The following is a 72,089-nucleotide window of genomic DNA, read 5'->3' as shown; positions in this document are numbered from 1 at the left end:
CAGGGCTGCGAACACCATGATGGGGTTTGTGTACCTATGCGCCTGCATTATCCTTTGAGGTGCTGCCGTCTACCCCAGGCACTGTCAAGAAGCAGGGCCAACCCCTTTCCTATTTCTAGGACTCTGCTATCCGACTCTCACTCCTCCCCTGGGCTTCAGTTCACGCAGTGTGATTACTCCAGTGAGCTGAGGCTTTTACAACAGGCTCTTCAGAGTCTCAAAGTTTCAGAGGTTCAACCCTGTGAGTCCAACTACCTCCTTGAAATGAGACAGGGAAGGAAGAAAAATATAGGAAAATTTTATTTTGAATTTAATGTTTCAATAAATTTTCTTGCCATGTGTTTTGAAAGCGTCCTGCCTAAAAATTCCCCCTGTTCTCTTGCAATTTGCAAGACAGTGAAAAGGGAATGTTTGATTGTGTCATAATCTGCAGAGGATGTAAAGCACACATGGGGTCCATTCCTCCCGATGCTCACACTAGAGCACCCCACCCACTTGGAAATTTCTGCAAGTATTTCGGAGTCCCTCACACGTCCACAATGAACAGCTTTCAAATTCTCCTAAGCAGGAATTATTACTGTCACAGCCTGTGACCCAATAAGCAAGGTTATGCATGGGTCCAGTTGTGCCTTCCCACTAATCTACAGTGCACCATTTCACCTGTCAACCACCACATCAAAGACGTAGTGAAACCCATGTGAAATTGCTCGCCGTACATTGTTGCTGTTGTGTTGTTGTTGTTAGGTGGGTCTAATCAGTTCCAGCTCATACTGACCTTATGGACCACAGATGGAAACACTGCCCAGTCCTGCACCATCCTCACAGTTGTCACCATGTTGGAGACCACTGTTGCAGTCACTGTGTTAATCCATCTCATTGAGGAACTTCCTCTTTTTTGCTGAGCTTCTACTTTAACAAGCACGATGTCTTTGTCCAGGGACTGGTTCCTCCTGATAACATGTCCAAAGTACGTGAGACAGAGCCTCATCATCCTCGCTTCTAAGGAGCACTGTGGTCATACTTCTTCCAAAACAGATTTGTTTCTACTTCTGGTAACCCATGGTATATTCAATATTTTTTTGCCAACACCATAATTCGAAGGTGTCAGTACTTCTTCGGCCTTCCTTATTTATTGTCCCAGCTTTTGCATGCATGTAAAAAAAAAAAAATGCATATAAGGCGATGGAAAATACCATGGCTTGGGTCAGGCCCACCTTAGACCTCAGAGTGTCATCTTTGCTTTTGAACACTTTAAAGAACTCTTTTGCAGCTCAATCTGCCCAATACAATAAGACATTTGATTTTTTTGACAGCTGCTTTCCTGGGTGTTGATTGTGGATCCAAGCAAAATGAAATCCTCTACAACTTCAGTCTTTTCTCTGTTTATCATGATGCTGCTTATTGGTTCAGTTTTGATGATTTTTGTTTTCTCTGTTTTCACCATACTTATTCAATCTGTACGCTGACCAAGTAACCTGAGAAGCCAGACTGTATAGAAGAATTTGGCATCAGGATTAGAGGAAGACTCATTAACAACCTGTGATATGCAGATGACAAGACGATGCTTACTGAAAGTGAAGAGGACTTGAAGCACTTAGTGATAAAGATCAAAAACCACAGCCTTCATTATAGATTACACCTCAACATAAAGAGAACAGAAATCCTCACAACCAGACCACTAAGAAACGTCATGATAAAAGGAGAAAATATTGAACTTGTCAAGGATTTCATTTTACTTGGAGAGACAATCAAAGCAGCACTCAAGAAATCAAATGACGTGTTACTTTAGGCAAATCTGCTGCAAAAGACTTCCTTAAAGTGTTAAAAAGCAAAGATGTCACTTTAAGGACTACGGAGTGCCTGATCCAAGCCATGGTGTTCTCAACTGCCTTATATGTGTGTGAAAGCTGGACAAGGAGTAAGGAAGACCAAAGAAGAGTTGGTGCTTTTGAATAATGGTTTTAGTGAAGAATATTTAATGTACTGTGGACTGCCAAAAGGAGAAAAAAATCTGTCTTGGAAGAAGTACAGCAAGAATGTCCTACTGAGCAGTTACATCACTCTTATAGGGTTGCTGTAAGTTGGAATCAACTCAATAACAATGGGTTTCATTTGGTTTAAGTGGCGTTCAAGGCAAAAATGTTTTATATAAATATCGCCAAATACATTTCCTAAATATAAATTGATAATTTATATTTAGGAAATGTATAAATTTTGTTGCATTTTTGATTTTATAAGAAAATAAAATTTATAACTCTTCAGGGTTATACTTTATCTATATTAATGGGGTGCCAATTATACTTTCTGAGCATTCTTTTTAGTTTATATGATTTTTCAGTTGAGTCTAATAGTGTTTCAGGATGATTATATCATACATAAATACCATTCGTTTTTGCTAGCTTTTCAAAGGTAAGATATTTTTGGTTCCAGTGTTGATATCCAGATCTACGATTTCCAAGAAAAGTGTTGAGTATTTGATCCTTAATGTTTGATTCTAACATTGATGGAAAACATTAACAGTGTTTTATTTTCCATTTAAAATATGTATGCATTTTATCATATTACAGATTTTTTTCTGCCTCTTCTAGACTATTAAAAAAAATTAGTATGTTTGTATTTAGTGTTCTATGGGAATTTGTATTATTTTTTACCAAAAATGTTTCTCCTCCACTGATGTGATGTTGGGGTTTTTCTCTAATTTGGAGTATTCATTGACTTCTCTCTTTCTCTAACATCTTATATACAACACTTTCTGTTGGTTGTATCTTCAGAATAGATTCCATATCTGCCCACTTCTAAATTACTCCCTTGCCAACACCCTGGGCCTGGCTGCCATTACAGCTTGCTCAGACACTGTAAGGGCCTCCTAACTGCTCTCCCAACTTTCAATTTTTCCCTCTAGAGTCTAATCAGACAACAACCAGGGAGAAGTTCTTAAAACATTACTCAGGTGACATGTCTCTCTGATCAAATCTTTTCAAAGATTTTAGATAAATCCAAGTCCTTTAGGCTGCCATGATAATCTTTTGGACATATCTCTCACCTCACTACAGAGCACCCCTCTCTCCCTTGATTTCTGCTGTGCATCCTCCTTGTTTTGTTTCATTGCCTCCAGGCCTTTGTACTGGGGTTGGTTCTCTCTCCTAGTATTTTTTTTTTTGTTTTTTTTTTGCATATTTTCCTGTTGGTTGTCTCTCCCCTTTCATTCAGATCTCTGCTCAGATACCACTCTTAAGAAAGGACTTTGCTGACCAACTAATTTAACCTATAAATTAACATTCTACTTCAATGCCTTGCTCATTTTGTAAGCATTAGCATTACTTTGAGTTTTACTGTATCTCTATTTGTATATGCATTTTTGTGTATTTCTACATTGGAATGTAAGTTTCTGATGGGTAGAGAATTTGTCTGATGGTTTACTTCCATTTCTATGGGACCTGAAACAGCAGTTGACAAACAATATGCACTTACTTAATATTTTTTAATGAATGGATGACTGTACTGGTCCTATTGTAGGACCATCTTAGGAATTTTGTAATTACAAATATATGTTTAAAATACAGTATCTTTTTATCTACTGATAGCACACATTTTCTGGGATTTTATTTATGGTGTTAAATAATATGCATAAGTGAGACTTGTCCAACTTTATATTTTTGTTCTCTTTGTTATCAAATGTTTCAGTGATAATGCCATAAATATTCATGATATATTGATAACAATTAAGTAGCAACTACAATATACCAAGCAGTGTTCTACACATTTTGTTTACAATAAGTCACTTAACTTTCACAGGGAGTCCCTAGTTGCACGAATTATTAAGCTCTCTTTGCTGTTAACCAAAATATTTGTGGTTTCAATCTGCCCAGAGGCACCTCAGAAGAAAGACCTAGTGATCTACCTCCAAAAGGTCACAGCAATTGAAAGCCCTACAGAGTACAGTTCTGCTCTGACACACATGGGTTTGCCATGAGATGAAATCAGTTGGATGGCAACTAGTTAATCCTCACAACGTCAAGACCTATTACTTCTATTGAATCTGTTACTGTTATTACTGCCATTGTACAGATGACAAAGTTGAGGCTCAGAGAGGTTAAGTAACTTGTTCTTGGTCATGCAACTAGAATTTGTATGATTATTATTAATCTCACGGTTTTGTTCTATTTTGTATTCTCCATTGTCTAAACAGAAGCATCGCAAAAGGGGGGCAGAGGAGGGCACGTGCGCCAGGGTCCAAGTCCAAGGGTGCAGCAGACAAGGTACAGAATGCTTTCAGGCGCCGCAAATATGAAAGCCAGACAAGAGGGGGAGACATTTCTGCTGACTCATCAACATCTATTCGTCTTGAAATTTGGGATAGGGAAAGGCTGAACTTAGAGATTGCCCCTGGAAATGCCTTACCCTCACTAGGCCCTGTGTCTGAAATATATTACAAAGTATAAGAATTGCAAGTTTCTTGATATTTTGATAAAAGTAACATAAAAATTATATGACAGTGATTTGCTTTGGATTTTACTAGTTCAGTAGCTTTCTAGTTTAGGTATTTTCTATTCAGTATTTTTTTGGTATTTTATTGATTATATTTTGTTAATGTATATCTGTGAACAGACTTACACGCGTGTATATGAACGCACACATGCATGCACACACTCCTACACTCGTGAACACACATATCCACTCAAGGATTTCATGGATAAAATTATAATATTGACATGAAGGTAGATCTCAATAATTCTTGAGATATAGAAAGTTAATGGTTAAGAAGACTAAATTCCACCAATACTGTTTATATATTCTATGCAAATCTAATAAAAATCACAACAAAATTTGTAAAGAAAATGACAAACTAATTCTAAAACTTACGTAGGTATGTAAAGGCCCAATAGTAGCTAGAGTAGTACTAAAAAATAAGTAACAGCCCCTACCAGATACCTGACATTTTGTAAGAAATGAACAGTGCTGTGTCCTTACTTAAATAAACAGACTTCTCATTTGACTAAATCTAGTTTATGTCATTGTTTAATTTCTATCTCTATGCTTACAACTACCAAATTTATATCTCCAAATAGAATCTCTTCCCTGAAATCTATGGTTGAATATCAACTTCCAAGTTAATATCTCCATGAGGATATATATTAAGTATTCAAAATTGACTTATTTGAAGTTTAAAGGTTGATTAGGCTCTCCAAGATATTTTCCTGCTCAATCTTCATCCTATCAATAAATGATGCCTTTATTCAACCAAAGCTTTAGTAGCATCCCTGACTCCACTGTTCTCTCAAAGAATGCATTATTCAGCATTTGCTCATTGTCTTCAGGATTTTGCTACTTTTGCTATTTTCCATACTTGATGGTTCAAGTCATCATACTTACTCACCTGTACTTTTGTAATATCTATCTAAATGGTCTTACTGTGCCCATCTTTGTACCATAAAGCACATGGAATAATCCATTTAAAGTATGTTAGATTTTATTAAGGTTCTATTCAATTTTACAAAAACCTGAGTTGAATGGAAAGCTTTTAAAACTAAACTCAAGGCCCAACTCCACCTGGCCTCCATTATTGTATGCTCCTCAATTCCTATTACATCACTGGGCTCTTTCATTGTATTACAGCTATATTTTGCTGAGGTTTCTTCTATTTTAGGGCTTTAGCCAGTTCATTTGCTTTGAGCAGTCTGCTTCTAGAAATGATAGAGAGACTTCATCCCTGAACCAGTTACTATCTTGTCCTTTTACCCTACTTTTTAAATTTTTCTTCAGATAGCAAGGCACCATCTAACTATATATATGTAATTATGTGTATCTATTTCTGTCTATCTACTACTAGAAAAAGAATTGATGCATGCAAACTCCAGCGTTGATGAAGAATGTTGAATATACCATAGACTCCCAATAGAATGAATGTTAACTCATTCAGTCGTAGAAGAAATACAACCAAAATGTACCTTAGAAATTAGGATGGTGTCTTAGTCATCTAATGCTGCTATATCAGAAATACCACAGGAGGATGGCTTTAACAAAGAAAAATTTATTCTGTCACTGTCTAGTAGGCTACAAGTCCAAATTCAGTCGTCAGCTCCAGGGGAAGGCTTTCTCTCTCTGTCTGCTCTGGAGGAATGCCCTTGTCATCAATCTTCCCTTGGTCTGGGAGCATCTCAGTGCAGGAATCTCAGACCCAAAGGACATGCTCTGCTCCAGCACTCCTTTCTTGGTGGTATGAGGCCCCCATGTCTCTCTTCTCACTTCTCTCTTTTGTATCTCAAAAGAGATTCACTTAAGACACTACCTGATCTTATACATTTCATCAACATAACTTCTGCTAATCCATCTTATTACATCATAGTGATAGGGTGTACAACACTTAGCGAAACCACATCAGATCGTAAAATGATAGGCAATCATAGAATCACACAAGGTAATCATGACCTAGGCAAGTTGACAGATATTTTGGGGGAGGGACACAATTCAATCCATGACAGATGGTGAGACTTCAAATTGCTTACTTTGAACATGTCATCAGGAAAAACCAATTGCTAGAAAAAGGTACCATGTTTGGTAAAGTAGAGAGCCAACCAAAATGGGGGAAACCCTCAGTGAGACGGATTAACCCAATAGCTGCAACAATGGACTCAAAATACCAAAGATCATGAAGATGTTACAGGACATGGCAATCTTTCATTTTATGATGCATAAAGTCACCGTAACTCGGAACCAACTTGATGGCAGCTAACAACAACTAGAATGCATATACTTTGACATCCTGCTTTGGTATCTGAAAAAAATATTTGTGTCCAGAAAGTATTTCTTGGATGAGTGAATGCAACTTGTGTAGATTAGATTATTAGTCACCAAATATTGACATTATTCCCCTGCTTGCCCCCCCCCACAGACCTACACTGTCTCCATGGGAGGAGTATATTTCCTGACCCATTGACACTAGTCTTGGCCATGTTACTTGGTTAATGGAATGTGGATATGAGTGTGAGTGTGGTGTTTCCCAGCCTAGTCTGTAAGAGACTTCTCCTCTGAAAGCTTGAAGTTCTACCATGAGATGAACTTGCCTCAAGTGTCTGCCGCCCCTTCAACTTGTCCAAGGAAATTAAGAGATGCATGGAAACAACCTGAACTCAAAACCTAGCTGATCTGTAGAGTTGCATGAAATACTTTTTATTACTTGTCACTAAGATTTTGTGGTTGTCTTTTATGCATCATTATTGTAGTAAAATTCTGACTAATATCCCAACCCAGTGCCTTCGAGTCGATTCCATGACTAATATAGGAACATGATATGGAAGCCAAATACAGACCTAATGGTATATGAAGTATATGATTAATTCACTATACCTAGAAACAAGGGAAAGGGTTATCCTTGGTGCATCCTGAGTAGCGGGGTATTTCTCATCTCTTTCACGTCAGGATTTGCCATATGACTTGCTGGGCAAATGGAATATGAATGAAGTGAAAGATTCCACATTCAAACAGAAGAATTAAGTGCCATTTACCTGGTTCCATCCATATTCCTATGCATTTGCCATGATAGTGGCTAACATAAGAGCTGCTAACCAGAAATGAAATTAGAAAAGATGATAATACAGAGCAGATTTGCACTTGACTCACACCCAAGAGGTATTATAAATGAGAAATATCCCCACATTTTAAGTCAATGAAACTTGTGGATTGTCAATCAACTAGGATAGAGTTCAAGCCCAGTTCTAAGGATATAACCTAACCATTTCACCAATAACAGTAATCCCATTTGTCGTGGTTATTTCTGGAGCATGAATTAAACCAGATGTTGTCTAATTAGGTCAATTGTTTATTTATTCTAGAAGGGGTTCATGCACCTGTAATTATTATACAAGTTTGAACTCAGGTTTTTTTTTTTTTTTTTAACCCAGTTAACACAAATTTTAACTGATTTAGTGATAATGCAAAAAAAGTGCTTTTGCTGATGATAATGGTGATGATATACACCCGTCCCAACCCATATGTATTTTATATAATTAATACTGACAGAAGCTTGGGTGAAACTTTGACTTGCTCTACAAACATGACTAGAAACCAGTGAGATATCACAGGTGTCTCCTATGAACAATAGGCATATTGGTTTTGACAGACCCTAAACCAAAGATGTCTCTATAATAGCTGACTTGAATATCATATTTTTAATACCATTAGGTGACCATTAATATATATATATTTTTATTAACTTTTATTGAGCTTCAAGTGAACGTTTACAAATCAAGTCAGTCTGTCACATATAAGTTTACATACATCTTACTCCGTACTCCCACTTGCTCTCCCCCTAATGAGTCAGTCCTTCCAGTCTCTCCTTTCGTGACAATTTTGCCAGCTTCCCTCTCTCTCTATCCTCCCATCTCCCCTCCAGACATGAGATGCCAACACAATCTCAAGTGTCCACCTGATATAATTAGCTCACTCTTCATCAGCATCTCTCTCCCCCTCACTGTCCAGTTCCTTTCATGTCTGATGAGTTGTCTTCGGGGATGGTTCCTGTCCTGTGCCAACAGAAGGTTTGGGGACCATGGCCGCCAGGATTCCTCTAGTCTCAATCAGACCATTAAGTATGGTCTTTTTATGAGAATTTGGGGTCTGCATCCCACTGATCTCCTGCTCCCTCAGGGGTTCTCTGTTGTGCTCCCTGTCAGGGCAGTCATCTATTGTGGCCGGGCACCAACTAATTCTTCTGGTCTCAGGATGATGTAGGTCTCTAGTTCATGTGGCCCTTTCTGTCTCTTGGGCTCTTAGTTGTCGTGTGACCTTGGTGTTCTTCATTTTCCTTTGCTCCAGGTGGGTTGAGACCAATTGATGCATCTTAGATGGCCGCTTGTTAGCATTTAAGTCCCCAGACGCCACATTTCAAAGTGGGATGCAGAATGTTTTCATAATAGAATTATTTTGCCTATTGACTTAGAAGTCCCCTTAAACCATGGTCCCCAAGCCCCCGCCCTTGCTCCGCTGACCTTTGAAGCATTCATTTTATCCCAGAAACTTCTTTGCTTTTGGTCCAGTCCAATTGAGCTGACCTTGCATGTATTGAGTGTTGTCATTCCCTTCACCTAAAGCAGTTCTTACCTACTAATTAATCAGTAAAAAAACACTCTCCCTCCCTCCCCCCCCCCGTGAAATATTTCATAGTTTGGAGGAATCTGGAGGGCATTATGTTGAGTGAAATTAGTCAGTTGCAAAAGGACAAATATTGTATGAGACCACTATTATAAGAACTCAAGAAATAGTTTAAACAGGGAAGAAAATATTCTTTGATGGTTATGAGGGTGGGGAGAAAGGGAGGGAGAAGGATATTCGCAAATTTAGATAGTAGACAAGAACTATTTTAGGTGAAGGGAAAGACAACATACAATAAAGGAGAGGTCAGCATAACTGGACTAAATGAAAGGCAGTTTCCTGAATAAACCAAATGCTCCAAAGGTCAGAGTAGCAGGGGCAGCAGTTGGGGGACCATGTTTTCAGAGGACATCTAGGTCAATTGACATAATAAAATCTATTAAGAAAACATTCTGCATCCCACTTTGGTGAGTGGCGTCTGCAGTCTTAAAAACACTATCAAGCGGCCATCTAAGATGCATCAATTGGTCTCAACCCACCTGGAGCAAAGGAGAATGAAGAACACCAAAGATACAAGGTAATTATGAGTCCAAAAGACAGAAATGGCCACGTAAATCCAAGACTACATCAGCCTGAGACCGGAAGAACTAGATGGTGCCCATCTACAACCGAAGACTGCCCCGACAGGGAATGAAACAGAGTATCCCTGACGGAGCACGAGAGCAGTGAGATGCAGACCTCAAAGTCCCATAAAAAAATCAGACTTAATGATCTGACTGAGACTAGAGGAACCCTGGAGGTCATGGTCCCCAGACCTTCTGTTGGCCCAAGACTGGAACCATTCCCAAAGCCAACTCTTCAGACAGGGATTGGACTGGATTATAGGATAGAAAAAATAGTGGTGAGGAGTGAGTTTCTGGTCTCAAGTGGACACATGAGACTATGTGGGCAGCTCCCGTTTGGAGGGGAGATGAGAAGGCAGAGGGGGACAGAAAGTGGCTGACTGGACACGGGGAATACAGCGTTGAGAGGAGTGTGCTGTCTCATTGGTGGGAGAGGAACTAGGAGTACATAGCAAGCTGTATACTAATTTTTGTATGAGAGACTGACTTGATTTGTAAAATTTCACTTAAAGCACACACACAAAAGATGGAAAGAATACACAGAGTCACAGTACCAAAAGAAATGGTCAATTTTCAGTCGTTTCATGAGGTGGCATATGATCAAGAACTGGTAGTAGTGAAGCAAGAAGTCCAAGCTACACTGAAGACACTGGCGAAAAACAAGGCTCCAGGAGCTGACAGAATACCCACTGAGTTGGTTCAACAAACAGATGCAGCACTGTAGATGCTCACTCCACTATGCAAAGAAATTTGGAAGCTAGCTACCTGGCCAACAGACTGCAGGAGACGCACGTTTGTGTCCATTCCAAAGAAAAGCGATCCAACAGAATGTGGAAGTTATCAAATGTAAATCATAGTATTAGTAAATATGGTAAACAAAGAAACTCTATCTATTCTACACTGAATATGACATTCTATCCCCAGGAGATCTAGTGAGTTTATGATGTTGTTGTTAGGTGCTGTTGGGTCAGTTCCAACTCATAGCAGCCCTATGTACAACAGAACGAAACAGTGCCCAGCCCTGGGCCTTTCTCATTGCTATGTCTGAGCCCACTGTTGCAGCCACCGTCTCAATCTGTCTCATTGAGGATCTTTGTCTTTTTCACTGACCCTCTACTTTACCAAGCACGATGTCTTTTTCCAGGGACTGATTCCTCCTGATAATATGTCCAGAGGACGTGAGACCAAGTCTTGCCACCCACCTTTCTAAGGAGCATTCTGGCTGTACTTCTTCCAAGACAGGTGTGTTCATTCTTCTAGCAGTCCATGGTATATTCATTATTCTTCACCAACAACATAATTCAAGTTTCAGTTCTTTTGTCTTCCTTATTCATTGTCCAGCTTTAGCATGCATATGAGGCGATTGAAAATATCATGGCTTGGTTCAGGCACACCTTAGTCCTCAAAGTGACATCTTCAATTTTTAACACTTTAAAGAGGTCTTTTGTAGCAGATTTGTCCAATAAAATATGTCATTTGATTTCTTGATGGCTGCTTCCATGGGTGTTGATTGTGGATCCAAGTAAAATGAAATCCTTGACAACTTCAGTATTTTCTGTTTATTGTTCCAGTTGTGAGGATTTTTGTTTTCTTTATGTTGAAGTGTAATCCATACTGAAGGCTGAAGTCTTTGATCCTCATCAGCAAGCGCTTCAAGTCTTCTTCATTTTCAGTAAGCAAGGTTGTGTCATCTGCATGTCTAGGCTGTTAATGAGTCTTCCTCTAATCCTGATGCCCCTTCTTCTTCATATAATCCAGCTTCTTGGACTGTATGGATTATATGTTTTTTTAAAGACACTGAGTTTTTGGTAATTTACTATGGCAGCCCTAGAAAATGAATACAGAGCCCTTCACCAAGAACAAGTCAAGTTAGCACCAAAAATGCTCCTGTAAGGGTAGCCACGTAACATGAGACATGGCAGTTTTAAAAAGTATGAAGTAAAACTCTCAGCTTTGACAGACAAAGAGCTCCTCTAAGACTAAGTTCACTGCTGTTGAGTCGATTCTATCTCATAGCGACCCTAAAGGACAGAGTAGAATTGACCCACAGGGCTTCCAAGGAGTGGCTGGTAGATTCGAACTGCTTGAATAAGTATTGTGAAAAAATACAACCCTGACACACAACTTTTCTGAGCTTAGTATTAAAACAAAACAAAACAAAGTCGCTATCGAGTGGATTCTGACTCATAGGGACCCTATAGGACAGAGTAGAGCTTCCCCACAGGGTTTCCAAGGAGCGACTGGTAGATTCAAACTGCAGACCTTTTGGTAGCACCCAAATGCATAATCATCGCACCACCAGTGGCTTTCAAATCAGCTATAGGCTGATGATCTCCAAATTCTTAGAACCTGGAAAACTACTCTACCTCAGAGTGGTATCCACAGCTGGGAACTGTTCTCCACACTTGGATGACCTCAGACATCCAAATCTAACATGTCCAGAAAAAATCTTTTGGTCATTTTCTCAAGTTTGTTCCTCCATGGTTTTCCACATGGTAGAGAATGGCTCTGGTGACCATGCTCTCATGGTAGCCTGAATTCTAGAAGTCACCTTTGATTCTCCATTCCCCTCATCCCGTACGTCTGATCCACCAGCAATTCTTGGCAGCTCAAGCTCCAAAGTACACCTCAAGCCTGCCCACTGTTCCCACCTGCACTACCACCATCACTCCTCACCCTGACCACTGCAGAAGCATCCTGACTGGTCCTCTGTATTTGCTGTCTTCAAGTTCTCCTGGGCTACAGTTAATTCCTGGGACACATTCTTTCTCAAGACCATTGAACAATAGAAGGAGAAGGGCATTTAGTTGTATGCTACCTCCTCCGCTTGAGCTGCACGCCCCTCAGAAATCACTTTTCACTGTCCACTCTATAATGTCTCTATTCCAATTTCCTGTCTTTGGCCGCACTGCTTTGATAGCGTGCATGGATGTGTGCTTCAGGGGTCATGTAGACAGCTGCTTGGAGGAATTTTTCTTAGTACAATCATGGTTGTGTGCCATCAAGAGATTCTGACTCATATCAACCCTGTACGACAGCTTAGAACTGCCTCACAAGGTTTCCTAGGTTGCAGTCTTTATGGCGCAGCCCTGGTGGCACCGTGGTTAAGAGCTCGGCTGCTAACCAAAGGGTGGGCAGTTCGAATCCACCAGTTGGTTCTTTGCAGAAAGACATGGCAGTCTGCTTCTGTAAAGACTTACAGTCTTAGAAACCCTATGGGGCAGTTCTGCTCTGCCCTATAGGGTCACTATGAGTCGGAATTGATTCAACAGCAACTGGTTTGGATTTTGTTTGGTTAGAATCTTTATGGGAGCCCATCTCCAGATCTTTTCAACTCCTGAGCTGGTGGGTTCCAACGGCCCACCTTTCAGTTAGCCAAGCACTTAACCGTTGCACCTCCAATACTTAACTCTGCGCCGGAGAGGGCCCTCTCCTGACGTCTCCTGTCTCCTCACCCCGTACACCTAGGCCTTGTCCTTGCTTCTAGACCCCACCCTCCCCTCTGGAGGCCCAACCCCCCCACGCCCGCCCCACACCCGGGCCGCTGGGCGGGGCCGGCAGCCATGTTCCTCGCCGTCCAGCCAGTTACTCCCGGAAGTGCTGGGACGGGTGGTGAGGGGCCCGGGCAGGTGGCGCGCCTTACAGCGGACGGTGTTCGTGCTGCTTTCTGTGCTGTATTTTCTGAAAGGTATGAAACTCCGGCAGCTGGGTGGAGGGACCCGCTCCCAGACTGAACAAGCCCGGCCCCTCGAAGGTGTGGAGGGAAGGCGCCAGGAGGGCGGGTCCCAGTCCCAGCAGTCCGTGGGCTCCAGAGGTTGGGGAGTCCGGACGTTGGGTTAGCAGCTGGCATCGCCCCCTCCGGGGTACCCCGTCCCGAGTGATCCCCAGGGGCGGATGCGGCGCGGGGGCGGGCGGACGCAGCCACTCTAGGGGCTGCGAGAGGGAGCCTCTGGCCCGGGAGACTCAGCTGGTCTGCGAATTTGCATCCCCGTGGATTTGCGGGGGGGGGGGGTCTAGCCGCGGGATCCAGCTGCGGAGTGCCCTCGGGCCTGGGGGCTTGAAGGGCTTGGGGAGAAAGGCTGTGTCCAGGGCTGCGCCAAGGTCCCTACTCTGCCCGGGGAGGGTTTGCGGGCCAAGCTGGGGGATGGGCGCCTGTCCCCCCGCCCCCCACCTGCTCCCTGTGCCAGGGGGGAAACCAAGGCCCAGAGTTCGCCCGGGGGGGTGAGATTCCAGACTGAGGGCGGGGCACTCGCCCCCATTCGTCCTCCCACCCCCACCAGACTCCGTAGGGTGCCAGGGACAGGGGAGAGAGGGATCCCCCGCCCAAGGCCATGCTGCCCCTTATTGTTTTGGGTGCTGTGCCTGGGAGGCTGAGGCACCCCGCGCCCGCGCCCGCGCCGGCTGGTCTACTCTCCGGGCTGGGTCGTCGGCTTGGCCCCGGCCCCACCTGGAAAGGAAGGGGTCCTGGGAATCTGTGGAGCAGCGTGGGGATCCTACTCCTTGTGGATGCAGCAGCGATTCAGTGTCTGTTAACAGTGTGGATGCCGGGTCCCGCTCCCCCTCTGGGTGCCGGGGGTGGGGGTAGCAGGAAGGGGTCCTGAGCAACCAGGTCGTTTGTTAACTTAAACATTTGTGCGGCGCTGTGTACCGGTCGCTGTGGACGCGATCTCTGGTGCTGAGGGGATTTGAGGGTTCCTCACACTGGCGGGATTTGGAGCCTCTACCCTGGTGGCAGTGGGTTCAGTGGGTTACCCTGGTGGCGTAGTGGTTAAGTGCTAAGGCTGCTAGCCAAACGATTGGCAGTTCGAATCCACCAGGCGCTCCTTGGAAACTCTGTGGGGCAGTTCTACTCTGTCCTATAGGGTCGCTGTGAGTCAGAATTGACTCCACGGCAGCTTGTTTTTTGTTTTTTTTTTTTTTTTTTACGTTGGAGGAGATTAGGTGTCTCTCGGGCTGACTTTTGAAGGTCTGGAGCTGGCCGTTTATGAGGGTTTATAAGGGTTTTAAGCGCTCCGGCCATGGGCACCAACCCGATCTTCCAGCCCCTGCGGACGGACTGCCCCCCCCCCGCCCCGGGGGGATTGGCTGCTCTGGGACCCCGAGCCCAGAGGGCAGTGAGAAGCTGACAAACGTGAGTGATGCCCTGCAGGCTCCAGTCGGCGGGGCAGCCCTGCTCACACGGTCTCAATACGGGCAGTCGGCTTCGTGCTTGGGGGGTGGTTTCCGGATGTTCACTCGTGTCCCCCCACCCCGTGCAGGGCGACAACTCTGCTCTGGACGGGGACCTAGTAGAGGCCTGCAGGGCATCAGGGTGTGGAGGGGCAGAGCTTGGGCGGGGAGGGCGCGGCCCTGCAGGTTCCTGTACGTGACCACGGCAGGGGGATGCGGGTCCTGAAGGCTGGGCCTGGTCGAGGACCCACTAGGTCTCGCAGAAGGAGTGGGTTAGGATAATAACAGCATTAATGGGAGTATTGAGAGAGCGCCCTGGGGCGTTGGGTCCCTCGGGAAGAAAAGCTTCTGCTATCGCCACTGGAGCGGTACCCAGGTCGGTCCCGGCTTAGGTCCAGGAGGTTCCCATACTCAGAGGGCCTGGTGGGCAGAACAGAACCGGCGGTGCGCACGCCCTCTCGCGGCCTTGCACCGAATCGCTGAAGTTTAGTGACAGGCGATTCTAAGCCATGGTTTTGGAACTGAATAGTGAAGCAGAGCAAAGAAATGATGCAGTGCCTTGATGGAACCGGTGGAGACAACAAGAAGCAAAGCACAGCTGAAACTTCAAAATTCCACTGAGTGTTAGTAGGATTTGGAGGGAGAAAATAGACGGAGAGTCGAGAGGCCCAGAGATGCAGAAGGGTTGGAGGATTAGGGTTAGGGGTTAGGGTTTGGTGCTAGGGGTCCAGGTTTGGGGGTTAGAGGTTTGGGAGTCAGGTTTAGGGGTATAGGTTTTAGGTGGTTGGGGGTTGGGGTTAGGGCTGGGGTTACTAGGCTAGGGCACAAGTGGTTTAGGGTTAGGGTTAGAGTGAGGCTGAGGTTGATTCCCAGTCTTGTGTACCGTCTCTTCCTTCACCAGAGTTACCACATATGTGTCGTTTAGTTGGAAACCCTGATGGCGTAGTGGTTAAGAGCCACCGGTGCTAACCAAAGGCCTGCAGTTCAAATCCACCAGGCGCTCCTTGGAAACTCTATGGGGCAGTTCTAATCTGTCCTATAGGGTCGCTATGAGCTGGAATCAACTCGACGGCGGTGGGTTTGGTTTTTTTGGTTATTGTTTAGTTGGCTTTTCTCTACCCACTCTTCGTCTCCCTGGTGAACATCAAAGATTGTTTCTGTGCGTAAATGTTTTCATGATAGTGGTCACTTACTGTATATGTCGTTTTGTGATTGACTTAGTGTGATGCGCTCCAGATTCATCCATGGTGTGAGATGTTTCGGAGATTCATCATTGGTCTTTACTGTCGTGTAGTGTTCCACTGTGTGTATGTACCGTAGTTTGTTTATCCGTTCCTCTGTGGATGAGCACTTAGGTTGTTCCCATCTTTTTGCTACTGTGAATAATGTTGCAGTGAACACGGGTGTGCATATGTCTATTCCTGTGACTGCTCATGGTAACCCTGGTGGCTAGTGGTTAAGTGCTATGGCTGCTAACAAAAAGGGTTAGGGTTTGGGCTTAGGGATGTTAGGGTTAGGGTTGTTAGAGTTAGAGTCCTTAGGGTTTGGTTTAGGGGTTGGGGTTTGGGGGTTAGAGTTTAGGGTTGGGTTTTTTGGTTAGGGTTTTTGGGTTGGGGTTAGGTGTTAGGTTTAGGGTTTGAGGTTAGAGTTTGGAGTTACAGGTTAGGTGTTAGGGGTTGCAGTTTGGGGTTTAGGGTTTTGGGGGTTTAGGGTTTTGTGGTTTAGTCATTAGGGTTTGGGTTAGGTTTTAGGGATTTAGGTTTAGGCTTGGGGTTGGGTTTGTTTGGGATTTGTGGGTTGGGGTTAGAGGGTGGGTGTTAGAGGGTTGGGGTTTAGAGTTTGGGGGTTAGAGATTGAGGGAGTCAGGGTGAGGGGTTAGAGGGTGAGGGGGTTAGAGGTTGAGAAGATTATAGAGTGAGGGAGTGAGAAGGTGAGGGTGTGAGGGGGTGAAGGTTAGGGTTTAGGGTTAGAGGGTTTAGGCTTAGGGTTCAGAGGCTTAGGGTTGGGGGTTAGGGTTTGGGGGTTCAGAGGTTGGGGTTGGTGTTGTGGTTAGGGTTAGAGGGTTAGGGTTAGAGGGTTAGGGGTATAGTTTAGAGGTTTAGGGTTACTGGTTAGGGCTAGGGTTTAGGGGTTCAGGTTTAGGGGTTTGGGATGGGTTTGGGGTAAAGTTTTAGGGTTTAGGGTTAGAGGGTTAGGTTTAGGGCTTAGGGCTTAGAGTTTAGGGTTTTAGGACTTAGGGTTTAGGGCTTAGGGCTTAGAGCCTAGGGTTTAGGCCTTAGGGTTTAGGGTTTAAGGCTTAGAGTGAGGGTTAGGGCTGGGGGCTGGGGTTAGGGTGTAGGTTTTAGGGTTTAGAGTTAGGGTATTAGGGTTAGATGACTTAGGCTTTAAGTTAGGGTTTAGGGGTTAGTGGTTGGGGTTAAGGGTGTTAGTGTTTAGGGTTTTGGCATTTAGGATGTTAGGGTTAAATGTGTTAGGGCTAAGGGTGTTAGGGTTTCGCGTGTTAGGGTTTTAAGTGTTATGGTTTAGGGTTTAGGGTTGTGTTAGGGTTAGGCTTAGGCTCATTCTTAGGTTTAGGGCTAGGGATTTGAGGTTTAGTGTTTGGGGTTGGGTTTGGGGGTTGGGGTTAGAGGGTTAGGGTTAGAGGGTTAGAGTTAGAGGGTTAGGGTTTTGGGTTAGGGTTTCAGGTTAGCATTAGAGGGTTAGGGTTCGAGGGTTAGGGCTAGAGTAGTTAGGGTTAGGGTCGTTAGGGTTAGGGTTGTTAGGGTTAGGGTGGTTAGGGTTTAGGGTTAGGTGTTAGGGTTTAGGGCTTACGGTTAGGTTTTGGGTTTCGGCTTTGGGGCTTGAGGTTTGGGTTTAGGGTTTCGGGCTTAGAGTATAGGGTTTAGTGTGTATGGTTTTTGTGTGTAGTGTTTTGGGGTGTAGGTGTTTAGATTGTAGGGTTTAGGGTATATGGTTACGGTTTGGGTTAGGGCTAGAGTTCAGGGTCTTGGTGGTTAGGACCTAAGGGCTTAGGGTCTTAGGGGCTTTGGGGCTCAGGGCTTAGGGGCTAGAGTTAGAGGGCTAAGGCCAGAGGGCCAGAGGGCCAGAGGGCCAGGGTTATGGTTTGATTCCTGGCTGGCAATTTTTTTCCTTCAATATTTTATATAAGTCATCCCATTGCCTTCTTGCCTCCATGATTTCTGCTGAGTAGTCCAAGTTTATTATTATTTACTTTCCTTTGTTGGTGACTTCTTTTATCCCTAGCCTCTCTTAAAATTCTCTTTATATTTGATTTTGGCAAGTTTGATTGTTATATGTCTTGGTCACTTTCTTTTGAGATCTACCGTATGTGGAATTCGATGAGCATCTTTCATGATATCAGGGAAGTTTTCTGCCAACAAATCTTCAACAGTTCCCTCTGTATTTTCTGTTAGCCCTCCCTGTTCTGGTACTCCAATCACTCATAGTTATTTCTCTTGATAAAGTCCCACATGATTCTTTGGATTTCTTCATTTTTTAATTTCTTTTCTCTGGTTTCTCTTCAAATATATTGGTCCCAAGTGCTTTATCTTCAATCTCAGTTATTCTGCCTTCCAGTTCTTCAATTGTGCTCTTCTTACTTTCTGCTGAGTTTTCTATCTCTGTAATTTTATTGTTTATCTTCTGAATCTCTGATTGCAGTCTCTGTATGGTTTCTTGCAGCCTATTAAATTTTTAATTATATTCTTGAGTAACCTTTTTAATTTCTTCAGCTGCTTTATCTGTGTGTTCCATGGCTTGTTCTGCATTTTGCCTCATTTCCTTCCTGATGTCTTTAAGAGTTCTGTATATTAATCTTTTGTATTCTGCATCTGGTAATTCCAGGATTGCACCTTCATCCAGAAGATTCCTTGAGTCTTTGTTCTGAGAGCTTGTTGAAGCAATCATGGGTCAGCTTTTTTTTTATTTCAATAATTTTTGTTGTGTTTTACGTGAAAGTTTACAAATCAAGCCAGTCTCTCACATGAAAACTTATACACAACTTCTTACATATTCCCAATTACTTTCCCCCCAATGGGAGAGCCCACTCCCTCCTTCCACTCTTTCTTTTTGTGGCCGTTTTGCCAGTTTCTAAGCCCCTCTATCCACCCATCTCCCTTCCAGGCAGGAGATACCAACATTGTCTCAAGTGTCCACCCAAACCAAGTAGCTCACGCCTCACCAGCATCCCTCTCCAACCCATTGTCTAGTCCAATCCATGTCTGATGAACTGGCTTTGGGGATGGTTCCCGTACTGGGTAAACGGAAGGTGTGGGGGCCATGATCACTAGAGTCCTTCCAGTCTCAGTCAGACCATTAAGTCTGGTCTTTTTATGAGAATTTGGGGTCTGCATCCCACTGTTCTCCTGGTCCCTCAAGGGATCTCTGTTATGTTCCCTGTCAGGGCAGTCATTGGTTGTGGCCCGGCACTATCTAGTTCTTCTGGTCTCAGGATGATGTAGTCTCTAGTTCATGTAGTCCTTTCTGTCTCTTGGGCTCGTTATTATCTTATGTTCTTGGTGTTCTGCATTCTCCCTTGATCCAGGTGGGTTGAGAATCATTGATGCATCTGAGATGGCCGCTTGTTAGCATTTAAGACCCGAGACGCCACATTTCAAAGTGGGATGCAGAATGTTTTCTTAGTAGATTTTATTATGCCAGTTGACTTAGATGTCCCCTGAAAACATGGTTCCCAAACATGTGCCCTTGCTTTGCTGACCTTTGAAGCGTTCAGTTTATTTAGGAAACTGCTTTGGTTTAGTCCAGTTGTGCTGACCTCCACTGTGTTGAGTGTTGTCCTTCCATTCACGCATAGTAGTTCTTGTCTATCTCTTTAGTAAATACCCCTCTCCTACTCCCCCTCCCTCCCCCCTCTCATAACAACAAAGGAATATGTTCTTCTCAGTTTAAACTATTTCTCAAGATCTTATAATAGTGGTCTTATACACTATTTGACCTTTTGCAACTAATTTCACTCAGCATAATGCCTTCCAGGTTTCTCCATGTTATGAAGTATTTCACAGATTCGTCACTGTTCTTTACCGATGTGTAGTATTCCATTGTGTGAATATACCATAATTTATTTATCCATTCATCCATTGATGGGCACCTTGGTTGGTTCCATCTTTTTGCTGTTGTAAACAGTGCTGCAGTAAACATAGATGTGCATATATCTATTTGTGTAAAGGCTCTTATTTCTCTAGGATATATTCCGAGGAGTGGGATTGCTGGGTTGTATGGTAGTTCTATTTCTAGCTTTTTAAGGAAGCACCAAATTGATTTCCAAAGTGGTTGTATACCATTTTACATTCCCACCAGCAGTGTATAAGTGTTCCAGTCTCTCCACAGCCTCTCCAACATTTATTATTTTCTGTGTTTTGGATTAATGCCAGCCTTGTTGGAGTGAGATGGAATCTCATTGTAGTTTTGATTTGCATTTCTCTAATGGCTAATGATTGAGAGCATTTCCTCATGTATCTGTTAGCTGCCTGAATGTCTTCTTTAGTGAAGTGCCTGTTCATATCCTTTGCCCATTTTTTAATTGGGTTGTTTGTCTTTTTGTGGTTGAGTTTTAGCAGAGTCATGTAGATTTTAGAGATCAGGTGCCGGGCGGAGATGTCTTAGCTGAAAACTTTTTCCCGGTCTGTAGGTGGTCTTTTTACTCTTTTGGTGAAGTCTTTAGATGAGCATAGGTGTTTGATTTTTAGGAGCTCCCAGTTATCTGGTTTCTCTTCGTCATTTTTAGTAATGTTTTGTATTCTGTTTATGCCATGTATTAGGTCTCCTAATGTTGTCCCTATTTTTTCTTCCATGATCTTTATCGTTTTAGATTTTATGTTTAGGTCTTTGATCCATTTGGAGTTAGTTTTTGTGCATGGTGTGTGGTATGGGTCCTGTTTCATTTTTTGCAGATGGATATACAGGTACGCCAGCACCTTTTGTTAAAAAGACTGTCTTCTCCCCAATTAACTGACACTGGGCCTTTGTCAAATATCAGCTGCTCATATGTGGATGGATTTATATCTGAATTCTCAATTCTGTTCCATTGGTCTATGTGTCTGTTGTTGTACCAGTATCAGGCTGTTTTGACTACTGTGGTGGTATAATTGGTTCTAATATCAGGCAGAGTGAGTCCTCTCACTTTGTTCTTTTTTAGTAATGCTTTACTTATCCACGACTTTTTTCCCTTCCATATGAAGTTGGTGATTTGTTTCTCCATCTTTTTAAAAAATGTCATTGGAATTTGGATCGGAAGTGCATTGTATCTATAGATGGCTTTTAGTAGAATGGACAATTTTACAATGTTGTCTTCCTATCCATGAGCAAGGTATGTTTTTCCAATTACGTAGGTTCCTTTTGTTTTTTTGCAGTAGTACCTTGCAGTTTTCTTGGTATAGCGGTTTTAGTTTTTGGTGAGGTTTATTCCTAAGTATTTTATCTTCTTGGGGGCTGCTCTGAATGGTATTCATTTGATGATTTCCTCTTCAATGTTCTTTTTGTTGATATAGAGGAATCAACTGATTTTGTACGTTTATACTGTAACCTGAAACTCTGCTGAACCCTTCTATTTTAATAATTTTCTTGAGGATTCCTTAGGATTTTCTGTGTATAAGATAATGTCGTTGGAAAATAGAAATAATTTTACTTTTTCCTTACCAATCTGGATGCCCTTTATTTCTTTGTCTAGCCCAGTTGCTCTGGCTAGGACCTCTAGCACAATGTTGAATAAGAGCGGTGATAAAGGGGATTCTGGTCTGTTTCCCCTTCTCAAGGGAAATGCTTTCAGGCTCTCCATTTAGGATGATGTTGGGTATTGGCTTTGTACTAATACCCTTTATTATGTTGAGGAATTTTCCTTCTATTCCTATTTTGCTGAGAGTTTTTATCATGAGTGGGTGTTGGACTTTGTCAAATGCCTTTTCTGTATCAATTGATAAAATTATTTGGTTCTTGTCTTTTTTTATGTGGTGGATTACATTAATTGTTTTTCTAATATTGAACCAACCTTGCATACCTGGTATAAATCCCACTTGGTAATGGTGGATTATTTTTTTGATACGTTGTTGAATTCTATTGGCTAGAATTTTGTTGAGGATTTTTGCATCTATGTTCATGAGGGATATAGGTCTGTAATTTTCTTTTTTTGTGTTGTCTTTAGCTGGTTTTGGTATCAGGGTTATGCTGGCTTCATAGAAGGAGTTAGGTAGTATTCCGTCCTTTTCCATGCTTTGAAATACCTTCAGTAGTAGTGGTAAGTCTTCCCTGAAAGTTTGGTAGAACTTTGCAGTGAAGCCGTCAGGTCCAGGGCTTTTTTTTGTTGGGAGTGTTTTGATTACCTTTTCAATCTCTTTTTTTGTTATGGGTCTATTTAGTTGTTCTACTTCAGTGTGTGTTAGTTTAGGTAGGCAGTGTGTTTCTAGGAATTCATCCATTTTTTCTAGGTTTTCAAATTTGTTAGAGTACAATTTTTTGTAGTAATTTGATATGATTGTTTTAATTTCAGTTGCATGTGTTGTGATATGGCCCATCCCATTTCTTATTCGGGTTATTGGTTTCTTTTCCTGTATTTCTTTAGTCAGTCTGGCCAGTGTTTTATCAATTTTGTTAATTTTTTTCAAAGAAGCAGTTTTTGGCCTTGTTAACTCTTTCAATTGTTTTTCTGTTCTCTAATTCATTTAATTTTGCTGTACTTTTTATTTTTTGCTTTCTTCTGGTGCCTGACAGTTTCTTTTGTTGCTCTCTTTCTCTTTGTTCAAGTTGTAGGAACGGTTCTTTCATTTTGGCTCTTCTTTAATATGTGTGCCTTTATTGATATAAATTGACCTCTGAGCACTGCTTTCACCGTGTCCCAAAGGTTTTCATAGGAAGCGTTTTCAGTCTCGTTGAATTCTGTGAATTTCTTTATTCCCTCCTTAAGGTCTTCCATAACCCAGTCTTTTTTGAGCAGGGTATTGTGCAGTTTCCAAGCATTTGATTTCTTTTCCCTGGTTTTTCTGTTATTGATTTTTACTTTTACGGTCTTTTGTTCAGAGAAGATGTTTTGTAATATTTCAGTGTTTTGCATTCTGCAAAGGCTTGTTTTATGACCTAATATGTGATCTATTCTAGAGAATGTTTCATGTGCACTAAAAAAAAAATTATACTTTGCAGCTGTTGGGTGGAGTGTTCTGTATAAGTCTATGAAGTGAAGTTGTTTAATTGTAACAATTAGATCTTCTGTGTCTCTATTGAGCTTCTGACTGCATTTCCTACCCTTCACCGAGAGTGTTGTGTTGAAGTCTCCTACCATAATTGTGGAGGTGTCTATCTCACTTTTTAATTCTGTTAACGTTTGTTTTATGAATGTTGCGGCTCTATCATTGGGTGCATAAATATTTAATATGGTTGTATCTTCCTGGTAAATTGTCCCTTTAATCATTACGTAGTGTCCTTCTTTATCCTTTGTGGTGGATTTAACTTTAAAGTCTGTTTTGTTGGAAATTAATATTGCCTCTCCTGCTCTTTTTTGATTGTTGTTTGCTTGATATATTTTTATCCGTCCTTTCAGTTTTAGTTTATTTGTGTCTCTAAGTCTAAGGTGTGTCTCTTTTATGCAGCATACAGACTGATCGTGTTTTTTTATCCAGTCTGCAACTTTCTGTCTCTTTATTGGTGAATTTAGTCCATTTACATTAAGTGTAATTATAGATAAGTATGAGTTTAGTGCTGTCATTTTGTTGCCTGTTTTTGACAATTTCATTTTTCCATTTACTTTTTTGTGTTGAGTTTTCTTTGTAGAATGTGTGTTACTCCCTTTTATAGTAGTTGAATTTATTTTGGTGAGTCGTTATGTTTATCTTGGTTTTTATTTTGAAGTATGGAATTGTTAGACCTCATTGTGGTTACCTTAATATTTACCCCAGTTTGACTAAGTAAAAACCTAACTTGTTTCACCCTATATCACCTTGGTTTCCTCTGCATATGTAAGATCTATGCCTCCTGTATTTAGTCCCTCTTTTTTGACTGTTGTAATCTTTTACGTAATGACATCAATGATTCCCTGTTTTGAGTAATTTTTTTTTAATTAATCTTATTTTGTTTTTGTGATTTCCCTATCTGAGTTGATATTAGGATGTTTTGTTCTGTGACCTTGTATTGGTATCTGATATTATTGATTTTCTGACCAAAGAATTTCCTTTAGTAATTCTTGCAGTTTTGGTTTGGTTTTTGCAAATTCTCTAAGCTTGCGTTTATCTGTAAATATCTTAATTTCACCTTCATGTTTTAGAGTTTTGCTGGATGTATGATTCTTGGCTGACAGTTTTTCCTCTTTGAGTGCTCTATATATGTTATCCCATTGCCTTCTTGGCTGCATGGTTTCTGCCGAGTAGTGCAAACTTATTGATTCTCCTTTGTAGGTAACTTTTCGTTTATCCTTGGGTGCTTTTAAAATTTTCTCTTTATCTTTGGCTTTGGCAGGTTTGATGATATGTCTTGGTGATTTTCTTTTGGGATCTATCTTGTATGAGGTTCGATGAGCATCTTGGGTAGATAGCTTTTCATCTTTCACGATGCCAGGGAATTTTTCTGCCATCAGATCTTCCACTATTCGCTCTGTATTTTCTGTTACCCCTCCCTGTCTGGAACTCCAGTCACACGCAAATTATTCTTGATAGAGTCCCCCGTGATTCTTAGGGTTTCTTCATAGTTTTAAATTCTATTATCTGATTTTTCTTCAACTATATTTGTGTCAATTGTCTTATCTTCCAGCTCCCCCACTCTGCATTCCAGTTCCTCGAGTCTGCTCCTCTGACTTCCTATTGAGTTGTCTGATTCTGTGACTTTATTGTTAATCTTTTGGATTTCTGAATGCTATCTCTCTATGGATTCTTACAGCTTATTAATTTTTTCACTATGTTCTTGAATGATCTTTTGGATTTCTTCAACTGCTTTATCCGTGTATACCTTGGTTTTTTTGTAGATTGCCTTATTTCATTTGTGAGGTCATTCCTGATGTCTTGAAGCATTCTGTATACAATTTTTTTTTTATTCTACATTTGGCAATTCTAGGAATGTATCTACATCCGGGAATGATTTTGATTCTTTGATTTGGGGCTTTGTAGAAGCAATCATGGTCAGCTTCTTCATGTGATTTGATGTCGACTGCTGTCTCTGAGCCATCTATAAGATTTTGTAATATTTTCTTTTATATTTGCTCACTGAGTCTTGTTGTTTTGTTTTGTTACAATACACCCACATGGGCTACTAGATTGTGGTATCGTGATTGCTGTAGCTTTTGAATCACTTACGTCCTATTACCAGCTTGCCTGAGCTGTTACCAGGTATATAAGTGTATGAGTCCATTCACTATTCTTGAATAGAATCAGCTCAGGTGTCCTGATAGCTGGTCACCTAGTGTGTGGTGTAGGCTCTCACCTATTATCTTAGAGGAGTAGTGGTGATGGTTGTATGTGCCAGTTTCTATTAGTGGCAGGGGGTCACATTTCGAGGAGGGCAGGATGCTGACAGCCTTCCTTCAAGTGTCAGTGAGGTAGGTGTGGCTCTATTCTCTAGAGTGCTCTGGTGGGTGAGCTCTGCAGCTGTATCTTAGGCACCCAATACTTGGGTAGACGTCACTATTCTCAGACCCCTCTAGCAGGTGGCTAGGTGGTGTGGGTGGAGTTTCAGCCTTCTTTTCGCTGGTGTGGACCAGTGAGGGCTCTGTTTAATAGGTACAGAGGTATCTGACCTCCAAAACTTGCCTTTCCATTGCTGAGCTAAAACAATTATGGTCAGATCTCTATCAGAATTGCCTCTGCATTATAATAGCCACCTAGTTACCTGTAGGGTGAAAGCCAAAGACTATGGGTCTCTTAATGCCTGGATGGAGCTGATTCTGTATTGTTAATTGCAGCTTAGGGAAGTCAGGGAAGGATTTTTTCTTTGATTGTTAAATGGTACTTTTCTCAGGCCAGGAGAATGGGTTAGAAAAGAAAGAAGAAAAAAAAAATCGAGCAGTGCACTTCACTCTCTGGCACAGGGAATTCCAGTCTTAATGAAGCTGGCTGGGGCAATGAGGGGTGGAATCAGATATATAGAAGAGAGTAGCCTGGCAAAATATACAAAGTTACTTATGTTGTTTGGTGAGGACTGTTTTTTCTGAGATTCCAGAGCGTTGTGTAGCTTGCGTGTGCTGGCTGTATCCCTGCTGAGACTGTCCCAGAGGGTTAGGGTTAGCGTCCATGCTCACACCATCTCAGGAAGCCACAATCAGCTCCCCTACACTTAGTCCAACACCCAGCACCAAGGTTTCCTTTCTGGGGCGCTGCACTCCAGGCTCCAAAACCAGTTGCTGCTTCCCCGTGGTTTTTCATTTCCCTGCCAGCCGCGTCTGTGTGGAGCCTGCGTGTGCTGCCTGGGTCCCCTCTGAGGTTGGTCCTGAGGTTAGGCCTACATCCGTGCTTCCCTGTCTCAGTAAGCCACAATCAGCCCCACCACTCTGACACCAGGAAACCGCGAGGGCTCAATGCTGTGGCGTGGGACTCTGGCTCCGGAAGCGGTCGCTGCTGCAGTGTGGCTTTTCACTCCCCTGTCACTCAGGTCAACTCCTTAGCTCTGTGTTTGATGGTCAGGGTTTGTAGATTGTCCTTTATGTAATTAATTCACTTGTTTTTTCAAGTCTTTGTTTCAAGAGGGATAAGCGGAAGCTTCTACCTAGTCAGCCATCTTGGTCCTGCCCCCGTGTCTGCCTCTTTATGTGATTTGATATTGACTGTTGTCTCTGAGCCATCTATAAGTTATTGTATTAGTTTGTTTTATGCTTGCTTTTTGTATCCTAGCTTCTTCCTTTGTTTAGTTTTGGTATACCCAGATAAGCTGCTTGAGTGCGTTAGGTTGATTATTTTCACCTTTGAAGCTCTAATGTACTATCACCAGATGGCTAGCACTGTTACCAGGTATAGGAGCCTAGGAGTTCATTTATTTTTCTTGTATGGATTCAACTCAGGTGCCCAGGTAGTTGGTCATAAAGTGTGTGGTACAGGCTCTGTCCTACAGTCTTAGAGGGGCAGGGGTTATTGGTGTAGGCAGAAGTATCTGGCTGCAGTAGGGGGTCAGGCTCTGATCAAGGCAGGGGTCTGACAGCTGTGCTCTGAGTGTCTGTGAGGAAAGTGCATCCCTGTTCTGTAGAGCACACGGGTGGGTTCTGCAGAAGGGCGGTGGGTACCCAATGCTTTTGGTTGTAAGTTCTGGGCGGTACTACTTACCCTTGGAGCCCTGTCACAGGTGGCCAGGTATTGTGGGTGGAGCCACCAGTCCTTAGGCCCCTGATGTGGGTAGGTGAAGACCCTGTTTAATAGGCAAAGCAGTGTCAAACATCAAACACCCATCTTTCCACCGTCCAGCTGAAACCATTGCAGTCTGGCAACAAGGGCCTATTCTCCTGAAATGGGCCCACGCAGGTCCATGCTGGGGTGAAAAATATTCAAAGCCCATGGACCGTTTGTGCCTGAACAAGAGCTACTTCTGTCCTGAGCTCCCCAGCTTAATTGAGCTGGCAGATTATCTTTCCCCCAGTTGTGAACTTATACCTTCTTCAAGGACGGAAGAATGGCTCAGAGTGCTACCGGGGCCTATCTCAGGCCCAGGGAAGTTGACGGCCACTGAAACCGGCTTGGGAGTTTGAGGAGTGGTAAAATAAACACAAGTAATTAGCTTTTGCCGAGAGTGCCATTCTTCTCTTGTTCTGGAGGTGTGAGTAGTCTGTGCAACTAGCTGTCTTTCCCTGAGTGAAGCGCCTCTGGAACGCTACTGCCAGCCTCACTGCAGTCGCTCCAGGGAATGGTGCCTGAGGGTTCCTGGCAATTCAGGTCCAGTAACTCCTCTCCCCTTCCAAATAGTCTCTCCCTCCCCCTGCCGTTGAGTCCATTTTCTAACTTTGCCTTTGATGTTCAGGGTTCCTAGCTTGTCATAAATATAATCGCTTCACTTGTTTTTTCGGGTCTTTTTTGTAAGAGGGATCACTGGCAGCATCTCCCTACTCTGCCATCTTGGCCTCGCCTCTCTAATATAATCAACAATTTATTTTAAAAAGAAAGAAAAGAGTGAAACCTGTAGAAACAACAAATAACAGAATGAGATCCACAGAAAAACTAGATATTTGAACTATCAGACAAAGACAGTGAAATAACTCTATTATGTTCAAAGAAATAAAGGCAAGACTTAGAAATTTGGCAAAAAACTAGAAACTACGAAAAAGATCAACTTAGAAAGTCAACTGAAAACTATAGCTGAAGTTAAAATCTTAATGTATGTATATAACAGCAGATTACAAATGCTGAAGAGAGATTTAGTGAACTGGAAGACATGTTGGAAGAAAATACAGGCAAAGACAAAAGGAAAAATACATATAATATAAAAAGGAATAAGATACAGAGAATACAATGAGAATATCTAGCATAAAATACTTTAAGAAGGAAGAAAAAGAATGAGGCAGAAAAACTGAGATCATGGCTGAGAATTTTCCTCAAATGATTAAAGATATCAAGTCACAGATTCTAGAAGACTTACAAAACCCAAACCAAAAAAAAAAAAAAAAAAAAGAACAAAGCCACTGCTGTCAAGTTGATTCTGACTCAAAGCGACCCTACAGGACAGAGTAGAACTGCCCCGTAGAGTTTCCAAGGAGCGCCTGGTGGATTCGAACTGCTGACCTTTTGCTTAGCAGCCGTAACGCTTAACCCCTACGCCACCAGGGTTTCCTCATAAGACCCATGTAGGGTAAATACAAAGAAATTCATAGTAGGACTGCTGAAGCTAAAGACAAAAAACCCCACAAAAAGCAAATAATTGAACACTACTAAAAGATTATCTTTAAAGGACAAACAAAGAAACTGACCGATGACTTCTGTACAGAAATAGTGAAAACCGTAAGACAATAAGATGGTATATTTAAATTACAGAGAGAAAATCCATGGCAACCCAGAACTCTATGCTGAGGAAAAACATCCTTCATGAACGAGCAAAGACCTTTTGTTTTCAGACAAACAAAACCTAGATAAGTTAACATCAGCATGCCCACATTAAAGAAAATTCCAAAGGTATTCTTCAAGCAGAAAGAAAATAGGGTAAAAGGCTTAAGATGCAAGAAGGAATGAAAGTTAATGAAATGGGTAAAAATAGAGGATTACTGACTGCATAACATAATAAGAATAGACTTTATTGGGTTTAAAATATGTAAGAAATTAAAATGTATGATAACGACAGCATTTTGACTTTTATGGCTTTATGGTCAGGAAACATGCTGTGTAATATTTTGATGTCTTGGATTCTGTTAATGCTTGCTTTGTGGCCTAATACGTGGTCTATTCTCAAGAATGCTCCATGAGCGTTAGAAAAGAAAGTTTACTTGACTACCGTTGGGTGAAGTGTTATGTTTAAGTCTATGAGATCAAGTTGGCTGATTGTGGTATTTAGGTCTTCCGTGTCTTTATTGAGCTTGTTTATGGATATCCTGTCTGTCATCAGAAGCGGTATGTTGAAGTCTTCGACTATTATTGTGGAGCTATTTCTCTTTTCAATGCTGTTTGAGTTTGTTTTATGTGTTTTGGAGCCCTGTCATTGGGTATGTAAGTATTTATTATGATTTTGTCTTCCTGGTATATTGACCCTTTAATCATTATATAGTGTATTTCCTTTTCCTTTGTGGCGGATTTTACTTTAAAGCCTGTTTTATCAGAGATTAATATTGCCACTCTTATTTTTTATTGTTGTCTGCTTGATATATATATATATTTCCATTCTTTGAGATTTAGTTTGTTTATGTCTTTGAGTCTATGGTGTGTCTCTTGCAGTCTGCATACAGACGGATCATGTTTTTTAATCCATTCTGCTACTCTCTGTCTCCTTATTGGTGCAATTAAACCATTTACCTTTATCATAATTATTCATAGTTATGAGTTTAGTGCTGTCATTTTCTTCTTTTTTGTGAATGTCTTGTTGACATTTTCCTTATTCCACTTAATTTTCTCTGTTGAGTCATTGTTCTTTGTGCATTTTCTTTTCATCCTCTTCATTTTTGTTGCCTTTGTATTTACTGCTAATTAATTTTTTCTGTGCTGAATCGTTTTTCTTTTTAGTCTTTCATCTTTTTCCTTGTTGTTGCTTTTGTATTTGCCGAAAATTTATGTTTTCCTTGTTTTAATGTGTAGGATTGTTAGTTTCCTTTGGGTTACCTTAACATTTACCTCTGTTTTTCTAAATTTAAACCAATCTTTTATTTCTTTATATCGTCTTGACTTCCTCTCCATATGAAAGATCTATGACTACATTATTTAGTCCCTCTTTTTTCTCTTAATGTTGTCATCTTTTACAGATCGATGTCTCTGTTTCTACATTTTCAGTGTTTTAGCTTTGATTTATTTGTGACATCCCTACGTGGGTTGATATCTGGTTGTTCTGTCCCGTGTTCTAGTCTTGGGTTGTTAGCTGATGTTATTGATTTTCTAACTGGAGAACTCCCTTTATTATTTCTTGTCATATTGGTTAGGTTTTTAAAAATTCCCTAAACTTCTGCTTATCTGGAAATGTCCTAATTTTACTGTCACATTTGAGGGACAGTTTTGCTGGATATATAGTTCTTGGCAGGCAATTTTTTTTTTTTTTTCCTTCAGGGCTTTGTATATGTCCTTCTTGCCTGCATGGTTTCTGCTGAGTAGTCCGAGCTTAGTCTTACTGACCCTTCTTTATAGGTGACTTTTTGTTTATCCCTAGCTACTCTTAAAATTCTCTCTTTATATTTGGTTTTGGCAAGCAAGATTATTATATGTCCTGGTGACTTTATCTTGGCATCTACCTTGGGTGAGGTTCAGTAAGCATCTTGGATAGATATCTTCTTATCTTTCACAAGATCAGCGAAGTTTTTAGCCAAGAAGTCTTCAACAATTCTCACTGTGTTTTCTGTTATCCCTCCACCCCCTGCCCCGATTCTGGTGTTCCAATCACTCTCGATAGAATCCCGCATAATTCTTAGAGTTTCTTCAATTTAAAAAAATTACTTTATCTGATTTTTCCTCAAATAAGTTGGCATCAAGAGCTTTATCTTCAGTCTCACTAATTCTGACTTCCAGTGCCTCAATTCTGTTCCTCTCATTTTCTATTGGGTTGTCTAATTCTGAAACTTTATTGTTACTCTTTTGGATTTGCTTGCTGTCTTTCTATGGATTCTTGCAGCCTGTTACATTTGTCATTATACTCTTGTGTAACTTTCTTAAGTTCCTCTATTGTTTTATCTGTGTGTTCCTTGGCTTGTTCTTCGTTTTGCCTGATCTCCTCCTGGATCTCTTGAAGGGCTCGGTCTATTAATCTTTTAAATTCTAACTGCAGTAATTCCTGGAATTTTTTTTCATTTGGAAGTTTTCTTGATTTGTTGTTTTGGGAGCTTCCTGAATCCATCATGGTCTGCCTCTTTATGTTATTTGATATTTACACTTGTCTCTGAGCCATCAATGAGTTATTATATTCATTTATTTTATGTTTGCATACTGAGTCGGAACCTACTTGATGGCACTGGGTTTGGTTTTGTTGTTGTTGTATTGTGTCCTAGTTTCTTGTTTTATTTTAATATGCCCAAATAGGCTGCTTGGTTGAGCTAGTTTGATTATTGGCACCTTTGAAGCTCTTACATCCTGTCACCAGGTGATCAGAGCTGTTACTAGGTATGTGAGCCTAGGAGCCCTTTTACTTTTCTTGTATGGATTCAGCTCAGTTGTCCACATAGTCGGTCACCAAGTGTGTGGTTTAGGCTCTCACCTACAGTCCTGCATATAGACAGGGTTGATTGGTGTAGGTACAGGTGTCTGGCTACTATGGGGGGAATGACTGCCCCTGAGTGTCTGGGAGGAAAGCATGTCCCTGTTCCCTAGAGCACATAGGTGTGTGGGTTTTGCAGCCAGACCATGGTCACCCAATGCTGTTGGTTGTAAGGACTGGCATTCACCACTTATTCTTGGACTCCTGAATTGGGTGGCTAGGTGACGTGGGTGGAGCCACCAACCCTCAGGTCACTGATGTGGGTAGGTGAGGACCCTGTTTAATTGGCAGAACATTGTCAAATATCCCAAACCTGCCACTCCACTTTATAGCTGATACAGTTGAAAACAGGCTTCAGGTATATACCCTGTTGTAGTGTGCTAATGAGGGCTTATGCTGTTGAAATGGGCCCACACAGGTCTATGCAAGGGTGAAAGGCACTCAGAGTCTTTGGACCCCTTATGTCTGTGACTTCCCTGAGTTCCTGGCTTAGGGAAGCTGGCAGATTATTTTTTGTTGTTTGTTCCTGCTCCAGGGCATGTGATAGTTCCTACTTCTGGCCCAGGGGACCCAGAAATAGCTGAAGCTGGTCTAAGACTAAAAACAGAGAGGGAGGAAGCAGATAAATGGGAGAGATGTTCTTCCCAAAGGGGATGATTTTTGATTTGTGTGGCATTTTAAATGCATGTACTTATCTTTTGCCAACTTAGCACTGCTTTTCACTGGTTCTGGAGGCTTGTGTAGACTTTCTACCACTCGGTCTCTTCTGATGTGAAAAACATGTCCCGAGCGTCACTGCTTGCGTCACCGCACATGCTATTCAATCCAGCCTGCAGGGTGCTGGTTTCTGCTGGGTCAGATCTGTCCACCTCTCACTGCTTCTGAACCATATCCCCCTCCCCCTGCCACTAAGTCCAATTCTGTAACTTCACCTTTGATGTTCAGGGCTCCTAGATTGTCATATATAATCGATTTACTTCTCTGGGTCTTTGTTATAAGAGGGGCTACACAAAGCATCTGACTATTCTGCCATCTTGTCCCCACCCCTACAAGAGACATTTTTCATCACATTCCTGAATCTGACACTATCACAGAAACTTATCTCTGAGAAAATGAAATAGGGATGAGGCAGTAGGCAGAACAAACCTGTTGGGTTGGAGTCGATTGTGATGCATAATGACCCTATAGGTCAGAGTAGAACTGCCTCATCGGGTTTTCAAGGAGCGGCTGTTGCATTTGAACTACTGGGCCAGAGTATATTTGGAGCACTGGCAGTGCAGTGGTTAAGAACTCAGCTGCTAACCAAAAGCTTGGCAGTTTGAATACATTAGCTGCTCCATGGAAACCCTATGGGGGCAATTCTATTCTGTCCTATAGCGTTGCTATGTGCTGAAATCAATTCACCAGCAATGGGTTTGGTTTTTTGGTTTACACGCCTACATGAGTAAAATTTGTCTTGAATCTCTAAACTTAATTCTAATGTAAGAATGAAATTGTAGCACTTCTCCATAAAGCTTTATCTTAAGTCATCAGGATAAAAACCAAACCCACTGCCGTCGAGTCGATTCTGACTCATCCCGCCCCTAAAGGCAGAGTAGAACTGCCCGATAGAGTTTCCAAGGAGCGCCTGGTGGATTTGAACTGCTGTCCTCTTGGTTAGCATTCGTAGCACTTACCCACTGTGCCACCAGGGTTTCCTCGTCAGGATAAGCCTGTGCTGGTTTATTGGGTACCTTCAGGAATTCTTCATCAGTTATATTCACATTAAGAAGGAAAAAAATATCAGAAGGAACTTCATACATCTTCACCCTTCATTTCATGCAAGATTCAGGTGTGTCAGTGAGGATGGTTGTGTGAAATTGATCCCTGGCACTCAATACTTCTGGAGCATTTCTGTCATTTACTTGTTTCTTTTAATGCTTCTGCAACAATAAACTGCTTGATAATCAGTATTTGGCAGTATTTGTTTTATTGTGTTTTCAAAATATTCTCTTATGTAAATATCTTGTTAATAGCTGGTAGAGATCCATGCATGTCTATAAATTTACTTCTCAATCTTGGAGAATTGACTCATCAAATGAAAATGATGCAATATATTATTATACATAACAAACATAAATATATGGGCTGTGTTTCCATTTTGTTGGTGACGTTTTAAGCTTCTGTTCTGGTATCTCCTTTTTGTGACTGGTCTTCAGCAATATTCTCTGTGGCACCTAGAATCTGAGTGTGTGATTCCAGGATTGCACTCGTTGCTATAGCATGTGCTTCCCAGTGGGTATTAGAAAGACATTTTAATGCTGATCATTTCCTATGAAGAGGTCATCGGTGAATACAGATGGCAAAAAATTTGTAAAATATCTGAATAGAAGAAAAAATCATTTTTTTTACAAAAATCCATTGTGATACATCCTACAAAATTAAGTGAATATGCAGCACCTTGGTATGAAAATGGCATATTCATTACATTCCAGAATTTTCTGTTGCATGCCTTTATAATGCAGTGACGTAATGGCAGCATTGTCATAGGATTGGTCTCTGCACTTAGAAAAATCAATTTTGCAAACTTCACGTAATTAGTGAAACACTTGCTTTGCAATGTCTTTACCAGTATGATTTTTTAGATTTTTTAAGCTAGCAAACGTGATAAATCACCACACAGGTTTTCTATCTGTTGGAGATACGGATCTTTAAACAATACTTAGCTGGCCTGTATGAGAAGGCTCAGAAGTGGAATCCACAGACAAAATAAAATATCGAGCTATACTTATTTCACTGACAGTAGTTGATTGAACTTCATCACTTATCAAGATTATAATTTTTTTACACATTATTTTAGAATTATAGGATGGATTGCCCTTTCCTGTGTTACCATATTTTGAGATGTGACTTGCTAAAAATAGATCAAATGAGCAACAAGTTGAAGCCAACTTTAAAATTTTCCATTTCGTGGGGACCCAAAGACTTCATTTCTTTTTCACGAAGATAGTCCACATTCAGTGATTGTTAGGACAACAAAGACACATTACAAAATGGCTTTTCAATACTGATGTTCATTAATTTGTGATTCCAGTTCATAAATTAAGCCAGAACAATGTGTTTGGTTTAAATATGATAACATGATCTCTGTGAATTGAACTATTTTCATGTTTACCGATCCTATTCAATTTGCACCAATTGCTAAATTCATCTGTAACAATTCGAGAATTAAATGAGGATGAGGGGTTTGTTTGTTTGGTTAGTAGGTTTGCAAACAAAACAATACACAGAGCTGTCTGATGGAGATTGCAGTAGCCACTCCCTCTTATAATTTTCATCATTAACTTTGCACTCTAGAAAAAATTCTGGCTACAGAACTTTGTTTACCGTCCAGGAATTTTCAACACAAATTTACAAGTGGACAACTGTGATGTTGACAATCACTTGGGCCTCTTTTGATCCAGTAATTTACTTCATTGGAAGAAAATTATTCCACAAGGCAGGATCTGCATTTCTGTTATTTATGGGGTCTGCAGATGTGACAATTTCATATTCTTAGTTTCACTTTCTAGATCATTACTAATTTCTTTTTTTTTTACTACAGCAAGAAATAGTTGCAGAATTTGGAACAAATTCGGTTATATTTGTATTGCCATCGTTAATTTCAGCACTAGTGGTACTAGTAAGATGATTTCCACCCATTAAGCACGTACCTTTAATGCAAGAAGTCTCTGCTGATTTATTACATTCTAAAAACGAATTTTGGAATAGTCTTTAGGGATTCACAGATCATTTTCTTTTTATCTTCTGCAGGCTTCCTTTTTTGTACGGCACTTAGTTATTGCCGTTTCATTTTGCCTGGATTGAAAATTAATGTCACTTTTTAAATTTGATTCTGCCATAACAATAAATTTGAATAATAGAAAATAAATTTATAAAACCAGAAGTTTATAAAATAAAATTTACTTTAGAATTTAGACATAAACACAAAAAATTTATATTTGAAAATTAAATAACTCATTGCTGTGGATTAAATTTTAACTAACAGTGACCCTATTGGACAGAATAGAACTGCACAGCAGGGTTTCTAAGGAGAGGCTGGTTGAAACCTTTTAGTTTCAGCCAAGCTCTTAACCACTGTTCCACCAGGGCTACATTTGAAAATTAGTAAGTAAAAACGTTAATTTGGACCATGAGATTTTGTTCTTCAGGTCTTAGATAGCCCAAAGAAATAGTACATGATATCCTTCTCCATGGACTAATTCCTCCTGAAAACAGGTCCAAAGTACGTAGGATGTAGTCTAGCCAGCCATCTTTGCTTCTAGGCTAGGGTACATTCTGGTTATACTTCTTTCAGGATAGATTTTTTCGTTCTTTTGGCAGTTCATGGTATATTCAGAATTCTTCACCAACACAATTAAAAGGCATCAATTCTTCTACGGTCTTCCTTATTCATCAGCCAGCTTTCCCACACATACGAGGCCACTGAAAACACCTTGGCTTGGATCAGTTGCATCTTAGTTTTCAAGGTGATGTCTTTGCTTTTCAACACTTTGGAGGTCTTTTGCGCCGATTTGCCTGATGGCAGTGCATCTTTTGATTTCTTAACTGCTGTTTCCATGGGTGTCGATTGTGGATGCAAATAAAATGAAATCCTTGACAACTTCAGTCTTTTCTCCGTTGATCATGATGTTGCTCATTGGTCCAGTTGTGAGGATTTTTGTTTTCTTTATGTTGAGGTGCAATCTCTACTGAAGGCCGCGGTCTTTGATCTTCATCAGTAAGTGCTTCAAGCCCTCTTATCTTTTAGCAAGCAGGGTTGTGTCATCTGCAAAATGCAGGTTGTTAATGAGTCTTCCTCCAATCCTGATGTCGTGTTCTTGGTAAAGTCCAGCTTCTCAGATTATTTGCAGATTAAATAAGTATTGTAAAAGAATACAACCCTGACACACACCTTTCCTGACTTTAAACCACGCAGTATCACCTTTTTCTGTTTGAACATCTACCTCTTGATCAGGTTCCTTATCAGCACAATTAAGTGTTCTGGAATTCCCACTCTTCGCAATGTTATCCATAATTTGTTATTACCCAAGCAGTCAAATGCCTTTGCATAGTCAATAAAACACAGGTTTAAATATCTTTCTGGTATTCCCTGCTTTTGGCCAGAATCAATATGGCATCAGCTGTGATATCCCTCCTTCCATGTCCTCTTCTGAATCCTGCTTAAATTTCTGGCAGTTCCCTGTCAATGTACTGCTGCAGCTGCTTTTGCATGATTTTTAGCAGAATATTACTTGCATGTGATATTAATGATATTGTTTGATAATTTCCACATTTGGTTGGATCACCTTTCTTAGGAATAGGTGTAAATATGGATCCTTTCCAGTTCATAGGCCAGGTAGCTGTATTCCAAGTTTCTTGGGATTAGACAAGTGAGTGATTCCAGTGCTGCATCCATTTGGTGAAACATCTCAGTTGGTATTCCGTCAATTCTCGGAGGCTTTTTTTTCTCACCAATTCCTTCAGTGCAGCATGGACTTCTTCCTTCAGTATCATCGGTTTCTGATCATATGCTACTTCCTGAAATGGTTGAAGGTCGACCAATTCTTTTTGGCATAGTGACTGTGGGTATTACTTTCATCTTCTTTTGATGCTTCCTGCGTCATTTAATATTATACCCGTAGAATCCTTCAGTATTGCAACTCAAGGGTTGAATTTTTTCTTCAGTTCTTTCAGCTTGAGAAATGCTGAGTGTGTTCTTCCGTTTTGGTTATCCATCTCCAGATCTTAACACATGTCATTATAATACTTTTTCTTCTCAAGCCACCCTTTGAAATCTTCTGTTCAGCTCTATTACTTCGTCATTTCTTCATTTCCCTTTAGCTACCCGACATTCAAGAGCAACGTTCAGAGTCTCTTCCGACATCCATTATGGTCTTTTCTTTCTTTCCTGTCTTTTAAAGGACCTCTTGCTTTCTTCATGTGTGATATCCTTGATGTCATTCCACAACTCACCTGGTCTTCAGTCATTAGTGTTTACCACATAAAATGTATTCTTGAGGTGGTCTCTAAATACAGGTGAGATATACTCAAGGTCATACTTTGGCCCTTTTTGACTTATTCTACTTTTCTTCCGTTTCAACTTGAACTCCCATATGAGCAATTGACAGTCTGTTTCACAATCGATCCCTGGCCTTGTTCTGACTGATGATATGAGTTTTCCCATCTTCTCTTTCCACAGGTGTAGTCAGTTTGATTCCCGTGTATTCCATCTGGTAAAGTCCACGTGTATAGCTGCCGTTTATGTTGTTGAAAAAAAATATTTGCAGTGGATGAGTCACTGGTCTTGCAAACTTCTGTCATGAGATTTCTGGCATCATTTCTATCAGCAATGCTGTATTTTTCAACTACTTTTCCTTCTTTGTTTCCAACTTTAACATTCTAATGACCAGTAATTATCAATGCATCTTGATTGCATGTTTGATCAATTTCAGGCTGCAGAAGTTGTTTAAAATCTTCAATTTCTTTGTCTTTGGCATTGGTGGTTGGTGCATAAATTTGAAGAGTCATATAAACTGGTCTTCCTTGTAAGTGTATGGATTTTAGCCTATCAGTGGCAACATTGTACTCCAGGCTAGATCTTGAAATGTTCTCTTTGATGATTAATGTAACGTCATTCTTTTGACTGTGGTGGAATATCCACGTTTGTAAGACTGCTCACAGACTGTTTCACCAGAGAGTTTTCTGGTACTGCAATATCTACCACTAATCTCTGTGATCCCTGTGAATTGGCAAAATAAGAATAGTGCTATAGATTTCTTCCAAATACAGAAAACATAATTATGAAAATGTTCTTGCCATTGATTATGTTCTTTACCAATCCGTTCCGATGGGATTTTTGATACTTCACTCGAAAAATGAGTCCAAGGTACTGTGATGTGATTGTTTACTTTGTGTGGCCTTCCTAGCCATGGTCTTATAACATCCACCCTGGTGCTTGGGCAGGACTGTGTGATAGGGTAATTGTGGCTCACCAAGGGGATTGTTTAGTTTTCCCTTCAAAGAGAACCAGTTCCAGAGCAAAGAGGAGGATTCAACTCCCATCAAGGAAGAACAGCCAGGAGCTGAGCATATATTATGGACCTGAGATCCCTGCACTGAGAAGCTCCTAGAAGCAGGAGACTGAGATAGAGAGAGGAAGCTGTAACCCTGAAGACGGTAAGATGCCATGGCAGGAGAGACCAAGCAACAGGGACCCGGCTATAGGAGATGCTGGCCCAGGGAGAAGGAAAGCTGAGTGCCTTTGGAGAGAGGCCCAAGGCCAGGCAGAGGCACACCTATGAGCACAGGAGGGAAGAGGCTGTCCTGATAGAAGAACTGTATCCTGAGTGTCTTTGAGCCCGAGTTATAACTGTTACTTCCCTAATAAACCCCATAATCATGAATATGGACTGTGAGCTCTGTGTGGCCGTTGCAATGAATTATTGAACCCAGCAGAGAAGTAGGGAGTGCTGTGTGAGGGACAGTTGGTGTCAGAGTTAGTGAAGATGGTGGAGAGAGGATAGTTTTTTCACCAATGCCTTCAATGCAGCTTCGATTTCTTCCTTTTATACCATCAGTTCTTGATCTTATGCTACCTCTTGAAATGGTTGAAAATTATCCAGTTCTACTGCAGTACTATATTAATATCAGACAAATTATACTTCAGAAAAAGGAGTATTATTGGGAATAGGTAGGGACATAACATAATAAAGGTTCACTTCTCCAAAAAGATACAACCATCCTAAATGTGTACATATTTAACAACAGGGCTCCAAAATACAAAAACTAATAAATCTGAAAGGGGAAATGGACAAATACGCATTTGTAATTGGTATCAGTACTTTTCTATCAATAATTAATAGAGCCCTGCTAGTCGAAGTCCAAAGCATCTGTATGAACCACTCATGGATGTCTATGTGTGTGTGTATGTATATAGTATAAAGACAAGTAATACAGAAATAAACATAGAGTCCTTGGGAGGTGCAAACGGTTAATGCATTCAGCTGCTAACCAAAATGTTGAAGGTTTGAGTCCACCCAGAGGCACTTCGGAAGAAAGGCTTGGCGATCTACTTTTGAAAAATTAGCCGTTGAACTGACACACTTGTGTGTCACTACTACTCTGACACACATGGGGCGAGGGGTCACCATGAGTCAGATCAGCTTGATAGCAATTGAATGATTTTTTTATTCATTCTGCCAGTGTTTGTCTTTTAATTGGTATCTTAGGCTGGGTTCTCTAGAGAAGCAAAACCAGTGATGTATATATATGTATGTATTTATATATAAATAGATTTATATCAAGGAAATGGCTCCCGAGGCTGTAGAGGCTGGTAAGTCTCAAGTCCATGGGTCAGCCTGGTGGCTTCTCCTGACTCACATAGATGCAGGGACTGCAGAACTGAAGATCTGCAGGTCATACAACAGGTCTGTGGCTCACAGGCTGCAAAGGCTGACAAATCTCAAGATCGGCAGGTAAGCTGGCAGCCCGTGGCTCACAGACTGCGGAGGCTGATGAATCCCAAAATTGGAAGGTAAGCTGAGAGTTCAAGTCCCAAAAACTTGAGATCAGATGAAGAGGAGCCAGCTGCAGGATTCAGAGTGAGCAAAAGCTCAAGAGCCTTGCCAGAAAGTCCACCTATATTGGATGCAGTCCACACCCCTGAGGAAACTCCCTTACATCTGATTGGCTACTCACAGCAGATCCCATCATGGAGGTAATCACGTTATATCACATCTCATCATGGAAGTGATTGCATCGTTTTACGACTGCTAAACTACATCATAACTGCCAAAGCACTGAGAATCATGGTCCAACAAAGTTAACACACAACTTTAATGATCCCAATTGTGAATTTAATCTATTTATATTTAAAGCAATTCATGATAAGGAAGGACTTATATCTTCTACTTTGTAATAGTAGGTCATATACGTATTTTGTTTCTCATTTTCTTCACTACTGTCCACTTTTGTGTTTGACTGATTTTTTTTCAAGTGTACAATTTTGATCCTCTCCTTGTTTCCTTTCCTTATATTTTTTAACTTCTTAGTGGTGAGCATGAGGATTACAATTAATATCTTATATTTATAACAATCTTCTTTTAATTAATACAAATTTAGCCTCAACAGTATACAAAATTCTGCTTTTATTCAGCTCAGTTACCTCCCCTACTTACGTTGCTGGTACAAAAATTGCATCTTTATACATTGTGTGTCCATTAAGAGAGATGTGTAAGTATTTTTATGCATTCGTGCTTTAAATCACATATGAAAAAAAGAGAGGCGTGATATAAAAATATTACTGACTTTGTTTTATCTAAGTAGTTACCTTTACGGAGTCTTTGTTTCTTTTTATGGCTTCCAGTTACTGTCTAGTGTCCTTCCATGCCAGCCAGAATGATTCCCTGTAGCATTTCTCATAAGGCAGTTCTGCTGCTAACACACTCCCTCAGGTTTTGTGTATCTGGGCATGTCTTAATTTCCCCTTCATTTTTGAAAGATAGTTTTGCTAGATACTGACATCTTGGTTCATAGTTTTGTTTCTGTATTTTTTTTCCAGTATCTTAAATACATCATCCCACTATTTTCTCATCTCAATGGTGTCTGATGAAAAATCAACAGTTAAACTTGTTGAGACTCTCTTCTTGTACATTAGGGGTCACTTATCTCTTGCTACTTTCAAGTTTCTGTCTTCGTCTTTTGACATTTTGATTATGTCTCTCTGTGGATATCTATGTATTTATTGTCCTTTGAGTTTATTGAGCTTCTTGGATATCTAGATGACATTTGGGAGACTTCCAGTCATTACGTTTTCAAATATTCTTTCTGTCCTTTCATCTTTCTTTCCTTTCTGGGACTCCTTAATGAGTATATTGGTATGCTTGATGTTGTCCCGCAGGTCCCTTAGGCTCTGTTCATTTTCTTCATTCTTTTTCCTTTACGCTCCTCAGTTAGAACAATTTCAGTTGTGCTTTTTCAAGTTTACATTTTCCTGCTTTCTTGCTCAAATCTGCTGTTGAGCTCCTCTAATGAAAATTTTATTTCAGCTATTCTACTTTTCAGCTCTATAATTTCTATTTGGTTCTTTTGTATAATATTTCTTTATTAATATTTTCTACTTGTTCATACATTCTTCTCTTGGTTTCTTTTTTTTTTTTTTTTTGTCTATGGTTTCTTTAGCTCTTTGAGGAAATTTAAGACAATTGGTTTAAAATCTTTGTCTAGTAATCCCAATATCTGTGTTTCCTTAGGGATGCTTTGTGTTCATTCTCTTCTTTCTTTCTTCTTAACAAATGAACCATCCTTTTCTTTTTCCTTTTATGACTTAAAATAGTGTGTTGAAAACTGGATATCTTAAATATTATAATGTAACTCTGGAAATCAGAGTCCCTCCAGTCATTAGGGTTTGCTTTTTTTTTTTTTAATTGTTGAGGGCCAGTCATCCATTTGCTTAGTGATGTTTCCAAACTAGTTCTGCAAAGATTGTATGTCTTCTCATGTGTGGACACTGAAGTTCTGTTCTGTTATGACAGCAGTCAGTTCATGACCTGACAGTGATTTCTTTAAATGCTTGTAGCCAAAAAGAAAAAGTAACATTATCCCAGTCTTTGCAGATTGGCTCTGAACTGGGGTGTTCTTTCAGTGCTAAGCAAGAGCACCTAAAACTCTGCCTTAGCCTTCACTTCCTGCCCCCGTGGAGCCCAAAGATCAGCCAGAGGTGCAAGCCTAAAGCTTTGTCAGGATCTTTATGAGCATGTCTTCATCCTTAGGCAAGAATATTGCACTTCAGATTCTTCAGTATATGTGGTAGCCCTTCAAAGCCCTTAAACCACCAACCATTGTCCTCTCAGCCCCCTTTTTTCCAAGCTTTTGGATGTCTCTGCTGTTTTCTCTGTCCTTCATCCTTTGACCCTGGATGTAGGTTCAATTCTTATACCTTCGTACTGCTCAGTTTCCATCACATCATACATTTTTTCTTATGTGCTGTTGAGTCAATTCTGACTCATAGTGACTATAGGATGGAGTAGAACTTCTCCAAAGGGTTTCTAAGGCTGTAATATTTATGGAAGGAAACTGTCATATCTTTCTCCTGTGGAATAGTTGGTGGATCAAATCAAAAGGTTTAACAGCTGAGTGCTTAACCACTGCACTACTGGGGCTCCTTTTGACATCATGCATCATAATAGATTTTTAACACACCCCTCAGAAACATAGAAGTCCATAAATTGTCAAGGATACAGAAGATTTAACATGTATAAAAATACCAAATTGATATATGTGTATGTGTGTGCATTATCTAACCACTAAAGAATATACATTCATCTCATGCACATACATAGTGTTTATAAAAATTGACTGTATACTGTGTTATAAAGCAAGTCTCAACAAATTTCAAGAGTCTGCAATAATATAGAGGATACTGTGTAAGTACAGCATAATTAAAAAAAAAAACCATCTTAGAAAAAGAAAATACAAAATCTCCATGTGCTTGGATATTTTAAAATACTAGGCATTAAAAAAGACATCATAATGAAAATTAGAATATATTTTGAAGTGAACAATTATGAACATAGTACATATAAAAATTGGTGCAGTACAGACAATATAATATAGGAAACTTATAGCCTTAAAAATATAATTGGAAAGAACAAATTTTGAAAAATAAGTGAGTTAAACATCCATTCAAAATGTTGGGAAAAAAACAGAAACAAACATTCATAGGAATTTTTGTTTCTATTAATGATTGGATACATGCAACAGACGATCAACGAAGACTAAAGTTAATTCTTAGAAAATGCTAGTAAAATTGACAAACTTTAGGCAAGATTGATCAAGTGAAAAAGAATGAAGGTATAAATAACGAATATCAGGAATTAGAAAGAAAATGACTGCAGATCTTGCAGAACTTAAAGATAATGTGAGAATGTTATGAACCATATTAGCTAATAAATTTGCAAATTTAGGTAAAGTAGGCAAACGTATCATACCATGTAAGTTAATAACAACGATTCAAGAAGAAACAGGAAGCAAAAGTAATTCCACAGTTGTTAATAGAATTGAATTGGAGCTCAAACTATTCTCAGAAAGAAAACTTCATGTCAGATGGCTTTTCCTGCAAATTCTGCCAAATATTCAAGAAATACTTCACAAATTCTTCAATATAAAATGAAATATATACCCAAACTCATTTTATAAAGCTTGTAGAATGAATATTGATACCACAACCTGACAAGAGCAGCACAAGATGGGAAAATTACAGGCCAATGTCACTGATGAACATAGATGCAAAATATAAAAAGAAATAGGCAAAACAAATCCAGCAATACTCTAAAGAAGAATATATTATGACCAAGTTGGGTCTATCCCAAGAATTCAAGGTTAGTTTAACATTCAAAAATGAATCAGTATAATTTGCCATATGTACAGGAAAAATAAATGTGGTTATACTAATAGGTGTAATAAAATAAGTATTTGATAACCTCCAGCATCCACTCATGTTTTTTAAAAGAACATCTAGCATGCCATGAGACCAGAAGAACCAGAAGGTTCCCGGCTACTGTCGCTGAACATTTTGATCAAAGAGTCCATAGCAAAGCCCTGATCAAAAGGGGGAAAATGCAGAACAGAATTTCAGATTCTCATGAACCCTAGACTTTTTGGAGCCATTGAGGGTGAATGAACTCCTGAAACTATTGCCGTGAGATAATCTTTAAACATTACACCAAAAGCCTTCCCTTGAATCATCTTAAAACTGAAGTATAAAAAAGAAAACACCATACTGTTGCCATTGAGTTGATTCCGACTCAGAGACCCTGTAGGACAGAATAGCACTGCCGCATAGGGTTTCCAAGGTGCAGGTGGTGGATTCAAACTGCTCTTCTTTTGCTTGGCTACCGTATCACTTAACCACTGTGCCACGAGGGCTCCAGAACATTAGCTACTTAACTAATAAAAATGGTCTACCTTGAGCATATGCTCTTTTAAGAACTGTCTATATGGCATCAGATTGCCAACAGCTACTGAAAAGATTAGATAGGAACCTTAAGGAGCAGTGGGTTTATGCTAATGACAGAGGAACTACTCAGAAAAGGAGGGTAAGAATGGTTGCACAACTTGAATGTAACCGATGTCGTTAAATTGTACAGGTAGAAACTGTTGAGTTGGTGTATGTTTTGCTGCATATATTCTCAACCACAAAAAATACATTTACAGGTAATAATTAACAAAAAATGTCAAGGAGAGCTAAATATTTTGAAAATAAGACAGAGTTGCATGTGAGGGAATGAGTGGGGTGAGCTGTTTTAGATTAATAGTTAGTAAAGGCTTATGGGATCAGGATATTTGAGGAGATAACTGACCTATATCAAAGGAGAGAATAGCTGTATGAAGTTCTGGAGGGAGGATATTGCCAATAAAGGAAAGAGTTGTTTCTGAGGCCCTTTAATAACCACGTGTTCTGGCATGTTTTGAGGAAGCTCAGGAAATAAGTCATGGCTAGTGTGGAGTGAACCGAGGGAAGACTGTTAGGAAATGAGGTTAGTATGGTGGGCAAGCCCCGCATCATGAAAGACCATGGGAAGGATTTGGGAATTTTTCCTAATTGCCATGAGAAGCCACTGAGGTGATGCTGTTATGTAGACTGTAAGAGGGAAGATCGGTGGCACGGAGTCCAGTTTTCACCAAGAGATGATGGTGGATGTAAGGTGGAGGTAGTGAGAAGTGGATAGAGTCAGGATTTATTTTAAGGTAGCGCCAAGAGTCCAGAATATGTGTCAATGGATTGGATGCAAGATTTGAATAAAGGAGAGAAATCAAGGATGATTTCTAGGTTTTTGTCCTGAACAATCCAGAGGATAGTGAGAACATTTGCTGAGATAAGGAAGACTGGGAGGTAGATAAGACACTTGGACGAAGAATTTTATTTGAACCACATTAAGTTTCAGATGCCTAGTAGACATTCAAGGGGAGATGTGAGGTCAGCCATTGGTGAAGGAACAGGGCAGAGTATGTAAATGAGGGTATCCTAGGGCTCAGGTGGAATTGACTGCCATGAATTGGGTCAGATAACCTAGACAGTGAGAAGTGATGAGTGATGTTACTTAAACAGGGCATGGAAATCAATGAAAAAGGTGTGGGAGTGGCAGGGAGGCTAAGGTAGAGAAGTTTCTCTCTTCCTAAACCTGATTGGCTGGATTTGAAGACATCATAAGTTCCTGTATGAGAAATATCCAGCAAATTACCAGTTGATTTAATAAATTGATAACAAAGTCTACCTTTCAGCCAAAGATTGAAAAACAAACAAACCAATTGCCATCCAGTGAATTCTGACTCTTAGCAACCCTATAGGACGGAGTAGAACTACCCCATAGGATTTCTAAGGAGCAGCTGTTGGATTCAAACAGCAGACCTTTTGGTTAGCAGCTGAGCTCTTAACCACTGCACCACCAAGCTCAAACCAAGAATAACACACATGAGGAACTTACTCCTTAGTTCAATCAAGTATGTAGAAATTCAAATTTGTAATTTTGGAGATTCCCCCTCTTTTTTTTCAAAGTGGGGGGCATTGAGATGCAGGATTTTCCTATGCCCACCATCCTAAGGGATTTAATTAACCCATAGTTGAGACATTGTAAACATCTCAAGAAATTATTACCTTTGAGAAACTTGAGGGTGAGTAAGCATATCACCTGGCTCCTCTTAAACTCCTTTTAAAAACCTGACTTGAAGACTCACCTGCCTTTTTGAATAAGTGCCAGCTTGAATAGGCAGGGTTCAGGGAATTGCCAACCAAAGGTATGGTTTCTCCAGAGGCCTCCAAGGGGTGTAAAAGAAGAGCGGAGCCAGACCCCGTGCTTGGGACACACCCTTGGTAGGAAATATTTGAGTGTGTGTGTGGTGAGGGGAGCACTCGGTGTGGGAGAGTGGGGTGGGTGGGTAATAGGGAAATGCCTGTTTTTTTTTTTTTCTGGTTTTAAGAAACAGTTTTTTACTTTTTTTTTTTTTTTTAATTACAACGAACAGTTCAGTGGAGACATGTTCCTTATCTGCAGGGGCTAGTGGAATTGCTGATAGCTGAGAATGTAGCCTGCTCCCCAAGTGCGAGTTGGCATTTTAGAGAGAAATCTTGATGTTTGGAGCACTGACTGGCCCTGCCTTTTCTAAATAATTAAGGGTGGTGGGGTGGTGGTGAGAGAAAGAGGATGGTCTGTGAACACTGACCCTGGAAAATTAACTCCCAAGTGTGTGGGTTGTGGATACCAGGAAAAGAACATCACCCGCAAATGACAGCAGTGCCTTTATTTATTTATTTATGCTTCTTTTTAGTTCTGAGTTGTTTTTAAGCCACAAATTAATGGGGCCACCATGAGTTTTCAGAGAATGAGTTTTACAAAAATCTAAGTGTTTTAAATATTGCAAGGATTTACTTATATATGCTGTATATGAGAAAAGTCCTTACAGTTACAGGGAGGAGAAAGAAAGTATATTCAGGAATTAAATTTTCACAGTTCTCTGAATTCTTATATTTCTCTTGTTGTCCATTTTTCTTTTTTTGTCCTTCATCCACCCCTTCCACCTTTACCCACTGTCTTCATCATCTAGTGCTGCCGTAACAGAAATACCATGAGTGGATGGCTTTAACCAAGAGAAATTTAATACCTCGCATTAAAGTAGGCTAATAGTCCAAGGCATCAGCTCTAAGGGAAAGTTTTCTCTCTCTTTCGGCTCTGGAAGAAGGTCCTTGTCCTTATCCTTCCCATGGTCAAGGAGCTTCTCAGGTGCAGGGACCCTGGGTCCAGAGGACATGCTCTGCTCCTGGTGCTGCTTTCTTGATAGTCTGAGGACCCCAACTCTCCGCTTGCTTCCCTTTCCTTTTACCTCTTGCGAGATAAAAGGTGGTGCAGGCCACACCTCAGGGAAAGGTGACCTGAGTGAGGGTGGTGTTACAATCCCACCCTAATCCTCTTAAAGTAAAATTACAATCACAAAATGAAGGACAACTAGGCAATAGTGGGAATCATGGCCTAACTAAGTTGAAACACACGTTTTTTAGGGTCATAATTTAATCCAAACCAAATCAAACTTGTCACCATCAAGTTGATTACAACCCGTACAGACCCTAGTTGATATTAACTCATAGAGACCCTATAGCATAGAGTAGAACTATCTCATAGAGTTTCCAAGGACTAGTTGGTGCATTCGAACTGCTGACCTTTTGGTTAGCAGCTGAGCTCTTAACCACTATGCCACCAGGCCTCCTCTTGATACACAGTCCACCCTAATTCACCACTGTGTTAGAAAAAGGTTTTGCTATTCTGAAATAAGAACTTTTTACTATACTTTTGTGTTCGTGGTTGCTTTGGGTATGTCTTTAAGCACTGAACAGTTAACTCATACCCATTAAAAACCCATTGCCACTGAGTCTATTCCAACTCATAGCGTCCCAATAGGGCAGAGCAGAACTGTGCCATAGACTTTCCAAGGAGCGCCTGGTGGATTTGAACTGATGACCTTTTGGTTAGCAGCCATAGCTCTTAAACACTACACCACCAGTGTGGGAGGGGTTTAATTGATAACATGATGTCTGGGCTCCAAGGGAGATGGAATGGATGTGCAGGAGAAGGGCATGCAGAGTCAGCCTGTATAGTCCCCTGAACTCTGTTCAAGATCATACCTCAGTAATCACTTGAATCTAAACATACAACTTTAACAGTTGATATAAATGACTTTACACATGAATTTTGGAACGCAACTATTTCTCAATGGAAGTTTCTTCAACTAAGCTGTTTGTATTCCCTTGATAATTATGAAAGCTAACATTTATTGTGTTCATTCTGTGTGTAAGGCCTTTTTCTAAGTGCCTTGTGTGTTTTATTTAACCTGCGTAACAACCTTTTGAATAAGACTCATTTTAGAAATGGGAAACTGAGGCAGTGAGAGGTAAAGTAACGTTCCCAGATCAACCAGCTGATAGATTGAGTTAGGATTTAAACCCAGGCAGTTTGTTTCAGAATTTGCTTATGTAATCACTGTACATGACAGCAGTGAGCCCTAGTGGCTGTGTGGCTAAAGAACTTGGCTGCTAACTGAAAGGTCAGTGGTTCGAACCCACCAGCCTCTCTGCAGGAGACAGATGTGGCAGTCTGCTTCAGTGAAGACTTACAGCCTTGGAAACCCTATGTGGCAGTTTTACTCTGTCCTTTGGGGTCACTATGAGTTAGAATCGACTTGATGACAGTGGGTTTTGGCACATAATACTAATGTGCAGTGTATTCTGTATGCCGTGTATATGTTCAGAAACTAATTTTCCCAACATTTATGCCATATATAGATTACCAATCCAGTTGCCGTTGAGGAGATTTTCACTCATGACGACCCCGTGAGTTTTCAGAGTAGGACTGCCCTCCATACGGTTCTCAATAGCTGTAACCATTTGGAGGTAGATTGCCAGGCCTTTCTTCCAAGGCAACTGAGTGGATTTAAACTGCCAACCTTTCAGTTAGTAGCTGAGCACTTAACTCTTTGTGCCACCTAATACATATATATACTAGGAGGTTTTCCTCCTTATTTGTACTTTAATGTTTTGTAGCCTCTTATGAATAGTTGTTCCTGGCAGTGAACTAGATGCTAAAGAACAGAATAGGCACATGTAACCCTCTCTCACCTTCTCCCTCCCCTCTTTCACAGAGATGAAATGAAAAGGAATTAATGAGGACAGATTATTGGATTAGGGCCCATACTCAGGGCTCTAACAGCATGGGGAGTTTCTCCTGTCACTTCAGTTCAGGAATTGGCACCTGCTTTTTGTGAATCACAAATACCAGTGCTTTATATCAAGCCATTTAGATTTGGGCTATGGAGCAGTGACTTAAAAAAATTAAATTTTATTTTCAGAGATTTTTTCTGTTAATTGTTTACATTTATTTTAATTGTATATTCTGAAACCGCTACAAAAAGGCATGAAATAATTGTTTAAATTTTAATTCGTATGGGTCAAAATGTATGTTAAACTACCTATTGTCGCCTTCACAGTCGTTGTTATGTTTGAGCCGGTTGTTGTGGCCACTTGTTACCAAGTATGACTTTCTTCTCCAGGGACTGATCTCTCCTGACAACATGTCCAAAATATGTGAGATGAAGCCTCGCCATTCTTGCTTCTAAGGAATATTCTGGCTGTACTTCTTTCAAGACAGATTTGTTCATTCTTTTGGCAGTCCGTGGTATATTCAATATTCTTTGCAAATACCGTAATTCAGTGCCTTCAATTTTTCTTTAGTCTTCCTTATTCATTGCCCACCTTTCGTGTGCGTATGAGGTGGCTGAAAACACCATGGCTTGAGTCAGGCGCACATTAGTTTTCAAGGTGACATCTGTGCATTTGAACACTTTAAAGAGGTCTCTGGCAGCAGATTTGCCCAATGCAATGTGTCGTTTGATTTCTTGACTGCTGCTTCCGTGGGTGTTTATTGTGGATCCAAGTAAAATGAAGCCCTTAGTGATGTCAACATTTTCTCCGTTGTCATGATGTTGCTTATTGGTCCTGTTGTTAGGCTGTTGGTCTGTAGTCTTTGATTTTCTTCAGTAAATGCTTTACGGCCTCTTCACTTTCAACAAGCGAGATTGTATCATCTGCATATCTCAGGTTATTAATGAGTCTTCCTCCAATCCTGATGCCTTATTCTTCTTCAGACAGTCCAGCTTCTCGGATTATTTGCTCATCATACAGGTCAAATAGGTATGGTGAAAGGATACAATGGAGATGCACACCTGTCTTGACTTTAAACCATGCAGTATTCCTTGTTCTGTTTAGATGACTGCCTCTTTTTCTATGTACAGGTTTCTCATGAGAACAATTAAGTGTCCTGGAAATCTCATTCTTCCCCATGTTATCCATAATTTGTTATGAGCTGGAGTAGGTCTCAGAAAAAATGTGCCATTTCTTCCAGTTGGTCCTGCACGGCTGCCTACTTCCCTAGGCATGATTCTTCACACTGCTCCATCTTCTTTCCTGTGTGTGTCTCCTGCCCTCCTCAGTGGCTGGGGAAAATGATAGTAGTCCACTATGAGATTTATTCTTTTATTATACTTTATTTTATCATTTGTTTTTATAACATAGTTCCGTTAAAATCAAGGGTAATAAAAATGTTTGTGTGATGGAAGTGGATAATCCCACCCATTGTGTCCATCTAAAGTTTCATGAGAAAACTGTGCCCACAACAGAGGGCTCCCACTCCTCTGGCTCACTGTATTTTCTCCTTGTTTATTTGCTCTTCCCTCTTTCCTGATGCATGCATGGGACCACTGAGCTTCAGGACTCCACAATTCTCCTTTTCATACCAGTGTTACTGTAATCTTGGGTTCATGGGCTGCCTTGCCACAGATTTACTCATTCTGTTTCTGTTAATTATTTCATTACTTAAAAATCTCTCATGAATTTTTCCAGAAGTACATTCTATTCCTCAAAAACTTGGAAGCAATGGGAAAGTATGCAATAAATAACAAGAAAACATACGTAATGCATAGAATAAATTATTAACGTTCCGATATGTCTGTTATCTTACTTACATTGGCATGTATGCGTATTAGAGTCTCTGGTTGATGCAAATGGTTAATATCTTGAGCTGCTGACAGAAAGTTGGAGTTCAGGTCCACCCAGAATTGCTGTGAAAGAGAGGTCTGGCAGCCTACTTCCGAAAACTCAGCCATTGGAACCCCTATGGAGTACAGTTCTACTCTGGTACAGTGGTGTCATCATGAATCAGAACTGACTCAGTGGCAACTGGTTTCATGTGTGTATTAGCGCACACATTTATGTATATTAACACGGATATTATATCCTGATATTTTCATTCATCATTAGTCTTTTCTCATGATAAATTTTTTTTTTTTAATGAGGGCATTAAATTACTTTATAATATTCTGTGTGCATGTAGTATATGTTTTTTAACGATTTGACTATAGTTGCAATAATAAATGTGCATGTTTCTAGTAATCTTCAACGTATACTTACATCTTTTTAACATACATCTCTGTCATTAAATCTCTTTGTTTAATTATTGTTTAACACTCTTTACGCCTAAGAGATGGTCTCAGAAGCAGCCCTGATCAGTTTTTCTCCCTCTTACTCATGAAGCCCCTTAATGTATCCCAAGGTATCAACTACGAAGGATTTTACGTACTTATCGTTTGTTTATTTTTCTTTCAGTCAGTATATTCCATGGGCCAGAAATAGTCTATGTTATGCAGATACAGTGGTGAAAGGTACACACTGTCCCTGTCGTCATGAAGGGGACAACCCAGTGCAGGTGGGAGGAGCACTGGGGAAATGCAGCTGAGAGCAAGGACAGACAACCCTCCAGGAACCACACTGGACTTCAGAGAGGCTTGTTGGCTGCTGTTCACCTGGCAGGCTTCTAGATACCCGAGTACCCTTGGGCTTGGTGCCTGCTCCTCTCTCTGTTGACACCCTCCCTCTAGGATGCCTCAGTGAGTTCACTGCTGTCTATTTGTAGCTAAGGACGTGAGGTTTATACCTCCATCCATTCAAACTCCTCCTGGGTCCAGACTCATATATTCAAATGTCAGCCTAACTCTCTGTATTGACCTCTTTATGCATTATAATGATACATTCCTCATATGGCCATCATGAAAGCAAACATGAAAGGAAAAGCACAGGAGTGCCTGGCACCAGTGTAGGTACTCAATGAACATTAGCTGTTGGTATTATCCTTGACATCTCCGTGTGGGGTGAAGTTTTATTACCTGACATCTCCATGTGAATATCTAACACCTACACCATGTTATCTAGGCTATGAAACAATTCTTGGTTCCAACCACCATTCTTTTCTTATCCATGAATTTCTCAAGGCTTTGGTGATGGGATTGTGTGTTTTTCCACACAATGGATGTGATTAGGAATGGTTGGCCAGGTCCTACACAATAAATTGCTCCAGCATTCCTTTGGGTGACCATTGAGACAAGTTTCAGCCAACAAATGTAGCAAAGAATTGGAACCACTCTCAGCTGTTCATGCGAGTACTCTCAATCCAGAATATCTGGTAAGTCGACTGTTAGGGATTGAATTGTGTCCCTCCAAAATGTATGTGGAAATCCTAACCCCTGTACCTGTAAATCTGACCTTGTTAGGAAAGAGGGGGCCTGCTTTTATTATGTGAATGAGGTCATACCAATGTAGGGTGGGTCCTAAGCCTAACTCTTCTTAGTTATAAAAGGAGCAGAATACACACAGACACAAACAGGTGAAAAGGAAGACAGACAAAGAAGACAGATGCTTCTAGAAGGCCAGGAACACAAATGATTGCTGGCATCTACTAGAAGCTGAGGTAGACAAGGAAGGACCTCCCACTACAGCCATGCCCTGAATTCGAAGTACTGCCTGCTAAACTGTGAGAAAATAAATTTCTGTTCTTTAAAGCCACCCAGTTGTGTTATTTTTTGTTATGGAGGGACTAGGTAGCTAACACACATACCCGTTCTTATAAGTTCAGCCCAGTGCAGAATAATTTTCTTCCCTCCTTGGTCTAGACCACCCGAACCTGCTCTTTCCCTATCAGTGTCCTTTGCTTTCACCTAAGAGCTATGACAGAGTCAGCTTGATGCTGATGCATTGAAATTTCAATTTATTTTTTATTTATGATTACTATTAATTCCATTATTTTCTACAGTTTTCAATGGAGACAGTCCTATAATCTATGAATAGCATTTATACTTTTTCTCTTTTTGTACTAGCTTACACTTCCGGTGTTCAATGTTTAATAAAAGTAATGATAGAAGCACCCTTATTTTATTGTTTATTAATTTTAAAGAGAATGTCCCACACGTCACCATGAACTATCATGCTAGTTGTAGTTTTCCACGTTCGGGAACTCCTTTTCTGTTCTATATTTGTTCCTAGTCCTTATCTCTCCGTGTGATTGGATTTTATCAACCTGCTTTGCCCCCATCTCTTGAGGTGAGCATATGTCTTCGCTTCTTTCACCTATGCATGTGGTGAGTGAAATTACTAAATCTTTAACGTTCACTCAAATTTGTATGCCTACAATAAACCGCCTTGATCATGGCATGTTACGTGGTTTATACTTTGCTGGATTTCCTTTGCTGGCATCTTACGTAGGGTTTTGCATTTCAGTTACTGAGTGTGCTTGTCCTCTAACTCTTCTTCTACCATCCTTCTCTAAAATTTGTTATCATTTTTAAACTAGGCTTAAGGATCAAGTTAGGGGAGTATCTCATGGTTTTCTAATCTCTGTTGACTATGTACAAGATTAAAATGACTGTTTCTTGCATGTTTGCTGGAACCTGACTGGAAACGATCTAGGTCTGCCATTTTCTTTGTAGGGAGATCTTGAACTACTGACCCATTTTATTTAGTGGTTAAAGGCATCTTCTGGTGCTAATTTACTTAGAAAAAATTCTGATGCATGTTCTAGGTTGCTAGAATCTCATCTTCAAATATTGATTATCAGGGCTTGTAGCCTCATGCAAGGCAATTCATCAATCCCAGATTTCCCCAAAGTCAGGCTCTGCAACTCTTCCCGGTACCAAATTCCCTCATTTAAGACTTATTTGCAAAGAGACAACAGTATGCTATCTATGCAGTTGTTTATCCGCAACCTTCTTGAGTCCATAATGTGAGGATACAGTCTTCTAATACTTTTTTTGTAATTGTTCTCTTTCTTATTTTTTTTTTCCTTTTTTCACTGCCAATACCCACCCCCCCCAGTCTAGTAGTTTTAAAGTTGTGCGTTTCAGGTTCAAGTCTGTAATCCAACTGAGCTTCTGTGTGTGCTGCATGTGTGCATCAAAAGAACGCGCTTCTAGAAGCAGAAAGCAGGCAGTGCGACTGTTGGGTGGTTGGTGGGGTAGGGGGAGGGGAGCTGCTGCCCAGAGAGGGCGCCCGAGGGAGGCAGGAGATGCCGGGCTGCCCACCGCAAGCCCACAGGCTCCAAGGAGGAGGAACCTGCGTGCGCCATGAGCCTTTTGAGACAGGCCCAAGCCCACCCAGCCGGGTGCTAACCTCGCATCCGCCAGGCTTGCAGGTTCCACCAGGACTAGGGGAAGCCTAAGGCCGAGGAGGGCAAGGTCTAGGGTCTGGACCTGAGAACTGGTTCTGCCACTTGTGATCGCAGCGCTTATGCTGGAAAGGAGGGCAGGAAGCATATCGCAACGTGTGTCCGGACGATGACCCAGAACGGGGGAGCTGTGGTCACCCACGGACTCTGGGTCTGCATATGGAGGCCCCCAGGGTGCAATTCCAGGAGCAGAAGGCAAAGCCACAGAGGCCAAAGTGCACCTCGCCGATGCTTCCCAGGGGCATTTCCCCAAATATGGGGAGCAGTCCCTCCTCTGGGCTAGGGACTTTGTTTCCTCCATTGTCATCACTGACTGTGAGCAGAATCTAGTCTATGCAGACTAATGAGGAGTTATCAAAATGAGCTCCAAACTCCGGATTTGAGTTAAGGATCATAAATTAACACAGAGAAATATGACTTTAGCAATAAGTGACTGTTTGAAGCCCAAGTTGCCTTAAAACACGGAATTTCAGTCTTTCAGCTCCTCTGCTAATCTAGTGACTAAGAACAGGATCTCACTGGAGCTCAAAGATGTGGGGCACTGGGAATACTCTGGGTCTGTCTGCTCACGGCTGATTGCCTGATCCCAGTTTTATTATACAGCTTAAATACAGACCAGAAGAGGAGTTTGGGGCTTGACACCTGACATCTTAACACCAGTTCCTGTTTCTTGAGGAAGGAAGAGGTAAAATAAATCAGCGTTTACTGTGTAGTTCTCCATCCCCAGAAGTCCTGATGAAGACCCTCTCAGGTAAGGATTGACAGGGAGTGGCTTGGTTTACTATTCAACTTTGTCCTTCAGTCACTTTGTTTATGTCCTGTATGTAAACTATTATGCATTGACAGAAGCATTCTAATTCTTATGCAGAATGACTAGACCTGCTGCAGAATGACTATATTGTGCCTCCCTTGGGCACCCCTGTCTGCGCAGCACCCCCCACCCCCAACTGCCCAACCGCCTCTCTCCTGGCATTCTGCTTCTAGAAGTATGTTCTTTTGATGCAGAGATGCAGCACACACAGAATCCCAGCTGGATTACAGACTTGAACCTGAAGACCTTATGCAGAATGACTATTTATGAACCCCTAAGCTTAGTACTAAAGCAGGTACTTACTCCTCAGAGAAGGCCCTGGGGGAGGTTGATACATGCATTCCCCAGTGCTCCTGCTGCTCTAGAAGTGCCTGAAATGCCTCTCTGGGAAAGGCCTTCAGAGTAGGCTCATGGCCCACGTGGGAATTCAGGCCTATTTTTCTGTTAGAACATCTCATTTCGCTCTGAAAATTTTATTATCCAGTTTATTCACCAGGCATGAGTACAGACATCTCATATTTTCAAAATAATCCCATTCTCTAATACTAATTTGCCACCAAGAGTATATTCCAAAGTGTTTCCAAATAGGCTAGAAAGTCTTTCCAAAGAGGGGAGTCCTGCGCCATGTTGTGCAGTGACAGCAGGGTTGGCATAATATGTTTACCCAGATACCTACCACTTTTTAAAAAATTTTTATTGTGCTTTATTTGAAACTTTACAGAGCAAATTACTTTCTTGTTCAGCCATTTATACACAATTGTTTTGTGACATTGGTGGCAATATTCATGATGTGTCAGTATTCTCTTCTATGCTCCAGTTCCCCGTTTCCATCCGCCATGATTCCTGTTCCGTCCTGCCCTCTTTTCTGTGCTTTTGGGCAGGTTTTGCACTTTTGGTCTCATACACACGATTGAACTAAGAAACACTTTCTTCACGTGTGTTATTGTTTGTTTTATAGACCTGTCTAATCTTTGGCTGAACGGCAAACTTCAGAAGGTACTTTCCACTTTGTTGCTTTCCATAATTCCTGAAATTCCAAGCCTGCCACCTGAAGAACTTCCTTAGTGTTTCATTTAGAACAAGTCTGGTGGCGATGAATTCTCTTAAGCGTCCTTCACCTGAGAATGTCAGTATTTTTCCTTTACTCATGAAGGAAATAACAGCCTATAGAACACTGGGTTAATGTTTCTTTTCTTTCAGTGTTGAAAAAATGTTGTTTTCACAGCCTTTTGGCCTCCATGGCTTCTGATGATGAATACAGAGTCATTCCAATTGTTTCTCCTGTGTGAGATGACTTGTTTTCTCTCTAGCTTCTTTGAAGATATTTTCTTGGTCCTTGTTATTCCACAATTGACAGTGAGGCATTTGGGCGTAAAATTATGTGAGTTTAACTTGTTGGAGTTTGCATAGCTTGTTGAATCTGTAAGTTTATGTCTTTCAACAAATTGGGAAAGTGTTGAGCCAGTATTTCTTTAGATACTTTTTTCTACACCACATATTTTCTCTACACCTTATGGAATTCCAGTAAATAAATGTTAGATATTTTTGGATTTTTTTGAGGCTCTGTTCATTTTTTTTTTCAATATTTGTCCTCTGTTTTCAGATTGGATATTTTCAATTGAACTATTTTCATCTCATTGATCCTTTTGTCTGTCAACAGCATTCCGCTGATCAAGTGAATTTTTTATCTCTATTTTTCCTGTCTAAAATTTTCATTCGTGAATGGTTTCTATGTATTTTTCTATTTTTCTAAGGTGTGCCCGTTACTTCTTTGAGCGTGGTTAAAGTAGCTTTTTAAAGTTTTTGTCTATGATTCCAAGACTGTGTCTTACTTCAATCTTACAGAAAATGTTGATGTTGTTTGTTTTAGCAATCACTTGACCCAGTTATGTTCAGGCTGCAGGTTCTTTCCCAACTTCTGGATGCTGTGGCTCAGATGTCAGTTCAGATTTTGAAGACTTTGCGATGATATTTGGTTGTAATCTATGGGAGTGTCACTCAGTCTGGGACCTTGTTGGTGTTCTAACCCATAATGCAGTTCTCAAAGGATTGATCTACTTCTTGGAGTCAGAGCAAAGCATATGCAACTATGGGAGTGGAGGGGGGTATGAAAAACAACTTTATGGTATCCCTCTCTTGAGCCACCTGGTCTCTGTCTCTCTGAGGCTCTCTGATGTCTGAGCAGCTACCTTCCTTGTCCACTGGCAAGAATGTTGGGGCTTTAATCTCTTCATTCTGCCGTGCAATTAAGTGACTGGGTCTGCCTATGAGGCCAAATATTGGTAAGATGGAGAAAATGTAACAGAGATTCCTCTATATTATTTGGTCCTTATATACTTAGGTCAGAGAGAAGGCACACTGTTTCTGGTGATACTTCCAAACAGGTGTGGAGAAAAAGGCATTAACAGGTGGATAGCTGCATACTAGGTGTTACGGATTAAACTCTGTCTTCCCAAAATGTATATATCAGCTTGACTAGGCCATGCTTCCCAGTATTGTGCGATTATCCACCATTTTGTCAGCTGGTGTGATTTTCCAATGTATTGTAAATCCTACCTCTAGGATGTTAATGAGCGAAGATTTGAAGCAGTTATGTTAAGGAGGCAGGGCTCAATCTACAAGATTAAGTTGTGTTTTAAGTCAGTCTCTTTTGAGATATAAAAGAGAAAAGAGCAGAGAGACAGGGGGACCTCAGTACCACCAAGAAAGAAGTGTCAGGAGCAGTGCATCCTTTGGACCTAGGATCCCTGTGCTGAGAACCTTCTTGTCCAGGGGAAGATTGGTGACAAAGACCTTCCCCTAGGAGTGACAGAGAGAAAGTCTTCCCCTGGAATTGGCACCCTGAATTTGGACTTATAGCCTCCTAGACTGTGAGGGAATAATTTTCTTTGTTAAAGTCATCCGTTTGTGGTATTTCTGTTACAGGAGCACTAGATATCTAAGACACTAGGTACCAGGAGATGTACATTTCCCAGCTCTTTCACTCCCAGGGCCACTATGACTAAGTAGCCATTGCCATAAATCCATGTGAGCAGACTATTCTGATTACTGCTTTGACTCTACTGTCTGTTATGGTAACCACACCCACCTTGTCTTTGTTGATTGAGTGCCACCACTTGGCTGCTACCACCACGGGGTCCAGTCAACTGCATTGTAGTTAGGTGTCTTAATTCAGTTAGGGCAGTTCTCACTGTGGACTCTTACTTACATAAAATAGCAACCACAGAAGTCTTCAATAATGCTGGGGCTTGCTGCACAAATTTGTACCTCACCGCTATGGTACAAAGAAAGCCCTCTGGGCACTCCGTGTGTGGGTCTGTGGGTCCAGCCTAATAAATCCATTCTAACCTGCCAGTTTCCCTCAGCCTTTGGTTACCTTCTCCTACAGTATACAATGGCAGATCTGCCATTTCCACTTGATTTATTGTAGGCCACCACTTAATCCATGCTTCAGTAAACCAACCAAATAAACTATGACGTCCTTTTCTAACCTCTCAAGCTGAAACACTGAATGAAGAATCTATGCTTCCTGGGTCTATATCAATAAACTCAGACTAATCCACCTTTATGTTGCTTGCACCATTATCCCACACCCATAATAGCCATTCCCACACATGTTCACCAGGTTTCTGTATGTATGTATGTATTAGAAAAATCAAGCAGTTCTTTTGGAGTTTAGCATACCTTCTCCTGGGTCACACTTCATAGTTCACCTTTTGGGGCTTGTTGGGACTGAAGTCTAGGTATAGGTCTAGAAGCAAAAATGGGCAGTGGCAGTGGGATGTTCAGCCGTGTCTTATAAGACATCTGCCTAAGGTGATGCCCCAGGCAATGCCCCAGATACCACCCCAGGAGATAACTCAAACAAGACACTTCAGGCACAGCTGAGGGTAATCTCATTAGATGGAGGTGGAAGGGATAATTGTTTTACTGGGAAGGGTGCCTTAGCAGGCAAAATTAGAGAATCTCTTCAGATGGGAGTAAGAGGTCTGGTTCTGTTAGGAAGAGCGATTCAACAGAAATTGGAGGTTCATTGTCCCCCGCTTCCTGACTGTCTGCCCATATGTCCTCATCCCAAGTTTCAGGATCCCATTTCTTCCCAATCAGTGCCCTCACTCTAACTTCAGACACCATTTGAGGCTGGATATTCAACTGGCGCTTTAATTCAGTCACTCTTATGATAAGAATCTGAGTTTATTTTTGGCAGCATTAGCCTTGTTACTATAAGAAATATGGTTTTCTTTCTGGGCACAAGTGGCAGCTTTCAGATCTTGTATGTGGTGCTTCAGCTTTGAGCCCATTTCTTTCATTCACCAGTGTGACTAGCAAAAGCAGGACTAACCAAGCAGCTTCCTTATTATTCTTATTCTGACAAAATTATAGAAAAGTATCAAATATGTAATCAGGCAGAGCCTTGTCTCTCACAAATATTTGATCCAGTGGTAGTAGTATTTTGCGTATTTCTATTGTCACCTCCCACCATGGATTAGCAATAGCCTGTTTACTACTGGAGACAGTCATCAGTGCCTTTAAGACTAGCCAGACTTGAGAATCAATTCAGAAAACTCATCCTTAAGATTTGGTTCCTCTAGAACCACAGTAGGTACCAAATGTCTTAGCTGGGATCTCTAGAGATGCAAAACTAGTGAAGAGAATATATATATATGGAAAACCTAGTCGCATAATGGTTAATAGCTATAGCTGCTAACCAAAAGGTTAGCAGTTCGAATCCACCAGGCGCTCCTTGGGAACTCTGTGGGGCAGTTCTACTTTGTCCTGTAGGGTCACTATGAGTTGGAACCGACTCGATGGCAATGGGTATATATATATACACACACACACATACACACATACATATATATATGCATACATATGTTAGTTGTGGCTGTTAGATGCCATCGATCCTGTGTAAAACAGAATGAAACACCACCTGATCCTGAACCATCCTCACAATCATTGCTATGTTTGAGCCCATTCTTGCAGCCATTGTGTCAGTTCATGTTGTTGAGCGCCTTCCTCTTTTTTTCTGACCCTCAGCTTTTCCAAGCATGATGAGCCTCTCCTGGGACAGGTCCCTCCTGAAAATATGTCCAAGGCACGTGAGACGAAGTCTCGCCATCCTTGCTTCTAAGGTGCATTCTGGGTGTACTTCTTCCAAGATGGTTTTGTTTATTCTTCTGGCAGTCCATGGTATATTCAGTATTCTTTGCCAACACCATATTTTAAATGAATCAGTTCTTCGGTTTTCCGTATTCATTGTCTAACTTGCTCAAGCATGTGAGGTGATAGAAAATATCATGGCTTTGCTCAGGCACACCTTAGTCCTCAAAGTGACATCTTTCTTTCTCAACACTTCAAGGAGGTCTTTTGCAACAGATTTGCCCAATGCAATACATTGTTTGAATTCTTGACTGCTGCTTCTGTGGGCATTGATTATGGATTCAAGTTAAATGAAATGCTTGATGACTTCAGTATTTTCTCTGTTTATCATGGTGTTGCTTACTGGTCCAGTTGTGAGAATTTTTGTTTTCTTTATGTTGAGGTGTAATCCATACTGAAGGCTGTAGTGGTTGCTCTTCATCAGTAACTGCTTCAAGTCCTCTTTACTTTCAGCAAGCAAGGTCGTATCAGCTGCATATCATAGGTTGTTAGTGAATCTTTCTCCAAAACTAATGCCATGTTCTTGTTCTTCGAGACCAGCTTCTCAGAATGTTTGCTCAGCATACAGATTGAGTAAGTATGGTGAAAGGATACCACCATGACACATAACTTTCTGATTTTAAACCACACGGTATCCCCTTGCCCTACTCAAATGACTGCCTCTTGGTCTACGTAGATATTCCGCATGAATACAGTTAAGTGTTCTGGAATTCCCATTCTTTGCTAAGCTATCCATAATTTGTCGTGAGCCACACAGTTGAGTGTGCTTGTATAGGAAACAAAAATAGGTAAACATCTTACTGATATTCTCTACTTTCAGCCAAGATCCATCAGACATCAGAAATGATATCCCACGTTCCATGTCTTCCTCTGAATCCAGCTTGAATTTTTGGTAGTTGCCTGTCTGTGTACTGCTGCAACTGTTTTTAAATTATATTCAGCAAAATTTTTCTTGCGTGGGATGTTAATGACGTTGCTCGATAATTTCCGCATTGCGTTGGACCACCTCTCTTTGAAATGGGTACACATATAGATCTCTTTCAGTCATTTGGTCAGGTAGCTGTCTTCCAAATATATTGGAATAGTCAAGTGAGCGCCTCCAGCACTGCGTCCCTGTGTTGAAACATCTCATTTGGTACTCCATCAGTTCCTGGAGCCGTGTTTTTTGCCAATGCCTTCAGTGCAGGTTGGAGTTCTTCCTTCAGTACCATCAGCTCTTGATCCAATGCTACCTCCTGAAATGGTTGAACGTCGACCAATTCTTTTTGGCGTATTGAGTCTGTGTATTCCTTCCGTCTTCTTTTGATGTTTCCTGTGTTGTTCGATATTTTGCCCATAGAATCCTTCCTTCAGTATTGCACCTAGAGGCTTGAATATTTCCTTCAGTTCTTTCAGTTTGAGAAATGCCAGGTGTTTTCTTCCCTTTTGGTTTTCTAACTCCAGATCTGTTCACATTATTATTATCATACTTTGTCTTCTCCAGCTTCCCTTTCAGGTATTCTGTTGAGCTCTTTTACTTTATTTTTCCTTCCATTCTCTTTAGCTACTGTACATTCAAGAGCAAGATTCAGAGTCTCTTGTGACATCCTCTTTGGTCTTTGCTTTCTTTCCTGTCTTTCTAATGACTTTTTGTTTTTTTCATATATGATGTCCTTGCTATCATCCCACAACTAATCTGGTCTTCGATCATTAGTGTGCAGTGCATCAAATCTATTCTTGAGATGGTCTCTAAATTCAGGTTTGATATACTCAAGGGCATACTTTGACTCATGGACTTGTTTTAATTTTCTTCAGCTTCTACTTGAACGTGAATATGAGCAACTGATCATCTGTTCTGCAGTCAGCCCCTGGCCTGATTCTGACTCATGGTATTGACCTTCTCCATCATCACCTTCCACAAATTTGATTCCTATCTATTCTGCCTGGAATGGTTCACGAGTATAATCACCATTTATGTTCCTGACGAAAGGTATGTGCAATGAATAAGTCATTGGTCTTGCCAAATTCTATCATGTAAGCTTCATTGTCATTTCTATCATCAATACCTTATTTTCCAACTGCTGATTTGTCTGCTTTGTTTTCAACTTCGCATTCTAATTACGTAATTATCAGTACATCTTGATTGATGAATGCATCACGTTTGATCAGTTTCAAACTGCGGAACTTGGTAAAAACCTTCAACCTCTTCATCTTTCACATTCATAATTTGTGTGTAAATTTGAATAATAGTCTTATTAACTGGTCTTCCTGGTAGGCCTGTGAATATTATCCTATTGATCGTAGTGTTCTACTTCAGAAAAGATCTTGAAATGTTCTTTTTATCGATGAATATGATGCCGTTCTCTTCAGTATCTCAATCCTGGCATAGTAGAACATATCATTGTCTAGTTTAAAATGTCCAAAACCAAGCTATTTCAGCTCACTAATGCCTTGGATTACTGACCTTTATGCATTCCATTTCATTTTTGATGACTTCCAATTTCCCTAGATTCATACTTCCTTCATTTCACGTTCTGATTATTAAAGGATATTTGCATCAGTTTCTTCTCATTATGAGTTGTGCCCCATCAGGAAACGTCATTAAAGTGGGATCTACTTTGAGAAGGTAGCTCTTCCCCACTCATATTTTGAGTGCCTTCCAACCTAAGGGGTTATCCTCTGTCATTCAATCAGACAGTGTTCCAGTACTATTTGTAAGATTTCACTGGCCAGTTGTTTTTAGAAATAGGTCACTAGGTCCTTTTTCCTAGTCTGTCTAAATCCAGAGCTCCACTCAAACCAGTCTACCATGGGTGAACATGGTGGTATTTGAAATACCGGTGGCATAGCTTCTAACATCACAGCAACATGCAAGCCACCACAGTACAACAAACTGACAGAAGAGTGGTGGGAGTTAAAAATAGGAAGAACCAAAAAGAGTGCTTCTTCCATGTCTGCTGATTTAGAGGAACCATGAGAAATTGTCAAGTGAAGAGTGATTCAGAGAAAAACATGGGTAGAGTGTGACCTAATTTCCATAAAAACAAACAAATGAATGTACTTACATGTGTCCCGGCAAAAAGAAGTGTGTAAAAGGGTACATATGTATCTTTGGACACTGGACACTTTGGGGGAGCAGGTACAATATACTTATGTGGGGATGGCTCTTATTATAACTTCTGTATACAAATCTCTTGTTAAATGTGTTATAAGAATGTAAAACTTTTTAAAGTTTAATAACATCATAGGTGTATGTGTGTGTATTTGAAACCTTTTTTTTTTTTGACTATTTGATATATGTGTTTTTTCGTTATCTAGTGTGGCTATAGCAGAGATTCCACAAGTGGATGCCTTTAACAAACAGAAACTTATTCTCTCACAGTTTAAGAAGCAAGAAGTTTGAAGTCAGGGCACCAGCTCTAGGAGAAAGCTTTCTCTCTTTGTGGCTCTGGGGGAAAGTCCTTGTCATCCATCTTCCCCTGGCCTAGGAAATTCTCAGCGCGTGGACGCTGGGTCAAAAGGACATGCTCCACTCCATGCACTTCTTCCTTGGTGGTATGAGGTCCCTCTCATTTCTGCTCACTTTTCTCTTTGTATCTCAAAAGAGACTGACTCAAGACTCACCCTTATCCTGTAGATTGTGTCCTCCCTCATTAACCTAACTGCCTCTAATCCCGCCTCATTAACATTACAGAGGTTAGAATTTACAACACATAAGTAATCACATCAGATCACAAAATGCAGGACAACCACACAATACTGGGAATCATGGCCTGGCCAGGTTGGCACACATTTTGGGGGACACTATTCAATCCATAACAATAGAGAAAACACTGTCTTCAATGCCAGATTCAGAGACTTTTATCCATCTATGAAGGGCAAACACAGAAATTGAACAAAATTCAGACCAGCGAATTATTGCTTGCTCTTGTAACTAATGACTTCTTCTGGTCTCTATGCCTCGAAATGGCCAAAAAGAATTCTGTGAGGATTAATGCAGTTATTGCTAAAACATCTACTGAATTTGCATGTCTACAGGTAAGGAAGAATACTTGATTCATTAAGTAACACAGGGACCCTTAGACTATTGTTCTCCTTCTCTGATATGCCACTATCACCTTCTCCCCTTGTTGCTCTCCTGAAAAACCCACACTTGTATATTCTAGGCTTTTTTTCAGGATTGAATTTGCAGGAAGTTGAAGATATATCTTTGAAAGATAAAGAAGACTTTGGCCACATTGTCTTTAGACAGTCGAACTTCCCAGCCAACCTCTGTGCAGGATGGGAATTCACAATCCCTCCTACTCAGTACCTCTGAGCAGGACGGGATTTCTGTTTCATTATCAGGAGACTGTGGAATTCACCCCTCTTCAGAAAACTTACTTTCCTTTGCCTCAAACTGTCCCTCTCAGGATCTGTCACGGTCACTCTGAGAAATTCACATGGGCAGCCTGTATGGAAGTGCCCATCCTAGAGGCCCTGCCCTCCCTTCCTTGCTCCATAGGGATTCCTCTGACACTTGGGGTCACATCTCCCAGGGAGTACACACCTCTGGCACTTCCAGGGATTCCCAGGCCCTGGGATACTGTGGATGGGACTTGGAACTCAATCTGTTTCTTCCCATCCTCACCTTTGGTTATCTGTGTTCTGTCTTCACCAGATTTAGGAGGCCTTGTCTTCTCTTTGCTCGTTTCATCTCAGTCAGGCTTTTCTATTCCAACTCTCTGATCTCAGAACAGATCAGGTTAGACCACAGAAAAGAGAAAGACCAAGCAAACATCACTGATCTGTGCAGAAGCTGCTGGGAAGGGATTCGATTCTCATTGGTTTAGGGTTTTATGCCCGCTGCTCACCGGCAGGCAGGTTCCCCCCAGAGTCTGGCTTCTGTCTGGTACCTTGTACTACAAAGAACTCAGTGACCAGCCCACCTTCACAATCACACCTCCCTTAGAGCTATCTTTGCAGAGGCTCTTTCTCAGACTTCCATGTCCCACTGAAATCCCATTTCTCTTTCCTTACAAACATTATGCTCATTCTCAGGGCCCTGAGACCTCATCTGCAGGTGAGTCTTGTCCTCTTCTCTCCTTGGCGGGCTAAGCTTTTGAGTGGACCTCATGTCTTCGGACAGCTATCCTGGGGCTTCTTCCACCCTGGTGCCGTAGGGCTGCATCTCTCTTTGTACTAGAGGGGGCGTGGAAGGGGCACAAGGCTAAAAGAGGATGGATTTTCCAGGTGAGGTGGGTTTAAGAAGCCTGAATGAACTTCTTCCCTGAAGGGTGCATATTTTGCAGTCCAGACATCCTGCTTCTCTCAGTCTAAGAGTCCTAGCACGTCTTCAGGTGCTTTCTCCTTTGACCTTGAGGCCATGCCTGCAATCTCTGCAGCCAGGTCACCCACATGTGTAGCAGCACCAGTAGGTGTGGTAGCTTCTTCAGCCCCTGTCTCCTGCTCCAGATGCTCCTGGAGGTGCCTGGCTCTTCTTGCCAGGACTCCAGGATGCTGACCAGGGACTCAGTGTTGGTTAAAGGATGTCGGCCAGTGACCACGTGTCCTCATTTCCTTTGAAGGCTTAGGCTAGTTGCCTGGGCAGAAGACAGCCAAGGTCAGTCTGAGCCTAGACACCTAGTGACCGACCTGTGACACTGCAGCGAGTGATAGATGTTAATTTCCATACTCAGGTATCCGCAGGTGGCGGACCCAGAGTGGTCGGAGGTGAAGTGTAACTAGAGATCACACAATCATGAGGGCACGGGCCAAAGGTCAGGGAAAATAGCTGAGGTCGTGGAGCTCTAGCGGAGCCAGTCTAGGGCACAGGCCTCCCTCCTGTATGTGGCAAAGAGGCGATCCATATGCCGCCATGCGCAGACTCTGGACTGCTGGGGCCCTGGATGCCCGGATTTCGGCCTTGTCTTTGGAGAAGTGACGCGCATGCACTGTGCCACCGGGGGCTGTGCCCCAACAGAAGCAAAATCTTGACAATACGGGCTTCAGTTGACTTTGCCTGTGCTCTCCTTTGGCTGAGTGACTTCGTGTGTTTCCTAGCAGGTGAAGACATTCGTTGAGAGAGGCAATTTCCATGCGTGCAGGCAAAGTGTGTGCTGAGATGATGAGTTGCTGGAGACCAGGGTGGACTCTTCAGACCCAGAATAGGCCTCTGGCCGGTATGTGTCAATGTTTTCTGCCCATGGCACTCACCCGGGTATTTGCATAGAATGTTATCAGCGGAATTAGTAGTCTCCGGAGAGGCTGCCCCGTGTCAGCAAGCTTCACCTGGCCAGGGTCCACCCGTGATGTAGCTCCCCAATCAATGACTACTCTCTAGACCTTCCAGATAGACTAGCAGATCTTCTCTGCCCATGGGCAACCAGTAGAGCCAGAGGCCTTCTCCCTTTGCTCTTTCGTCTCTAGGCATTCTATCAGGCACTCCAAGCTGTGAAGTGCATGGGGGGAGAAAGAAGAGATTTCAGAGAATGAACACATACAGAGAGAGAGGCAAGAGATGGTGAGTGGGGATGTCTTGCATACTGATATCCTGAGGAAAGTGGGAAAATTGGACCCTGGCTTGCTCTGCCAATGCCGTGAAGCAGTCCGCACCAGGGGCTCCCTTGTGCCTGCATAGCCTTTCCCAGGGTGTGCTCAAATCCTTTGGCCACTAGGTGTCCTAGGTCACAATGGAGGACCCTGTGTCATCTGCCTGGTGGACTGGATCTCTGCCATTGGCTAAGTCTTGTCACCAGGCCCATCATAAGCTCTGCCCACTCTTCCGGTGGGGAGACTCTCTCCATGGTGATGGCAAAGAAACCTTAGTCCCGCCCACCTGGCCTTGACTTCACCTACCTGGCCTGCTGACCCTCACCCAGACCTCTGTGTGGATGAAAATGAATGTCCACCAGTGGCCCAGTGTCAGCGTCTGGTATAAAGGATTCGGGACGTTTCCTGAGGCAGAAGGCAGCCTACGTCTGCGGGTACCTGGAAGTCTAGTGACTTGTGATGCTGCTGCCAGTGAGAAATGGTGACTCCCACACTCACATATCCCCTGGTGGCAGAATGATAGTGATGGGTGGAGAAACATGGCTCCGGAGCACATGTTCAGTGGGGCACCGGCCAAATGTCAGGGCCAGGAGTGGACGTCGTGGAGCTGCATGGCGTGCCAGTGAAGGGCCCAAGGATTTCTCCAATGAGGCAAAATGCAGATCAAGCCAAGGAACACAAAGATAAAGCAGCTGAAGAAATTAAAAAGGTTACTCAAGAACATAGTTAAAAATTTAATAAGCTGCAAGAAACCATAGAGAGACTGCAATCAGAGATTCAGAAGATTAACAATAAAATTACAGAGTCAGAAAACTCAATAGAAAGTAATAAGAGCACAATTGAGGAATTGGAAGGCAGAATTACTGAGATGGAAGATCAAACTCTTGGGACTAATATATTTGAAGAGAAAGCAGATAAAAGAATTTTAAATGAAGAAATCCAAAGAATCATGTGGGACTTTATCAAGAGAAATAACTATGAGTGATTTCAGTACCAGAACAGGGAGGGCTAACAGAAAATACAGAGGGAACTGTTGAAGATTTGTTGGCAGAACTTCCCTGATATCATGAAAGATGCTCATCGAATTCCACATACGGTAGATCTCAAAAGAAAGTGACCGAGACACAGAATAATCAAACTTGCCAAAATCAAATATAAAGAGAATTTTAAGAGAGGCTAGGGATAAAGGAAGTCACCAACAAAGGAGAGTAAATAATAAAAAACTTGGACTACTCAGCAGAAATCATGCAGGCAAGAAGGCAAAGGGATGACTTACACAAAATATTGAAGGAAAAAAATTGCCAGCCAGGAATCAAACCATAACCCTGGCCCTCTGGCCTTCGGGCCCTCTGGCCTTAGCCCTCTAACTCTAGCCCCTAAGCCCTGAGCCCCAAAGCCCCTAAGACCCTAAGCCCTTAGGTTCTAACCCCCAAGGCCCTAAACTCTAACCCTAACCCAAACCCTAACCCCTATTCCCTAAACTCTACAACCTAAACACCTACACCCCAAAACACTACACATCAAAACCCTACACACTAAACCCTATACTCTAAGCCTCAAACCCTAAACCCAAACCTCAAATCCCAAACCCCAAACCCTAAACCTAACCGTAAACCCTAAACCCTAACACCTAACCCTAACCCCTAACCACCCTAACCCTAATGACCCTAACCCTCGAACCCTAACCCTCTAACGCTAACATGAAACCCTAATCCGAAACCCTAACCCTCTAACTCTAACCTCTAACCCTAACCCTCTAACCCTAGCCCTAATCCTAACCCCAACCTCCAAACCTAACCCCAAACCCTAAACCTCAAATCCCTAGCCCTAAACCTAAGAATGAGCCTAAGCCTAACCCTATCACTTAACTCTAAACCCTAAACCATAACACTTAAAACCCTAACACCCTTAGCCCTAACACATTTAACCCTAACACCCTAAACGCCAAAACCCTAAACACTAACACCCTTAACTCCAACCCCTAACCCCTAAACCCTAAGCTTAAACACTAAACCGTCTAACCCTCTAACCCTAATACCCTTAACCCTAACCCCAGCCCCCAGCCTTAACGCTCACTCTAAGCCTTAAACCTTAAGCCCTAAACCCTAGGCTCTAAGCCCTAAGCCCTAAACTCTAAATCCTAAAACCCTAAACTCTAAGCCCTAAGCCTAACCCTCTAATCCTAAACCCTAAAACCTTACCCCAAACCCATCCCAAACCCCTAAACCTGAACCCCTAAGCCCTAGCCCTAACCCTAATCCTCTAAGCCTAACCCTCTAACCCTAACTCTCTAACCCTAACCACAACACCAACCCCAACCTCTGAACCCAAAAACCCTAACCCCCTAACCCCAAGCTTCTGAACCCTAAGCCTAAACCCTCTAACCCTAAATCCTAACCTTCACCCCCTCACACCCTCACCTTCTCACTCCCTCACTCTATAATCTTCTCAACTTCTAACCCCCTCACCCTCTAACCCCTCACCCTCTAACTCCCTCAATCTCTAACCCCCAACCCTCTAGACCCCAACCCTCTAACACCCACCCTCTAACCCCAAACCACATATCCCAAACAGACCCAACACCAACCCCAACCCTAAACCTAAACCCTGACCCCTAAAACCTAAACCAAACCCTAACGACTAAACCCCAAAACCCTAAACCCCAAACTGCAACCCCTAACACCTAACCTTAACTCCAAACTCTAACCTCAAACCCTAAACCTAACCCTAACACCTAACCCCAACCAAAAAACCCTAACCCTAAACTCTAACCCCAAACCCTAACGACCCTAACTCTAACAACCCTAACCTTAACATCCCTAAGCCCAAACCCTAACCCTTTTTGTTAGCAGCCATAGCACTTAACCACTAGCCACCAGGGTTTCCATGAGCAGTCACAGGAATAGACACATGCACACCCGTGTTCACTGCAACATTATTCACAGTTGCAAAAAGATGGAAACAACCTAAGTGCTCGTCCACAGAGGAATGGATAAACAAACTACGGTACATACACAGTGGAACACTACACGACAATAAAGACCAATGATGAATCTCCGAAACATCTCACACCATGGATGAATCTGGGGCGCATCACACTAAGTCAATCACAAAACGTCATATACAGTAAGAGACCACTATCATAAAAACTCATGAAAACATTTACGCACAGAAACAATCCTTGATGTTCACCAGGGAGACGAAGAGCGGGTAGAGAAAAGCCAACTAAACAATAACCAAAAAAACCAAACCCACTGCTGTCGAGTTGATTCCAGCTCATAGCGACCCTACAGGACAGATTAGAACTGCCCCCATAGAGTTTCCAAGGAGTGCTTGGTGGATTCGAACTGCAGACCTTTGGTTAGCACCGGTGGCTCTTAACCACTACGCCACCAGGGTTTCCAACCAAACAACAGATCGGTGGTAACTCTGGCGAAGGAAAGACGGTACACAAGACTGGGGAATCAATCTCAGCCTCACTCTAACCCTAACCCTAAACCACTTGTGCCCGAGCCTAGTAACCCCAGCCCTAACCCCAACCCCCAACCACCTAAAACCTATACCCCTAAACCTGACTCCCAAACCTCTAACCCCCAAACCTGGACCCCTAACACCAAACCCTAACCCCTAACCCTAATCCTCTAACCCTTCTGCATCTCTGGGCCTCTCGACTCTCCGTCTATTTTCTTCCTCCAAATCCTACTAACACTCAGTGGAATTTTGAAGTTTGAGCTGTGCTTTGCTTCTTGTTGTCTCCACCGGTCCCATCAAGGCACTGCATCATTTGCTCTGCTTCACTATTCAGTTCCAAAACCATGGCTTAGAATCGCCTGACACTGGACTTCAGCGATTCGGTGCAAGGCCGCGAGAGGGCGCGCGCACCGCCGGTTCTGTTCTGCCCACCAGGCCCTCTGAGCATGGGAACCTCCTGGACCTAAGCCCGGACGACCTGGGTACCGCTCCAGTGGCGACAGCAGAAGCTTTTCTTCCCGAGGGACCCAACGCCCCAGGGCACTCTCTCAATACTCCCGTTAATGCTATGATTATCCTAACCCACTCCTTCTGTGCGACCTAGTGGGTCCTCTACCAGGTCCAGCCTTCACGACCCGCACCCCCCTGCCGTGGTCATGTACAGGAACCTGCAGGGCCGCGCCCTCCCCGCCCAAGCTCTGCCCCTCCATACCCTGATGCCCTGCAGGCCTCTACTAGGTACCCGCCCAGGGGAGAGTTGTCGCCCCGCACGGGTCGGGGGACACGAGGGAACATTCGGAAACCACCCCCAGGCCAGGCACGAAGCCGACTGCCGGATTGCCGGTATTGAGACCATGTGAGCAGGGCTGCCCCGCCAACTGGAGCCTGTAGGACATCACTCACGTTTGTCAGCTTCTCACCGCCCTCTGGGCTCCGGGTCCCAGAGCAGCCAATCCCCCGGGGGGGGAGGGGGGGCGGTCCGTCCGCAGGTGCTGGAAGATCGGGTTGGTGCCCATGGCCGGAGCGCTTAAAACCCTTAGAAACCCTCATAAACCGTCAGCTCCAGACTTTCAAATGTCAGCCTGAGAGACACCTAATCTCCAACCTAAAAAAAAAAAAACAAAACACACCCGTTGCCATCGAGTCAATTCTGACTCATAGCGACGCTATAGGACAGAGTAGAACTGCCCCACAGTTTCCAGGGAGCGCCTGGTGGATTCAAACTGCCAACCTTTTGGCTAGCAGCCTTAGCACGTAACCACTACGCCACCAGGGTAACCCACTAAACCTACTGCCACCAGGGTAGAGGCTCCAAATCCCGCCAGTGTGAGGAACCCTCAAATCCCCTCAGCACCAGAG

General features: G+C 41.7%; 1 long non-coding RNA gene across 1 annotated transcript; it reads left to right on the top strand.

Moving 5' to 3' along the window:
- Positions 1-13,291: 13,291 nt before the first annotated feature.
- LOC135229311 (uncharacterized) lies at positions 13,292-68,395 on the top strand. Its single transcript, XR_010320097.1, has 4 exons — positions 13,292-13,401; positions 55,382-55,529; positions 62,544-62,718; positions 66,771-68,395. It is a non-coding gene; the product is annotated as an uncharacterized LOC135229311 (long non-coding RNA).
- Positions 68,396-72,089: the final 3,694 nt, after the last annotated feature.

Source organism: Loxodonta africana, unplaced genomic scaffold, assembly GCF_030014295.1.
Source record: "Loxodonta africana isolate mLoxAfr1 unplaced genomic scaffold, mLoxAfr1.hap2 scaffold_193, whole genome shotgun sequence".
Taxonomy (NCBI): Eukaryota; Metazoa; Chordata; class Mammalia; order Proboscidea; family Elephantidae; genus Loxodonta; species Loxodonta africana.
Note: the sequence above shows the minus strand (reverse complement) of the source record. Positions and strands in the feature narration are given on the sequence as shown.